The sequence below is a fragment of the Amblyomma americanum genome, chromosome 1 (assembly GCF_052857255.1).
Source record: "Amblyomma americanum isolate KBUSLIRL-KWMA chromosome 1, ASM5285725v1, whole genome shotgun sequence".
Classification (NCBI taxonomy): Eukaryota; Metazoa; Arthropoda; class Arachnida; order Ixodida; family Ixodidae; genus Amblyomma; species Amblyomma americanum.
The window spans coordinates 297129359-297201447 of record NC_135497.1 but is presented as its reverse complement, the minus strand read 5'-3'; positions in this window follow the sequence as shown (position 1 = coordinate 297201447).

The window sequence follows — 72089 nt, the reverse complement described above, 5'->3', positions numbered from 1 at the left end:
GGCTATGAGGAATGCCGTGGTGGAGGGCTCCGGAAAATGTTGACCACCTGCGGTTCCTTAACGTGCTCTGACAACGCACAGTGCGTGGGCCTCAAGCATTTCGAAAACCTCTATCGAAGTGGGACCACCATGGCCAGGGTCGAATCCGCATCTGTCAGACCAGCAGCCGAGCACCGTAACCAATGAGCCAAGGTTCAAATTGGGTTTTGAAATTGGTTCCAGTCTTTTGATGCCTTTAATCATCTTACATATTATTAAGCTTCAAAGGGAAAACTTATTTGTGAGGACTGCAGGGCAACGCCCAGCTTGGTACCAACATTTTCACAGGAGAATGGAAACAGAATTGTATATGCTCTCATGGAAACGAGGACAGGCTCACAAGAAACATACTATAGTCGGGCTCTAATAACATACTAGCTGCATGTATGCATCCACAAAGCACACTTCTGTCCCATATACAGGGCGTTTCACCTAGGATTTTACACAATTAAAAAAGAAAGGCCTTTTGAGTTAGACGAGCACCTTTCTCTTGATGGCATTGTCAGCTGTGTAGCACATCAGAAAACAGCTCAGATGTGCTAACTAGCAGGTTGGTTAACTATCATAGTTAGGCTCCGTAATTATTGAGAAGCATGTGGCCCACCGTAAGCAATATTCATATTTGTTTTTAGAATTTCGAAGATGCGGTTGCCCTCGGCACTGTGGCCCGACAAAGTTTGGCTACATCGCGCCAAAATGCATGCGCTTTTGAGAAGTTTGCGGACAAAACGATCTCTTCTCTGATCGTAATTCGTCGAAACAGCTGAAATTTGTTTGGCCACAGCGCTGAGGGTAACTGTATTTTCGAAATTGTACAAACTGACATGGATATTGCTTACAGTGGGCTACACGCCTCTCAGAGGAGCCTAACAATTGCAGTTACAAAGTTAACTGTTCAATATTAGTTAACCAGCCTTCTAGACAGCATGTCTTAACTGTATTCTAATGATGCCAAAAGCAGCGCTCTTCTAACCCAAACAACCTATTTTAAAAATCGTGTAAAGTCTTGGGTGAAACACCCTATGTATACCCCAGTTGTGAGACTCCTGTACAGAGGTCAGTGGCCAGAGGTCAGAATTTTGATGCCTTTGACCTGTATAATGGAACGGATGATTTCGTTCACTGCTGTGTGAAGCACCTTGTGGGCCATAGACCATTGTTGCACATTGCTGTTTAAGTAGTAATAGTAGTGCCCTTAGCTATTGTACATCATAAGGAGGAGAGTTATTGCCACCTGCCAGGGATTTGGGGTGCTGGGAGTGATGCAAGTTGCAATATGTGGCCCAGAAGCAAACCCAATGGCATGGAAGCTTTTGAAAAGGACAGCACACCATGGTGTAGATTTCAGAACTCACTATAATTCTCAATAGATGCAATTGGTTTTAACAAACTCTCTGGGTGTCTTTAAAAGTTCCTCATGGGACATTCCTTCCTGTAGTTGCACAATGTGCTGCACAGTACTCTCAAACACTGTGGCGGCGTCCGAGCTGCGATCCAAACTCGGCACCAGAGTTCTGAGGGTGTCGCAAGCGTACTTAATCCGGGCTCGACGCTTTCGTTCCACATCGTTATGGCGCGCTCGTCTGTCTTCTGGTACTTCTGAGCTAGACGCGCTGCTTGCTTTCGGTGATGTGCCTTCCTGATCACTTGTGGTCGTCGTAGTATCGCCAGCATCGAAGCCGTCCAGGTTAAGGTAGACCGCATCCGCTTCGTAAACGACTTCAAATGTCGGGTCCGTCGTCGCAGTACCAAGACCTTCGGCACCAGTCTCGCCCAGGGGCTGTATTACGTACGCTGCACCAACTTCACCAACATACTGCAATTGCTGATTACTGTCCATCGTAAAATTTCCTCGCGCACAGAATGAAGCCTCACTTTTGCTGCTGCCGTTGGGGTGTGCTGCTGCTGCTACAGCTTCCGGTTCTCACCAAAGTGGTGTGGGTGAAATGTGATTAGTTCCGGTCGGCATCCTGGCGGTCCCTGATCGCAGCTGCTAGGTGAAATCCCCTTTGCAGATCTTGTCATCGTCATGGCACAAATGACTTGTCTGGTACCGACGTGAAACTGCTCAAGCAAAAAAAAAAACCATAGGGAATTTTATTAGTCTTATAAAAATTAGTATTGGTGCTATAGTTTCTCCTCTGGTTGTATCTGCTTTTGTACTGGGCCAAATCAGAAACCGATACTATACCGATATGTCTTATAGGCTATGCATGGTACTGGCTGCACTTGTCAATGGGCCCTGCAAAAGCGGTCGGTTGGTGGTTCTAGGCGAAATTCTAGAGGCCTGTGTGCTGTGCGATGTTAGTGCACGTTAAAGAACTCCAGGTGGTCGGAATTTCCGGAGCCCTTCATTACGGCGTTTCTCATAGCCTGAGTGGCTTTGGGGCGTTAAACCGCCATGAACCAAACCAAACCTAGTTGTTATTCATTGCTTCCATCCTCATTCAGCTCAGGCTCTGATCTCAAAATCAACACATGCCGATCCTATGGCGCTTATGAGGCATTGCAGTAACGTAAAATTATTTGCCACATTAAGAATAAAGTACGCTGAGGCATACAGAAAAACTGCCGCCTGAAGTTCCAGAGGATCCGGCGCGCAACTAAGTTTGAGTTTGACGCCACAAGCCGCGGACAACGCGGTGCCGGCCGCGGAGGGAGAGGGACAAGTTACACATTGGGGAAGGAACACTTTTTTTCTCTCTCCTCAAGCCAGAAAGAAAGCAAACAAGAAAGAAAATTGACCACATATTGTGGTTGCCCGCATGCCGCTTCTACAAGGTAGGACTGGGTAGGACCCTATAATTAATCCGAGGAAACATTTTTTTTCTTCTATTTTTCGGTCTAGTGGCCAAAAGCGCATATTGAGACCACAGTATGACTTTTAGTGTTACTAGCACACATTTTTTTCAGTTGTCGACTGAGTATTATGTTGATTTAGGAAAGTGTTAGCGAAAGCGTAGACGAAGGAGGGCAACGTTGGGTATTTGTTTTGATTTTTTCACATTGCTTCTGCGTGCGTCAGCTGTGAAGTTTGTCGCGGTGTGCGCTGCCCTGAATTCAAAGTTCTGCAAGACGCTTCTCGTGGATATCAACGTTCGAGTGCTAGTTCGGCTTTTAGTGAGGTCCGTGTGCATGAGTTACAACCGCCGGCAGCGGTTGTTATGCTCTTTGCGCTGCGGCGTTGCGTTGCTAATGGCCGTTGCCACGCGAACAAATGAATTTGAATCGCGCCGTATGATGAAATTGTTATGGGGGAGAGTTTTAGTATTTTAGGCACGATTTCTTGATAGGAGTATCTCAGGTTTTTAACCTTAATTTTGCTTTCTACTGTGCTGCTATGTTTCTTCCTCAAGTGGCGAGTCGTGCCCCGGCGGCTCAGCACTGCTGATTGTACTGGTGCAGTCGTTGCTGTTGTTGCCTTAAAGATGATGGCACATACTTACGGTGGGGGATTGGCCAGGATTTGTTGCAGATCCAGGGGTGCAGTCAAAAGCAAATGGAAGGCGCGAGAGAGTGGCAAACAGTGTTGTAGCGCTTTCTAACGCCGGCTCTGGTAACTGATTAAAACTCGGTCGCCAGCAAGCATCGCGCGCTATCAACCGACCCTTATCTGGAGCGTACGGACATCACTTTTGGAAGCTCGAACGCATGCTTGTTGCTTTTCAATTACGGCACCACGGATTTCTTTGGCGCTACTTGCGAAGTCTTTGAAGAGCGATTCGCGCCGTTTGATAGTACTCAGCAGCGAGCACTGCCACGACTGTTTAGTTATGCTTTTGCCGTGAACGGCGTGTCGAGGGGCGTTTTTTTTTGTTCTTAGGTTTACATGGTATATCGTGGCTTCCCCAGTGTCCGCTCAAGAAATGAGGACCAGCAATGATCAGCCCTCGCTTTTTTGCTCCCTTCATTTTGTTTATTGTAACTTGCGCACATACCCTCGTGTGTATAAGAACGAATACGCACAAAGTAATCAAAAGGGCACGATGCTGGTTTAGTCTGTGTGCTGTGTGTAACAGTTGATGAAGTAAAATACGCGAAATGCATGCATTTCGAACTGGTCAGGTAGTAACGCACGATCAGCACGTCGAACGCAACAACGGGAATCTTTATTTTTCTTAGTAGATAGAATTTCATCGAGTTAGTTCCACAAGAACAAAAAATACAAGGTGCAAAAATCAAACGTGGTTCAGAGGCGCGTGAGACTGCCCTTAACGCGAATGGTTGCTTCCATGCGCCGGTGCAGAGAATCGCACACAGATTGTACAAACTCGCGGTATCCCTTAATGCAGTCCCATTCCACTGCAACAGCGAACCACAATGCTTTTTTGCTTGTTGCACCCAAGCTCGTGTTTGCCAAGTTGGATTTGAGAAATCCCCACACATTTTCTATAACGTTGAAGTCCGCGCCCTTTGGCACCCATTTCAGCTGTCAAACTCCTCACTCTTCATGAAAGTCTTGGACGACTTTAGCTTTGTGGATGGGGCTGTGGTCCTGGTGAAGCCAGTAAAAGCCATCTTTAAAGGGCCCGTCCAGGGCGAACGGGACGAGGTAGCTGTCAAGGACATCGCAGTAGGACGCCGCGTTAATCATCGCTCGAAGCTGCACAAGTGGGGCCAGTCCATCTCTGCAGACGGCTCCCCATTCACAGCCGTGCCACCACTGCTAAGCACAGTGTGCATGTACCCGGGCTGATACCTACGTGCAAACAAAAACAAAATGTTATAGTTAGAAATGTGGGCAAGCGCCCTTCTAGAACTCGTTTTGCTGACGTGCGGACGTGATCTTTAGCTTCCAGACAAAGCTAAAGGCCTCTTGAACAAATTCCCAAATGCCCACTCGAGCATTGCACACAGAAAAACGGCATCCGGATTATCGCCCTTATCGCTCCGCCGTCGCATTGCCAGCCTGTCTTTATTTCACAAATTCTTCGACAGCCCTATCCACATCCCACCTTGTAATCTTCCCCCAGAATGCATATCTCATCGCACCAGCCATCACCTACAAGTTTTTGTCCACGGTCACACACCGTCACTTTTTCGAATTCCTTCTTTCTTCGTGCAGGCGCAGGCTGGAACGGCTTTCCAAACAACGTTGCCATCATCACTTGCCCAAGTCTTTTCACTCAAAATGTAAAAACTTTCTTGCTGTTGTGAATTTGTGCTTTTAATTCTTTCCACCCCTTATGTAAAACGCCCTTTTTAGGGCCTTTAATGTAATAAAATGAAATGGAATGAAAGTATTCACCCACGCTGAAAATATAGCGCTGGCAATTGCAAAGCATGATATCATTGAGAGAATGTAGTTACATCTTACCTGCAGTTGTACGGGCGCCATAGTCGGCGCTGTTGACCCATCTTGAGGTTACAGTAGACTCGTCAATAAATATGACCTCACCCCAATCGACAACCGACCATTCTTCATGGGCTCGCGCGAAGCCCGGTCGGGCGCGCTTCTGCTGATCTGTTAAGTAAAGTAGGGTCTCTGAGCGACCACGCTTCCGCCCAGTCCTGCTTCATGCAAGCGCCGGCAGATTGTAGCCACACTGATGTTCAGAGATAGGGTCTCTCGAATTTCTCGCGTACTCTCGAATGGATCAGCCACCACCGCTACCACGATGAGTTTGTCGACTTCTGTCGATGTGGATCGTGGTCTCCCTGAACTGGGGGCATCTTCAATGCAGGCATCCTCATCTCGATGTGCCTGCAAATCCTATTCACAGCGCCGATCGATCGGTCAACTCGGCGAATTATAGTGTGCTGAGGAACAGCTTCAATAGAGAGGCGAATTATGTTGCGCCATTTATCTTCAGGTATTCTGGTGCAATCAATCCCTCCCTCTGACCTGAGCACAAGAAATAAAATGAGTGCTCCACAGCACGCCGCTCACGGCAGGAACATAAATAAACAGTCGTGGCAGTGCTCGCTGCTGAGTATTATCAAACGGCGCGAATCTGTCATCAAACAAATCGCATGTAGCGCCAGAGAAATCCTTAGTGTCGCATTTGAAAAGCAACAAGCATCCGTCCGAGCTGTCAAAAGTGATGACCGGAAACGCTCTAGATAATGGTCCGCTCATAGCGCGCGCTGCTTGTTGGAAACCGAGCTAGTCAATTACCAGAGCCGGCGTTAGAAAGCGATGCCGCACGGTTTGCCACGCTCTCGCACCTTCTGTTTACTTTTGACTTCACGTGTACGTCTTGTCTGGCCCATTTTGTATTTCGCATAATCACTAGAGTCAAAGTAACGCCCGTTTTGCCGGCGTGCCAGATGCTAAGCGTTCGCCGAGTCTCGCTTCATTCTTGGGTCATTTTTGGGATGCGCGAGCTACAGCTCAGCAGTTACCTCGTTGGCGTTGCTCCGCCAGCCCTCCCTCCCTCCCTTCACCCGGTACGCATCCATATAACGTCTTGCTGTGGCTTTTTAAGATTTGGGCACAACTCTGCGAGACGATTACACCGACTGTCGAGGTTCGGGGGATGCTCTACTTTTGATTCCAAAGCGATTATCATCCCGCCGGCGGTCGCCGGTAGCGCACGCCGCCTCGGAGGTCGACAGCCGGTGTAATCAGCTGGCACAGGTGCGTTCCAAGCTTAAAAGTCGTATCAAGAGACTATATCGACGCATATTCGCGTATCAGATCGTGGTACGCGAAGCATGCCGAGCCACACGCGTTACCGACGACCGTAGCTTGCGCATAGTCTCATTGAAGCTGAAAGCAGAATGGACAGGGCTTTTTCCAGGCTCATTTGCCTGCCAGAGCTTTCGAACAGTTCTTCCAAACATACGTTGCCATCACCAGGAGAGACCAGTGGTGTGTTGACCTGGCATTGATTGGAGATGTTTCTTCTTTTTAATGCACCAAGGAATTTACATGCATGCATCAGTGGCATGTCACTGCTGTAAAGTTGGAAGTACCAATTGTTTGTACAAGTGGTGCAGTGTCCTGTCCTTGTGATCATTTTTTTTTGCAGACTGCAATGTGCCTTTTTTATTTCTGATGTGCCCTAGGTTTGGCGAGACTGCATCAATGGGCCGGAGCTCACAGTCCCAGCTCTACTTGCAGTCAAAGTTTTGGCGATGTTCCATTATGAGCTGCTGCTCTCATTGTGTACTAAACTGTGTATACGTGAAACTGTTGCCTAACTCTCCATTCCTGGAACTTCTGAACCCTGGCGGGACAAGGAAAATTGCTGTCCATACCCTCCAGAAATCTGAACCAGTAGACACAAAGAGACCCATACACCATTAAAACTACAAGACAGTTAGGAAACCAGTAGCCTATGAGATTACTGACAGCTATGGGCATGTCAGCGTACTGGCCTTATTGGCGTGTTGGTGTATACCAAACACTATTTCAAAGAGTGCACATTTTGCGACGGCCCGCCCTGTGCAGGCACGATGCTGCCGTGCGCGCATCACCTCGTGTGGACATGTCCTCTGCGCACACAGTTGAAATCGAGATGGTAGCTAGGTTTTTCATACTCAGTTCAACTCGTAACAGCTGGCTTGTGTCCACTGCAGGACAAAAACGTACCCCAGTTCTCTCCCTCCAAGAATCGCTATCCTCCGCGGCCACTGTATTCCAGGCAGCTTTTTGAACTCGTGCTCTTCCAAATCCATTTTCTTCTTAATTTCCAAATTTTTGCCCTAATTCACATTGCTCTCTGTCTCAAGGTTACCTCTCCTCTTTTCCTTTCTATAGCATGCTGCGTTATTCTATATCATGCAGTGCGTGTACCAGTTGCTCTGAACATTGGAATAATGTTAGGATTATGAATTTTAATGGCGCATGGGCAGCTTTGGCCTAAGAGCACCATAGCACAAGGCATTTTTCTTTCCACAAAACGGTCAGACACCCACTTTTTAAGCATTTCACCTCTGTGAACCAGAGCACCAGGCCAGGGTAAAGCTTTCAAAGTAGTGGAAATTTCATAAATGGGGACATTTGAAGTGAGTTATTGGACAGGGGCCTCTTGCAAGAGGTACGATCTGGCAGAGTGGGACCACTTGACAGAAGGGACCATTTGGAACGCACTGGTTTAAAAAATCATTGGAAATTTCGGTTGGAACCAACTGATTTTTCCAGTCAATTCCAATCGGTTCAGGTTTATGTTTATGGGTTTAGTGTTCCAAAGCGACTCGGGCTATGAGGAATGCCGTGGTGGAGGGCTCCGGAAAATGTTGACCACCTGCGGTTCCTTAACGTGCTCTGACAACGCACAGTGCGTGGGCCTCAAGCATTTCGAAAACCTCTATCGAAGTGGGACCACCATGGCCAGGGTCGAATCCGCATCTGTCAGACCAGCAGCCGAGCACCGTAACCAATGAGCCAAGGTTCAAATTGGGTTTTGAAATTGGTTCCAGTCTTTTGATGCCTTTAATCATCTTACATATTATTAAGCTTCAAAGGGAAAACTTATTTGTGAGGACTGCAGGGCAACGCCCAGCTTGGTACCAACATTTTCACAGGAGAATGGAAACAGAATTGTATATGCTCTCATGGAAACGAGGACAGGCTCACAAGAAACATACTATAGTCGGGCTCTAATAACATACTAGCTGCATGTATGCATCCACAAAGCACACTTCTGTCCCATATACAGGGCGTTTCACCTAGGATTTTACACAATTAAAAAAGAAAGGCCTTTTGAATTAGACGAGCACCTTTCTCTTGATGGCATTGTCAGCTGTGTAGCACATCAGAAAACAGCTCAGATGTGCTAACTAGCAGGTTGGTTAACTATCATAGTTAGGCTCCGTAATTATTGAGAAGCATGTGGCCCACCGTAAGCAATATTCATATTTGTTTTTAGAATTTCGAAGATGCGGTTGCCCTCGGCACTGTGGCCCGACAAAGTTTGGCTACATCGCGCCAAAATGCATGCGCTTTTGAGAAGTTTGCGGACAAAACGATCTCTTCTCTGATCGTAATTCGTCGAAACAGCTGAAATTTGTTTGGCCACAGCGCTGAGGGTAACTGTATTTTCGAAATTGTACAAACTGACATGGATATTGCTTACAGTGGGCTACACGCCTCTCAGAGGAGCCTAACAATTGCAGTTACAAAGTTAACTGTTCAATATTAGTTAACCAGCCTTCTAGACAGCATGTCTTAACTGTATTCTAATGATGCCAAAAGCAGCGCTCTTCTAACCCAAACAACCTATTTTAAAAATCGTGTAAAGTCTTGGGTGAAACACCCTATGTATACCCCAGTTGTGAGACTCCTGTACAGAGGTCAGTGGCCAGAGGTCAGAATTTTGATGCCTTTGACCTGTATAATGGAACGGATGATTTCGTTCACTGCTGTGTGAAGCACCTTGTGGGCCATAGACCATTGTTGCACATTGCTGTTTAAGTAGTAATAGTAGTGCCCTTAGCTATTGTACATCATAAGGAGGAGAGTTATTGCCACCTGCCAGGGATTTGGGGTGCTGGGAGTGATGCAAGTTGCAATATGTGGCCCAGAAGCAAACCCAATGGCATGGAAGCTTTTGAAAAGGACAGCACACCATGGTGTAGATTTCAGAACTCACTATAATTCTCAATAGATGCAATTGGTTTTAACAAACTCTCTGGATGTCTTTAAAAGTTCCTCATGGGACATTCCTTCCTGTAGTTGCACAATGTGCTGCACAGTACTCTCAAACACTGTGGCGGCGTCCGTGCTGCGATCCAAACTCGGCACCAGAGTTCTGAGGGTGTCGCAAGCGTACTTAATCCGGGCTCGACGCTTTCGTTCCACATCGTTATGGCGCGCTCGTCTGTCTTCTGGTACTTCTGAGCTAGACGCGCTGCTTGCTTTCGGTGATGTGCCTTCCTGATCACTTGTGGTCGTCGTAGTATCGCCAGCATCGAAGCCGTCCAGGTTAAGGTAGACCGCATCCGCTTCGTAAACGACTTCAAATGTCGGGTCCGTCGTCGCAGTACCAAGACCTTCGGCACCAGTCTCGCCCAGGGGCTGTATTACGTACGCTGCACCAACTTCACCAACATACTGCAATTGCTGATTACTGTCCATCGTGAAATTTCCTCGCGCACAGAATGAAGCCTCACTTTTGCTGCTGCCGTTGGGGTGTGCTGCTGCTGCTACAGCTTCCGGTTCTCACCAAAGTGGTGTGGGTGAAATGTGATTAGTTCCGGTCGGCATCCTGGCGGTCCCTGATCGCAGCTGCTAGGTGAAATCCCCTTTGCAGATCTTGTCATCGTCATGGCACAAATGACTTGTCTGGTACCGACGTGAAACTGCTCAAGCAAAAAAAAAAACCATAGGGAATTTTATTAGTCTTATAAAAATTAGTATTGGTGCTATAGTTTCTCCTCTGGTTGTATCTGCTTTTGTACTGGGCCAAATCAGAAACCGATACTATACCGATATGTCTTATAGGCTATGCATGGTACTGGCTGCACTTGTCAATGGGCCCTGCAAAAGCGGTCGGTTGGTGGTTCTAGGCGAAATTCTAGAGGCCTGTGTGCTGTGCGATGTCAGTGCACGTTAAAGAACTCCAGGTGGTCGGAATTTCCGGAGCCCTTCATTACGGCGTTTCTCATAGCCTGAGTGGCTTTGGGGCGTTAAACCGCCATGAACCAAACCAAACCTAGTTGTTATTCATTGCTTCCATCCTCATTCAGCTCAGGCTCTGATCTCAAAATCAACACATGCCGATCCTATGGCGCTTATGAGGCATTGCAGTAACGTAAAATTATTTGCCACATTAAGAATAAAGTACGCTGAGGCATACAGAAAAACTGCCGCCTGAAGTTCCAGAGGATCCGGCGCGCAACTAAGTTTGAGTTTGACGCCACAAGCCGCGGACAACGCGGTGCCGGCCGCGGAGGGAGAGGGACAAGTTACACATTGGGGAAGGAACACTTTTTTTCTCTCTCCTCAAGCCAGAAACAAAGCAAACAAGAAAGAAAATTGACCACATATTGTGGTTGCCCGCATGCCGCTTCTACAAGGTAGGACTGGGTAGGACCCTATAATTAATCCGAGGAAACATTTTTTTTCTTCTATTTTTCGGTCTAGTGGCCAAAAGCGCATATTGAGACCACAGTATCACTTTTAGTGTTACTAGCACACTTTTTTTTCAGTTGTCGACTGAGTATTATGTTGATTTAGGGAAGTGTTAGCGAAAGCGTAGACGAAGGAGGGCAACGTTGGGTATTTGTTTTGATTTTTTCACATTGCTTCTGCGTGCGTCAGCTGTGAAGTTTGTCGCGGTGTGCGCTGCCCTGAATTCAAAGTTCTGCAAGACGCTTCTCGTGGATATCAACGTTCGAGTGCTAGTTCGGCTTTTAGTGAGGTCCGTGTGCATGAGTTACAACCGCCGGCAGCGGTTGTTATGCTCTTTGCGCTGCGGCGTTGCGTTGCTAATGGCCGTTGCCACGCGAACAAATGAATTTGAATCGCGCCGTATGATGAAATTGTTATGGGGGAGAGTTTTAGTATTTTAGGCACGATTTCTTGATAGGAGTATCTCAGGTTTTTAACCTTAATTTTGCTTTCTACTGTGCTGCTATGTTTCTTCCTCAAGTGGCGAGTCGTGCCCCGGCGGCTCAGCACTGCTGATTGTACTGGTGCAGTCGTTGCTGTTGTTGCCTTAAAGATGATGGCACATACTTACGGTGGGGGATTGGCCAGGATTTGTTGCAGATCCAGGGGTGCAGTCAAAAGCAAATGGAAGGCGCGAGAGAGTGGCAAACAGTGTTGTAGCGCTTTCTAACGCCGGCTCTGGTAACTGATTAAAACTCGGTCGCCAGCAAGCATCGCGCGCTATCAACCGACCCTTATCTGGAGCGTACGGACATCACTTTTGGAAGCTCGAACGGATGCTTGTTGCTTTTCAATTACGGCACCACGGATTTCTTTGGCGCTACTTGCGAAGTCTTTGAAGAGCGATTCGCGCCGTTTGATAGTACTCAGCAGCGAGCACTGCCACGACTGTTTAGTTATGCTTTTGCCGTGAACGGCGTGTCGAGGGGCGTTTTTTTTTGTTCTTAGGTTTACATGGTATATCGTGGCTTCCCCAGTGTCCGCTCAAGAAATGAGGACCAGCAATGATCAGCCCTCGCTTTTTTGCTCCCTTCATTTTGTTTATTGTAACTTGCGCACATACCCTCGTGTGTATAAGAACGAATACGCACAAAGTAATCAAAAGGGCACGATGCTGGTTTAGTCTGTGTGCTGTGTGTAACAGTTGATGAAGTAAAATACGCGAAATGCATGCATTTCGAACTGGTCAGGTAGTAACGCACGATCAGCACGTCGAACGCAACAACGGGAATCTTTATTTTTCTTAGTAGATAGAATTTCATCGAGTTAGTTCCACAAGAACAAAAAATACAAGGTGCAAAAATCAAACGTGGTTCAGAGGCGCGTGAGACTGCCCTTAACGCGAATGGTTGCTTCCATGCGCCGGTGCAGAGAATCGCACACAGATTGTACAAACTCGCGGTATCCCTTAATGCAGTCCCATTCCACTGCAACAGCGAACCACAATGCTTTTTTGCTTGTTGCACCCAAGCTCGTGTTTGCCAAGTTGGATTTGAGAAATCCCCACACATTTTCTATAACGTTGAAGTCCGCGCCCTTTGGCACCCATTTCAGCTGTCAAACTCCTCACTCTTCATGAAAGTCTTGGACGACTTTAGCTTTGTGGATGGGGCTGTGGTCCTGGTGAAGCCAGTAAAAGCCATCTTTAAAGGGCCCGTCCAGGGCGAACGGGACGAGGTAGCTGTCAAGGACATCGCAGTAGGACGCCGCGTTAATCATCGCTCGAAGCTGCACAAGTGGGGCCAGTCCATCTCTGCAGACGGCTCCCCATTCACAGCCGTGCCACCACTGCTAATCACAGTGTGCATGTACCCGGACTGATACCTACGTGCAAACAAAAACAAAATGTTATAGTTAGAAATGTGGGCAAGCGCCCTTCTAGAACTCGTTTTGCTGACGTGCGGACGTGATCTTTAGCTTCCAGACAAAGCTAAAGGCCTCTTGAACAAATTCCCAAATGCCCACTCGAGCATTGCACACAGAAAAACGGCATCCGGATTATCGCCCTTATCGCTCCGCCGTCGCATTGCCAGCCTGTCTTTATTTCACAAATTCTTCGACAGCCCTATCCACATCCCACCTTGTAATCTTCCCCCAGAATGCATATCTCATCGCACCAGCCATCACCTACAAGTTTTTGTCCACGGTCACACACCGTCACTTTTTCGAATTCCTTCTTTCTTCGTGCAGGCGCAGGCTGGAACGGCTTTCCAAACAACGTTGCCATCATCACTTGCCCAAGTCTTTTCACTCAAAATGTAAAAACTTTCTTGCTGTTGTGAATTTGTGCTTTTAATTCTTTCCACCCCTTATGTAAAACGCCCTTTTTAGGGCCTTTAATGTAATAAAATGAAATGGAATGAAAGTATTCACCCACGCTGAAAATATAGCGCTGGCAATTGCAAAGCATGATATCATTGAGAGAATGTAGTTACATCTTACCTGCAGTTGTACGGGCGCCATAGTCGGCGCTGTTGACCCATCTTGAGGTTACAGTAGACTCGTCAATAAATATGACCTCACCCCAATCGACAACCGACCATTCTTCATGGGCTCGCGCGAAGCCCGGTCGGGCGCGCTTCTGCTGATCTGTTAAGTAAAGTAGGGTCTCTGAGCGACCACGCTTCCGCTCAGTCCTGCTTCATGCAAGCGCCGGCAGATTGTAGCCACACTGATGTTCAGAGATAGGGTCTCTCGAATTTCTCGCGTACTCTCGAATGGATCAGCCACCACCGCTACCACGATGAGTTTGTCGACTTCTGTCGATGTGGATCGTGGTCTCCCTGAACTGGGGGCATCTTCAATGCAGGCATCCTCATCTCGATGTGCCTGCAAATCCTATTCACAGCGCCGATCGATCGGTCAACTCGGCGAATTATAGTGTGCTGAGGAACAGCTTCAATAGAGAGGCGAATTATGTTGCGCCAGTTATCTTCAGGTATTCTGGTGCAATCAATCCCTCCCTCTGACCTGAGCACAAGAAATAAAATGAGTGCTCCACAGCACGCCGCTCACGGCAGGAACATAAATAAACAGTCGTGGCAGTGCTCGCTGCTGAGTATTATCAAACGGCGCGAATCTGTCATCAAACAAATCGCATGTAGCGCCAGAGAAATCCTTAGTGTCGCATTTGAAAAGCAACAAGCATCCGTCCGAGCTGTCAAAAGTGATGACCGGAAACGCTCTAGATAATGGTCCGCTCATAGCGCGCGCTGCTTGTTGGAAACCGAGCTAGTCAATTACCAGAGCCGGCGTTAGAAAGCGATGCCGCACGGTTTGCCACGCTCTCGCACCTTCTGTTTACTTTTGACTTCACGTGTACGTCTTGTCTGGCCCATTTTGTATTTCGCATAATCACTAGAGTCAAAGTAACGCCCGTTTTGCCGGCGTGCCAGATGCTAAGCGTTCGCCGAGTCTCGCTTCATTCTTGGGTCATTTTTGGGATGCGCGAGCTACAGCTCAGCAGTTACCTCGTTGGCGTTGCTCCGCCAGCCCTCCCTCCCTCCCTTCACCCGGTACGCATCCATATAACGTCTTGCTGTGGCTTTTTAAGATTTGGGCACACCTCTGCGAGACGATTACACCGACTGTCGAGGTTCGGGGGATGCTCTACTTTTGATTCCAAAGCGATTATCATCCCGCCGGCGGTCGCCGGTAGCGCACGCCGCCTCGGAGGTCGACAGCCGGTGTAATCAGCTGGCACAGGTGCGTTCCAAGCTTAAAAGTCGTATCAAGAGACTATATCGACGCATATTCGCGTATCAGATCGTGGTACGCGAAGCATGCCGACCCACACGCGTTACCGACGACCGTAGCTTGCGCATAGTCTCATTGAAGCTGAAAGCAGAATGGACAGGGCTTTTTCCAGGCTCATTTGCCTGCCAGAGCTTTCGAACAGTTCTTCCAAACATACGTTGCCATCACCAGGAGAGACCAGTGGTGTGTTGACCTGGCATTGATTGGAGATGTTTCTTCTTTTTAATGCACCAAGGAATTTACATGCATGCATCAGTGGCATGTCACTGCTGTAAAGTTGGAAGTACCAATTGTTTGTACAAGTGGTGCAGTGTCCTGTCCTTGTGATCATTTTTTTTTGCAGACTGCAATGTGCCTTTTTTATTTCTGATGTGTCCTAGGTTTGGCGAGACTGCATCAATGGGCCGGAGCTCACAGTCCCAGCTCTACTTGCAGTCAAAGTTTTGGCGGTGTTCCATTATGAGCTGCTGCTCTCATTGTGTACTAAACTGTGTATACGTGAAACTGTTGCCTAACTCTCCATTCCTGGAACTTCTGAACCCTGGCGGGACAAGGAAAATTGCTGTCCATACCCTCCAGAAATCTGAACCAGTAGACACAAAGAGACCCATACACCATTAAAACTACAAGACAGTTAGGAAACCAGTAGCCTATGAGATTACTGACAGCTATGGGCATGTCAGCGTACTGGCCTTATTGGCGTGTTGGTATATACCAAACACTATTTCAAAGAGTGCACATTTTGCGACGGCCCGCCCTGTGCAGGCACGGTGCTGCCGTGCGCGCATCACCTCGTGTGGACATGTCCTCTGCGCACACAGTTGAAATCGATATGGTAGCTAGGTTTTTCATACTCAGTTCAACTCGTTACAGCTGGCTTGTGTCCACTGCAGGACAAAAACGTACCCCAGTTCTCTCCCTCCAAGAATCGCTATCCTCCGCGGCCACTGTATTCCAGGCAGCTTTTTGAACTCGTGCTCTTCCAAGTCCGTTTTCTTCTTAATTTCCAAATTTTTGCCCTAATTCACATTGCTCTCTGTCTCAAGGTTACCTCTCCTATTTTCCTTTCTATAGCATGCTGCGTTATTCTATATCATGCAGTGCGTGTACCAGTTGCTCTGAACATTGGAATAATGTTAGGATGATGAATTTTAATGGCGCATGGGCAGCTTTGGCCTAAGAGCACCATAGCACAAGGCATTTTTCTTTCCACAAAACGGTCAGACACCCACTTTTTAAGCATTTCACCTCTGTGAACCAGAGCACCAGGCCAGGGTAAAGCTTTCAAAGTAGTGGAAATTTCATAAATGGGGACACTTGAAGTGAGTTATTGGACAGGGGCCTCTTGCAAGAGGTACGAGCTGGCAGAGTGGGACCACTTGACAGAAGGGAACATTTGGAACGCACTGGTTTAAAAAATCATTGGAAATTTCGGTTGGAACCAACTGATTTTTCCAGTCAATTCCAATCGGTTCAGGTTTATGTTTATGGGTTTAGTGTTCCAAAGCGACTCGGGCTATGAGGAATGCCGTGGTGGAGGGCTCCGGAAAATGTTGACCACCTGCGGTTCCTTAACGTGCTCTGACAACGCACAGTGCATGGGCCTCAAGCATTTCGAAAACCTCTATCGAAGTGGGACCACCATGGCCAGGGTCGAATCCGCATCTGTCAGACCAGCAGCCGAGCACCGTAACCAATGAGCCAAGGTTCAAATTGGGTTTTGAAATTGGTTCCAGTCTTTGGATGCCTTTAATCATCTTACATATTATTAAGCTTCAAAGGGAAAACTTATTTGTGAGGACTGCAGGGCAACGCCCAGCTTGGTACCAACATTTTCACAGGAGAATGGAAACAGAATTGTATATGCTCTCATGGAAACGAGGACAGGCTCACAAGAAACATACTGTAGTCGGGCTCTAATAACATACTAGCTGCATGTATGCATCCACAAAGCACACTTCTGTCCCATATACAGGGCGTTTCACCTAGGATTTTACACAATTAAAAAAGAAAGGCCTTTTGAGTTAGACGAGCACTTTTCTCTTGATGGCATTGTCAGCTGTGTAGCACATCAGAAAACAGCTCAGATGTGCTAACTAGCAGGTTGGTTAACTATCATAGTTAGGCTCCGTAATTATTGAGAAGGATGTGGCCCACTGTAAGGAATATTCATATCTGTTTTTAGAATTTCGAAGATGCGGTTGCCCTCGGCACTGTGGCCCGACAAAGTTTGGCTACATCGCGCCAAAATGCATGCGCTTTTGAGAAGTTTGCGGACAAAACGATCTCTTCTCTGATCGTAATTCGTCGAAACAGCTGAAATTTGTTGGGCCATAGCGCTGAGGGTAACTGTATTTTCGAAATTGTACAAACTGACATGGATATTGCTTACAGTGGGCTACACGCCTCTCAGAGGAGCCTAACAATTGCAGTTACAAAGTTAACTGTTCAATATTAGTTAACCAGCCTTCTAGACAGCATGTCTTAACTGTATTCTAATGATGCCAAAAGCAGCGCTCTTCTAACCCAAACAACCTATTTTAAAAATCGTGTAAAGTCTTGGGTGAAACACCCTATGTATACCCCAGTTGTGAGACTCCTGTACAGAGGTCAGTGGCCAGAGGTCAGAATTTTGATGCCTTTGACCTGTATAATGGAACGGAAGATTTCGTTCACTGCTGTGTGAAGCACCTTGTGGGCCATAGACCATTGTTGCACATTGCTGTTTAAGTAGTAATAGTAGTGCCCTTAGCTATTGTACATCATAAGGAGGAGAGTTATTGCCACCTGCCAGGGATTTGGGGTGATGGGAGTGATGCAAGTTGCAATATGTGGCCCAGAAGCAAACCCAATGGCATGGAAGCTTTTGAAAAGGACAGCACACCAAGGTGTAGATTTCAGAACTCACTATATTTCTCAATAGATGCAATTGGTTTCAACAAACTCTCCGGATGTCTTTAAAAGTTCCTCATGGGACATTCCTTCCTGTAGTTGCACAATGTGCTGCACAGTACTCTCAAACACTGTGGTGGCGTCCGTGCTGCGATCCAAACTCGGCACCAGAGTTCTGAGGGTGTCGCAAGCGTACTTAATCCGGACTCGACGCTTTCGTTCCACATCGTTATGGCGCGCTCGTCTGTCTTCTGGTACTTCTGAGCTAGACGCGCTGCTTGCTTCCGGTGATGTGCCTTCCTGATCACTTGTGGTCGTCGTAGTATCGCCAGCATCGAAGCCGTCCAGGTTAAGGTAGACCGCATCCGCTTCGTAAACGACTTCAAATGTCGGGTCCGTCGTCGCAGTACCAAGACCTTCGGCACCAGTCTCGCCCAGGGGCTGTATTACGTACGCTGCACCAACTTCACCAACATACTGCAATTGCTGATTACTGTCCATCGTGAAATTTCCTCGCGCACAGAATGAAGCCTCACTTTTGCTGCTGCCGTTGGGGTGTGCTGCTGCTGCTACAGCTTCCGGTTCTCACCAAAGTGGTGTGGGTGAAATGTGATTAGTTCCGGTCGGCATCCTGGCGGTCCCTGATCGCAGCTGCTAGGTGAAATCCCCTTTGCAGATCTTGTCATCGTCATGGCACAAATGACTTGTCTGGTACCGACGTGAAACTGCTCAAGCAAAAAAAAAACCATAGGGAATTTTATTAGTCTTATAAAAATTAGTATTGGTGCTATAGTTTCTCCTCTGGTTGTATCTGCTTTTGTACTGGGCCAAATCAGAAACCGATACTATACCGATATGTCTTATAGGCTATGCATGGTACTGGCTGCACTTGTCAATGGGCCCTGCAAAAGCGGTCGGTTGGTGGTTCTAGGCGAAATTCTAGAGGCCTGTGTGCTGTGCGATGTCAGTGCACGTTAAAGAACTCCAGGTGGTCGGAATTTCCGGAGCCCTTCATTACGGCGTTTCTCATAGCATGAGTGGCTTTGGGGCGTTAAACCCCCATGAACCAAACCAAACCTAGTTGTTATTCATTGCTTCCATCCTCATTCAGCTCAGGCTCTGATCTCAAAATCAACACATGCCGATCCTATGGCGCTTATGAGGCATTGCAGTAACGTAAAATTATTTGCCACATTAAGAATAAAGTACGCTGAGGCATACAGAAAAACTGCCGCCTGAAGTTCCAGAGGATCCGGCGCGCAACTAAGTTTGAGTTTGACGCCACAAGCCGCGGACAACGCGGTGCCGGCCGCGGAGGGAGAGGGACAAGTGACACATTGGGGAAGGAACACTTTTTTTCTCTCTCCTCAAGCCAGAAAGAAAGCAAACAAGAAAGAAAATTGACCACATATTGTGGTTGCCCGCATGCCGCTTCTACAAGGTAGGAATGGGTAGGACCCTATAATTAATCCCAGGAAACCTTTTTTTTCGTCTGTTTTTCGGTCTAGTGGCCACAAGCGCATATTGAGACCACAGTATCACTTTTAGTGTTACTAGCACACTTTTTTTTCAGTTGTCGACTGAGTATTATGTTGATTTAGGGAAGTGTTAGCGAAAGCGTAGACGAAGGAGGGCAACGTTGGGTATTTGTTTTGATTTTTTCACATTGCTTCTGCGTGCGTCAGCTGTGAAGTTTGTCGCGGTGTGCGCTGCCCTGAATTCAATGTTCTGCAAGACGCTTCTCGTGGATATCAACGTTCGAGTGCTAGTTCGGCTTTTAGTGAGGTCCGTGTGCATGAATTACAACCGCCGGCTGCGGTTGTTATGCTCTTTGCGCTGCGGCGTTGCGTTGCTAATGGCCGTTGCCACGCGAACAAATGAATTTGAATCGCGCCGTATGATGAAATTAATATGGGGGAGAGTTTTAGTATTTTAGGCACGATTTCTTGATAGGAGTATCTCAGGTTTTTAACCTAATTTTGCTTTCTACTGTGCTGCTATGTTTCTTCCTCAAGTGGCGAGTCGTGCCCCGGCGGCTCAGCACTGCTGATTGTACTGGTGCAGTCGTTGCTGTTGTTGCCTTAAAGATGATGGCACATACTTACGGTGGGGGATTGGCCAGGATTTGTTGCAGATCCAGGGGTGCAGTCAAAAGCAAATGGAAGGCGCGAGAGAGTGGCAAACAGTGTTGTAGCGCTTTCTAACGCCGGCTCTGGTAACTGATTAAAACTCGGTCGCCAGCAAGCATCGCGCGCTATCAACCGACCCTTATCTGGAGCGTACGGACATCACTTTTGGAAGCTCGAACGGATGCTTGTTGCTTTTCAATTACGGCACCACGGATTTCTTTGGCGCTACTTGCGAAGTCTTTGAAGAGCGATTCGCGCCGTTTGATAGTACTCAGCAGCGAGCACTGCCACGACTGTTTAGTTATGCTTTTGCCGTGAACGGCGTGTCGAGGGGCGTTTTTTTTTTGTTCTTAGGTTTACATGGTATATCGTGGCTTCCCCAGTGTCCGCTCAAGAAATGAGGACCAGCAATGATCAGCCCTCGCTTTTTTGCTCCCTTCATTTTGTTTATTGTAACTTGCGCACATACCCTCGTGTGTATAAGAACGAATACGCACAAAGTAATCAAAAGGGCACGATGCTGGTTTAGTCTGTGTGCTGTGTGTAACAGTTGATGAAGTAAAATACGCGAAATGCATGCATTTCGAACTGGTCAGGTAGTAACGCACGATCAGCACGTCGAACGCAACAACGGGAATCTTTATTTTTCTTAGTAGATAGAATTTCATCGAGTTAGTTCCACAAGAACAAAAAATACAAGGTGCAAAAATCAAACGTGGTTCAGAGGCGCGTGAGACTGCCCTTAACGCGAATGGTTGCTTCCATGCGCCGGTGCAGAGAATCGCACACAGATTGTACAAACTCGCGGTATCCCTTAATGCAGTCCCATTCCACTGCAACAGCGAACCACAATGCTTTTTTGCTTGTTGCACCCAAGCTCGTGTTTGCCAAGTTGGATTTGAGAAATCCCCACACATTTTCTATAACGTTGAAGTCCGCGCCCTTTGGCACCCATTTCAGCTGTCAAACTCCTCACTCTTCATGAAAGTCTTGGACGACTTTAGCTTTGTGGATGGGGCTGTGGTCCTGGTGAAGCCAGTAAAAGCCATCTTTAAAGGGCCCGTCCAGGGCGAACGGGACGAGGTAGCTGTCAAGGACATCGCAGTAGGACGCCGCGTTAATCATCGCTCGAAGCTGCACAAGTGGGGCCAGTCCATCTCTGCAGACGGCTCCCCATTCACAGCCGTGCCACCACTGCTAAGCACAGTGTGCATGTACCCGGGCTGATACCTACGTGCAAACAAAAACAAAATGTTATAGTTAGAAATGTGGGCAAGCGCCCTTCTAGAACTCGTTTTGCTGACGTGCGGACGTGATCTTTAGCTTCCAGACAAAGCTAAAGGCCTCTTGAACAAATTCCCAAATGCCCACTCGAGCATTGCACACAGAAAAACGGCATCCGGATTATCGCCCTTATCGCTCCGCCGTCGCATTGCCAGCCTGTCTTTATTTCACAAATTCTTCGACAGCCCTATCCACATCCCACCTTGTAATCTTCCCCCAGAATGCATATCTCATCGCACCAGCCATCACCTACAAGTTTTTGTCCACGGTCACACACCGTCACTTTTTCGAATTCCTTCTTTCTTCGTGCAGGCGCAGGCTGGAACGGCTTTCCAAACAACGTTGCCATCATCACTTGCCCAAGTCTTTTCACTCAAAATGTAAAAACTTTCTTGCTGTTGTGAATTTGTGCTTTTAATTCTTTCCACCCCTTATGTAAAACGCCCTTTTTAGGGCCTTTAATGTAATAAAATGAAATGGAATGAAAGTATTCACCCACGCTGAAAATATAGCGCTGGCAATTGCAAAGCATGATATCATTGAGAGAATGTAGTTACATCTTACCTGCAGTTGTACGGGCGCCATAGTCGGCGCTGTTGACCCATCTTGAGGTTACAGTAGACTCGTCAATAAATATGACCTCACCCCAATCGACTACCGACCATTCTTCATGGGCTCGCGCGAAGCCCGGTCGGGCGCACTTCTGCTGATCTGTTAAGTAAAGTAGGGTCTTGAGCGACCACGCTTCCGCTCAGTCCTGCTTCATGCAAGCGCCGGCAGATTGTAGCCACACTGATGTTCAGAGATAGGGTCTCTCGAATTTCTCGCGTACTCTCGAATGGATCAGCCACCACCGCTACCACGATGAGTTCGTCGACTTCTGTCGATGTGGATCGTGGTCTCCCTGAACTGGGGGCATCTTCAATGCAGGCATCCTCATCTCGATGTGCCTGCAAATCCTATTCACAGCGCCGATCGATCGGTCAACTCGGCGACTTATAGTGTGCTGAGGAACATCTTCAATAGAGAGGCGAATTATGTTGCGCCATTTATCTTCAGGTATTCTGTTGCAATCACTCCCTCACTCTGACCTGAGCACAAGAAATAAAATGAGTGCTCCACAGCACGCCGCTCACGGCAGGAACATAAATAAACAGTCGTGGCAGTGCTCGCTGCTGAGTATTATCAAACGGCGCGAATCTGTCATCAAACAAATCGCATGTAGCGCCAGAGAAATCCTTAGTGTCGCATTTGAAAAGCAACAAGCATCCGTCCGAGCTGTCAAAAGTGATGACCGGGAACGCTCTAGATAATGGTCCGCTCATAGCGCGCGCTGCTTGTTGGAAACCGAGCTAGTCAATTACCAGAGCCGGCGTTAGAAAGCGGTGCCGCACGGTTTGCCACGCTCTCGCACCTTCTGTTTACTTTTGACTTCACGTGTACGTCTTGTCTGGCCCATTTTGTATTTCGCATAATCACTAGAGTCAAAGTAACGCCCGTTTTGCCGGCGTGCCAGATGCTAAGCGTTCGCCGAGTCTCGCTTCATTCTTGGGTCATTTTTGGGATGCGCGAGCTACAGCTCAGCAGTTACCTCGTTGGCGTTGCTCCGGCAGCCCTCCCTCCCTCCCTTCACCCGGTACGCATCCATATAACGTCTTGCTGTGGCTTTTTAAGATTTGGGCACACCTCTGCGAGACGATTACACCGACTGTCGAGGTTCGGGGGATGCTCTACTTTTGATTCCAAAGCGATTATCATCCCGCCGGCGGTCGCCGGTAGCGCACGCCGCCTCGGAGGTCGACAGCCGGTGTAATCAGCTGGCACAGGTGCGTTCCAAGCTTAAAAGTCGTATCAAGAGACTATATCGACGCATATTCGCGTATCAGATCGTGGTACGCGAAGCATGCCGAGCCACGCGCGTTACCGACGACCGTAGCTTGCGCATAGTCTCATTGAAGCTGAAAGCAGAATGGACAGGGCTTTTTCCAGGCTCATTTGCCTGCCAGAGCTTTCGAACAGTTCTTCCAAACATACGTTGCCATCACCAGGAGAGACCAGTGGTGTGTTGACCTGGCATTGATTGGAGATGTTTCTTCTTTTTAATGCACCAAGGAATTTACATGCATGCATCAGTGGCATGTCACTGCTGTACAGTTGGAAGTACCAATTGTTTGTACAAGTGGTGCAGTGTCCTGTCCTTGTGATCATTTTTTTTTGCAGACTGCAATGTGCTTTTTTTATTTCTGATGTGCCCTAGGTTTGGCAAGACTGCATCAATGGGCCGGAGCTCACAGTCCCAGCTCTACTTGCAGTCAAAGTTTTGGCGATGTTCCATTATGAGCTGCTGCTCTCATTGTGTATTAAACTGTGTATACGTGAAACTGTTGCCTAACTCTCCATTCCTGGAACTTCTGAACCCTGGCGGGACAAGGAAAATTGCTGTCCATACCGTCCAGAAATCTGAACCAGTAGACACAAAGAGACCCATACACCATTAAAACTACAAGACAGTTAGGAAACCAGTAGCCTATGAGATTACTGACAGCTATGGGCATGTCAGCGTACTGGCCTTATTGGCGTGTTGGTATATACCAAACACTATTTCAAAGAGTGCACATTTTGCGACGGCCCGCCCTGTGCAGGCACGGTGCTGCCGTGCGCGCATCACCTCGTGTGGACATGTCCTCTGCGCACACAGTTGAAATCGAGATGGTAGCTAGGTTTTTCATACTCAGTTCAACTCGTTACAGCTGGCTTGTGTCCACTGCAGGACAAAAACGTACCCCAGTTCTCTCCCTCCAAGAATCGCTATCCTCCGCGGCCACTGTATTCCAGGCAGCTTTTTGAACTCGTGCTCTTCCAAGTCCGTTTTCTTCTTAATTTCCAAATTTTTGCCCTAATTCACATTGCTCTCTGTCTCAAGGTTACCTCTCCTATTTTCCTTTCTATAGCATGCTGCGTTATTCTATATCATGCAGTGCGTGTACCAGTTGCTCTGAACATTGGAATAATGTTAGGATGATGAATTTTAATGGCGCATGGGCAGCTTTGGCCTAAGAGCACCATAGCACAAGGCATTTTTCTTTCCACAAAACGGTCAGACACCCACTTTTTAAGCATTTCACCTCTGTGAACCAGAGCACCAGGCCAGGGTAAAGCTTTCAAAGTAGTGGAAATTTCATAAATGGGGACACTTGAAGTGAGTTATTGGACAGGTGCCTCTTGCAAGAGGTACGATCTGGCAGAGTGGGACCACTTGACAGAAGGGAACATTTGGAACGCACTGGTTTAAAAAATCATTGGAAATTTCGGTTGGAACCAACTGATTTTTCCAGTCAATTCCAATCGGTTCAGGTTTATGTTTATGGGTTTAGTGTTCCAAAGCGACTCGGGCTATGAGGAATGCCGTGGTGGAGGGCTCCGGAAAATGTTGACCACCTGCGGTTCCTTAACGTGCTCTGACAACGCACAGTGCATGGGCCTCAAGCATTTCGAAAACCTCTATCGAAGTGGGACCACCATGGCCAGGGTCGAATCCGCATCTGTCAGACCAGCAGCCGAGCACCGTAACCAATGAGCCAAGGTTCAAATTGGGTTTTGAAATTGGTTCCAGTCTTTTGATGCCTTTAATCATCTTACATATTATTAAGCTTCAAAGGGAAAACTTATTTGTGAGGACTGCAGGGCAACGCCCAGCTTGGTACCAACATTTTCACAGGAGAATGGAAACTGAGAATTGTATATGCTCTCATGGAAACGAGGACAGGCTCACAAGAAACATACTGTAGTCGGGCTCTAATAACATACTAGCTGCATGTATGCATCCACAATGCACACTTCTGTCCCATATACAGGGCGTTTCACCTAGGATTTTACACAATTAAAAAAGAAAGGCCTTTTGAGTTAGACGAGCACTTTTCTCTTGATGGCATTGTCAGCTGTGTAGCACATCAGAAAACAGCTCAGATGTGCTAACTAGCAGGTTGGTTAACTATCATAGTTAGGCTCCGTAATTATTGAGAAGCATGTGGCCCATCGTAAGGAATATTCATATCTGTTTTTAGAATTTCGAAGATGCGGTTGCCCTCGGCACTGTGGCCCGACAAAGTTTGGCTACATCGCGCCAAAATGCATGCGCTTTTGAGAAGTTTGCGGACAAAACGATCTCTTCTCTGATCGTAATTCGTCGAAACAGCTGAAATTTGTTGGGCCACAGCGCCGAGGGTAACTGTATTTTCGACATTGTACAAACTGACATGGATATTGCTTACAGTGGGCTACACGCCTCTCAGAGGAGCCTAACAATTGCAGTTACAAAGTTAACTGTTCAATATTAGTTAACCAGCCTTCTAGACAGCATGTCTTAACTGTATTATAATGATGCCAAAAGCAGCGCTCTTCTAACCCAAACAACCTATTTTAAAAATCGTGTAAAGTCTTGGGTGAAACACCCTATGTATACCCCAGTTGTGAGACTCCTGTACAGAGGTCAGTGGCCAGAGGTCAGAATTTTGATGCCTTTGACCTGTATAATGGAACGGAAGATTTCGTTCACTGCTGTGTGAAGCACCTTGTGGGCCATAGACCATTGTTGCACATTGCTGTTTAAGTAGTAATAGTAGTGCCCTTAGCTATTGTACATCATAAGGAGGAGAGTTATTGCCACCTGCCAGGGATTTGGGGTGCTGGGAGTGATGCAAGTTGCAATATGTGGCCCAGAAGCAAACCCAATGGCATGGAAGCTTTTGAAAAGGACAGCACACCATGGTGTAGATTTCAGAACTCACTATATTTCTCAATAGATGCAATTGGTTTCAACAAACTCTCTGGATGTCTTTAAAAGTTCCTCATGGGACATTCCTTCCTGTAGTTGCACAATGTGCTGCACAGTACTCTCAAACACTGTGGCGGCGTCCGTGCTGCGATCCAAACTCGGCACCAGAGTTCTGAGGGTGTCGCAAGCGTACTTAATCCGGACTCGACGCTTTCGTTCCACATCGTTATGGCGCGCTCGTCTGTCTTCTGGTACTTCTGAGCTAGACGCGCTGCTTGCTTCCGGTGATGTGCCTTCCTGATCACTTGTGGTCGTCGTAGTATCGCCAGCATCGAAGCCGTCCAGGTTAAGGTAGACCGCATCCGCTTCGTAAACGACTTCAAATGTCGGGTCCGCCGTCGCAGTACCAAGACCTTCGGCACCAGTCTCGCCCAGGGGCTGTATTACGTACGCTGCACCAACTTCACCAACATACTGCAATTGCTGATTACTGTCCATCGTGAAATTTCCTCGCGCACAGAATGAAGCCTCACTTTTGCTGCTGCCGTTGGGGTGTGCTGCTGCTGCTACTGCTTCCGGTTCTCACCAAAGTGGTGTGGGTGAAATGTGATTAGTTCCGGTCGGCATCCTGGCGGTCCCTGATCGCAGCTGCTAGGTGAAATCCCCTTTGCAGATCTTGTCATCGTCATGGCACAAATGACTTGTCTGGTACCGACGTGAAACTGCTCAAGAAAAAAAAAACCATAGGGAATTTTATTAGTCTTATAAAAATTAGTATTGGTGCTATAGTTTCTCCTCTGGTTGTATCTGCTTTTGTACTGGGCCAAATCAGAAACCGATACTATACCGATATGTCTTATAGGCTATGCATGGTACTGGCTGCACTTGTCAATGGGCCCTGCAAAAGCGGTCGGTTGGTGGTTCTAGGCGAAATTCTAGAGGCCTGTGTGCTGTGCGATGTCAGTGCACGTTAAAGAACTCCAGGTGGTCGGAATTTCCGGAGCCCTTCATTACGGCGTTTCTCATAGCCTGAGTGGCTTTGGGGCGTTAAACCCCCATGAACCAAACCAAACCTAGTTGTTATTCATTGCTTCCATCCTCATTCAGCTCAGGCTCTGATCTCAAAATCAACACATGCCGATCCTATGGCGCTTATGAGGCATTGCAGTAACGTAAAATTATTTGCCACATTAAGAATAAAGTACGCTGAGGCATACAGAAAAACTGCCGCCTGAAGTTCCAGAGGATCCGGCGCGCAACTAAGTTTGAGTTTGACGCCACAAGCCGCGGACAACGCGGTGCCGGCCGCGGAGGTAGAGGGACAAGTGACACATTGGGGAAGGAACACATTTTTTCTCTCTCCTCAAGCCAGAAAGAAAGCAAACAAGAAAGAAAATTGACCACATATTGTGGTTGCCCGCATGCCGCTTCTACAAGGTAGGACTGGGTAGGACCCTATAATTAATCCGAGGAAACATTTTTTTTCTTCTATTTTTCGGTCTAGTGGCCAAAAGCGCATATTGAGACCACAGTATGACTTTTAGTGTTACTAGCACACTTTTTTTTCAGTTGTCGACTGAGTATTATGTTGATTTAGGGAAGTGTTAGCGAAAGCGTAGACGAAGGAGGGCAACGTTGGGTATTTGTTTTGATTTTTTCACATTGCTTCTGCGTGCGTCAGCTGTGAAGTTTGTCGCGGTGTGCGCTGCCCTGAATTCAAAGTTCTGCAAGACGCTTCTCGTGGATATCAACGTTCGAGTGCTAGTTCGGCTTTTAGTGAGGTCCGTGTGCATGAGTTACAACCGCCGGCTGCGGTTGTTATGCTCTTTGCGCTGCGGCGTTGCGTTGCTAATGGCCGTTGCCACGCGAACAAATGAATTTGAATCGCGCCGTATGATGAATTTAATATGGGGGAGAGTTTTAGTATTTTAGGCACGATTTCTTGATAGGAGTATCTCAGGTTTTTAACCTTAATTTTGTTTTCTACTGTGCTGCTATGTTTCTTCATCAAGTGGCGAGTCGTGCCCCGGCGGCTCAGCACTGCTGATTGTACTGGTGCAGTCGTTGCTGTTGTTGCCTTAAAGATGATGGCACATACTTACGGTGAGGGATTGGCCAGGATTTGTTGCAGATCCAGGGGTGCAGTCAAAAGCAAATGGAAGGTGCGAGAGAGTGGCAAACAGTGTTGTAGCGCTTTCTAACGCCGGCTCTGGTAACTGATTAAAACTCGGTCGCCAGCAAGCGTCGCGCGCTATCAACCGACCCTTATCTGGAGCGTACGGACATCACTTTTGGAAGCTCGAACGGATGCTTGTTGCTTTTCAATTACGGCACCACGGATTTCTTTGGCGCTACTTGCGAAGTCTTTGAAGAGCGATTCGCGCCGTTTGATAGTACTCAGCAGCGAGCACTGCCACGACTGTTTAGTTATGCTTTTGCCGTGAACGGCGTGTCGAGGGGCGTTTTTTTTTGTTCTTAGGTTTACATGGTATATCGTGGCTTCCCCAGTGTCCGCTCAAGAAATGAGGACCAGCAATGATCAGCCCTCGCTTTTTTGCTCCCTTCATTTTGTTTATTGTAACTTGCGCACATACCCTCGTGTGTATAAGAACGAATACGCACAAAATAATCAAAAGGGCACGATGCTGGTTTAGTCGGTGTGCTGTGTGTAACAGTTGATGAAGTAAAATACGCGAAATGCATGCATTTCGAACTGGTCAGGTAGTAACGCACGATCAGCACGTCGAACGCAACAACGGGAATCTTTATTTTTCTTAGTAGATAGAATTTCATCGAGTTAGTTCCACAAGAACAAAAAATACAAGGTGCAAAAATCAAACGTGGTTCAGAGGCGCGTGAGACTGCCCTTAACGCGAATGGTTGCTTCCATGCGCCGGTGCAGAGAATCGCACACAGATTGTACAAACTCGCGGTATCCCTTAATGCAGTCCCATTCCACTGCAACAGCGAACCACAATGCTTTTTTGCTTGTTGCACCCAAGCTCGTGTTTGCCAAGTTGGATTTGAGAAATCCCCACACATTTTCTATAACGTTGAAGTCCGCGCCCTTTGGCACCCATTTCAGCTGTCAAACTCCTCACTCTTCATGAAAGTCTTGGACGACTTTAGCTTTGTGGATGGGGCTGTGGTCCTGGTGAAGCCAGTAAAAGCCATCTTTAAAGGGCCCGTCCAGGGCGAACGGGACGAGGTAGCTGTCAAGGACATCGCAGTAGGACGCCGCGTTAATCATCGCTCGAAGCTGCACAAGTGGGGCCAGTCCATCTCTGCAGACGGCTCCCCATTCACAGCCGTGCCACCACTGCTAAGCACAGTGTGCATGTACCCGGGCTGATACCTACGTGCAAACAAAAACAAAATGTTATAGTTAGAAATGTGGGCAAGCGCCCTTCTAGAACTCGTTTTGCTGACGTGCGGACGTGATCTTTAGCTTCCAGACAAAGCTAAAGGCCTCTGGAACAAATTCCCAAATGCCCACTCGAGCATTGCACACAGAAAAACGGCATCCGGATTATCGCCCTTATCGCTCCGCCGTCGTATTGCCAGCCTGTCTTTATTTCACAAATTCTTCGACAGCCCTATCCACATCCCACCTTGTAATCTTCCCCCAGAATGCATATCTCATCGCACCAGCCATCACCTACAAGTTTTTGTCCACGGTCACACACCGTCACTTTTTCGAATTCCTTCTTTCTTCGCCCCCGCAGGGGGGCGCCTGCAGTTTGCAGGCGTCGCGACGGTGAGTGGCGACACCGCGGGTTCCCGAGCATCCGCAGGGACATCTCCGCAAGGGGATGATGGTGAACTGTGCATCACCACGGACCCGAGCACCCGCGCCTCGCCGTGCGTGGCATCGCCGTGTCCGGGGAAAAGGGGATCCTGGTGGTTGAGCCGATGCCGAGCGTTTGGACCCTTAAGGCCCCTTGGCGGAAGCAACACACCACTTTGGCCCCAGCTTCCTGCAGACGGCACCTCCGGCCTGACCCGACCGGGGGGAATCGGCAGTCGCCTTTTCCTATCCTCCTCTTCATCTTTAACTTTCCTATCTCTGTCTCACAACTCTCCTGTATCCTACTCACTTCTTGGTTTTTCCTTTTTCCCTGGCGGCGAGGGTTAACCTTGTGTGACCAACTACCCTGAGTTGCGTCATATTTGGTTATAGTTGAGGTGTACAGCTGGCGTGGGCAGGACTTGCTATCAAGTTCCTGTCCCGTCCCCTTGTTGGACTCCGTGGTGGGTGGCTGGCACCATGACCGAAAAACAGTTTTTTTTATGGCTCCCCAACTTTCAAAACCCGATCGCTCTCTCAAAAGAGGGCGGAACGAGGCAGACAACTTCTTTCAAAAAAGAAAAGTAACTTTCCCCAAATATCATGTGATCCACAGTGAACAACAAGATAAACAGGCAAGAATAATATCCCCCTTCCTTGTGTCAAAGTGCTTGACTGAAACCCTAGGCATTGGTTATAAGCTGTCAAAAATGGCCAGCGGCGACTTACTGCTCGAACTGTGTGACAATGTCCAACATTCTAAGCTCTCCAACCTAACGTCCATAGGGGAAATCCCGGTCTCCGTGACTCCTCATCGCTCACTAAACACTGTCCGAGGCGTAATATCGGAAAATGATTTTCTTCACATAACTGAAAAAGAAATGCTCGAAGGGCTCATCGACCAAGACGTCATAGATGTCCACCGAATCAAAATCCTGAAGGACAACAAGGAAATAGACACAAAACACATGATCCTGACGTTCAACACCAGCACCCTGCCCGACACAATCGACGTGGGATATTTGAAAATCAATGTACGACCATACATACCAAACCCTCGCAGGTGTTTCAACTGCCAAAGGTTCGGCCACGGCTCACAGAGCTGCCGCGGTCGTAAAACTTGCGCAAAATGTGCCTCTAAGGATCACCAGTCTGATGTATGTGACGCAGCCCTGTGCTGTCCAAACTGTGAAGGAGAACATGCTGCATACTCCAGGGCGTGTCCGTCCTGGAAGAAAGAAAAAGAAAGTATCACCATAACGACCAAAGAAAACATTTCTTTTAAAGAAGCCAGAAGGCGTTTTGCGCTTACAAACACATTCTCCTTCACAGCAAAACAAAACTTCGCTGATGTGGTGCGCAGGGGCGTAGCACCGCACAGCACTCCGGCACCTGCCAAGGCCCATCCCACCGAGCCTATGGCAGGGCCATCCACGCCCCAGGCAGGGTCAGCGAAAGCTGCCCTGTCACTGCCAAAGCAGGGACCGCCGGTCCATGGGTCGGCATCCCGCAGGACCTCCCCCCGTCGGGAGAGGCCTGAAACTAACACAACCGCGGCTGCGCGGTCCTCCAGCACCTCTGTTGAGGTGATGGATACAACACCCACTCCGCCTCCATTACAGCGGCGGAACAGCTCTCTTGAGCGAAAAAAAGACAGGCCCCTCATAACGGGCCCACCTCATAAGTAAATCTCCTTTCATTTTCTTTTAAAAACATAAGCATGGCTTTTTTAATTCAATGGAATTGTAGAGGACTTATGCGGAATTATAGTGACATAACACATATTTTAGGGTCAATGTTACCCATAGTTTTATGTCTTCAGGAGACCAATCTTGGTCCACAACATGTACATATCCTGAAACATTATCAAACTTTTAGACGCGATCGCGAGCAGGCAAATCGACTCTCAGGAGGCGTCGCAATTGTCGTCCAAAGCGGCGTCCCTGCTCGAGAAATAAAGCTCAATACAAAACTAGAGGCGGTTGCAGTCAGCATCGTCAGCTATAAAACACTAACAATCTGTTCCGTATACATTCCTCCACATTTTACATTAACAGTCCATGATCTAGAAGAATTGATAGATGAACTTCCAGAGCCATATCTGGTAGTTGGGGATTTTAACGCTCACTCCCCTTTTTGGGGAAGCGAGCGCTGCGACTCTAGGGGGCAAACAATCGAAGATTTTATCCTCTCAAATAACATCTGTCTTTTAAATACAGGAAAAGCAACTTATTGTTGCCCAAGCTCGGCAAAAATGAGCTTTCTCGATTTAGCTTTCGCATCACCATCGCTTTTTACAGATTTTAAATGGGATGTTTTAAATGACCCTCTGGGAAGTGATCACCTACCTATTATCATCAGCCTCTCATCGTCTACTGCAGTCATCCCCACAAGACCACGGCGCTGGAAACTTCACCTCGCCGACTGGTCACTTTTTACAGCAAGTGCCACACTAGAAAAAGAATTTTGTGAAGATCTAAGCATAGACGAAATTAATGGAAAATTTACTACATGCATAATATCGACCGCTACACTAGCCATACCACAAACAACAGGACTCGTACACAAAAAACATAAAGTATGGTGGACACAAGAATGCACTTTGGCAAAAAAACAACAAAATAAAGCTTGGGGCTCTCTGCGTCGGTATCCCACAGCGGAGAACTTGATTGCCTTTAAGAGGGCCAAGGCCAGAGCGCGATTCGTTCGGAGAAATGCCGAGAAATCCTCGTGGCAGAAATATGTGTCCTCAATAAACAGCTCAATAACCTCAAAAAAAATGTGGGAAAAAGTTCGAAGATTCAGTAGTGACCATACCCCTTTCACACTTCCTCTGTTGACTACACCCGGGACACAAACATCATTAGAAGTACAGGCCAACATACTAGGTGAGCATTTTGCTGAAGTTTCCAGTTCGTCCAATTACACAAACACGTTCCAGAAGTACAAAGCAATAGCAGAAAAACAAAAACTTCCATTTGCAGCAGGTATGCACAAGGACTACAATCAACCCATCACACTCCAGGAATTGATCAGGGCATTATCTTGTGGTAAAAAGACAGCAACAGGCCCAGATAATATGCATTACGCTATGCTCGCCCATCTCTCTGAGGCTGCCGTGCAGGCATTGTTGAACTTCTTTAACAAAATATGGACAACTGGGAATATACCTGAGGAGTGGAAGAAAGCAATAATAGTACCTTTTCTGAAACCCGGAAAACAACCAACAAGTCCTAACAATTACAGACCGATAGCCCTCACCAGCTGCATCGCTAAATCTTTCGAAAGCATAGTAAACATTAGACTGACCTTCACACTTGAATCTCGTCGACTCTTAGATTTACATCAATGTGGATTTAAGAAAGCATGCTCGACCACTGATCACCTTGTCCGCCTAGAAAACACCATCCGAGAGGCGTTCATCCACAAACAGCACTGTATCGGTGTCTTCTTCGATTTGGAGAAGGCATATGATTCCGCGTGGAAGTTCGGCATCCTCCATGACCTAGCAGATCTAGGAATCCGGGGCAGGATGCTGAACTGCTTGAACGACTTCCTGACCAACCGCACATTCAGAGTCCGTCTGGGAGCAACTTTATCAACGACATTCGCCCAAGAGAATGGCGTACCCCAGGGATGCATTTTAAGTACGACACTCTTTATAGTAAAAATGAATTCCTTGGCCAAAGTAATACCTAAATCCGTAATGTATTCAGTTTATGTAGATGACATACAGATAGCATACACTTCTTCCAACATACTGTCCTGCGAGAGACAAATACAAATCACACTAAATAAACTGGCTGCTTGGGCAGAGAAAAATGGATTCAAGTTCTCCCCTCAAAAAACAGTAGCGGTTTTATTCTCATTACGACGAGGCCTACAGGTCGATCCCAATCTGTGCTTAAATCAAACCACACTGCCAGTCAAACAGGAACATAAATTTTTAGGCGTCACTTTTGACAAGAAACTTACATTTCTGTCACACATTAACAACCTGAAAAAGAAAGCATCCCAAGCCCTCAATGTATTAAAGGTACTCTCGCGAAAACGGTGGGGGTCCGATAGAGCATGCCTATTGCAAATATATCGCTCCTTGGTGCGCTCCAAGCTGGACTACGGGTGTGTGGTATATGGTTCGGCAAGAACATCCTACTTGAAACGAATGGACCCTGTTCATAATCTTGGTTTACGCCTATCAACTGGAGCTTATAGAACATCCCCGGTAAAGAGTCTTTACGTTGAAGCTAATGAGCCCACACTAGAGGATAGAAGAGTCACACTAACATGCACGTACATCCTAAAAACCCGTTCTCTCCCTAAACATCTCTGCTATCCCATTGTTACCAAGTGCCCATCTAGGAGATTATTCAATAATAAACCACATTTTATCAGGCCACTAATAATGCGCTTTGAAGATAAATGTGAAGACTTAGCAGTGCTGGACGCCCTACATAATATTGCACAAAGACATGAATATCTACCACCATGGTACAGCCTTCCTTCAGTGTGTGACTTCACATTGACACACTTAAACAAAGAGAAAATACCACACGAGCACATACTGCAAGAGTTCTTTGCACTACAAAAAAAATATGACACTTACACCGAATTTTACACTGATGGCTCAAAAACAGAAAGTCATGTCGGAAGTGCAGTAATTCAAGGAACAAATGAAAAAATGATACGATTGCCACAGTATGCATCGGTATTTACTGCGGAGTGTTATGCCATCTTTGTAGCTGTAGAACAAATAGTAAGACAAAACATAAAAAATAGCATCATTTACACCGATTCACTCAGTATGCTAAAAGCGCTGCATTCTACAAACGCTGCTGAACCCATAATAGGAAAAATCATACATAACATAGTTAAAATTACAAAGCAAAAACATAACATTATATTCTGCTGGGTCCCTAGCCATGTTGGAATTTTAGGTAATGAGAAAGCAGATGCTTGCGCAGCACAAGCTAGAATTGGCCATATAAAACAAGTTAACATACCACAGAGGGATTTTTCTAAATTACTGCACAGTAAACTCAGGAATAAGTGGCAGATTGCATGGGACGAGCAAACAAACAACAAACTACATACTATAAAACCCGTTTTAGGAGAATGGAAATCATGTAGACATCAACAACGTTTTACTGAAGTTATTTTATGTCGGCTACGCATTGGGCACACACACCTTACACACAACTTTTTACTGACAAAAAAAGGCAAACCACTCTGCGAAATGTGTGGCGATGAACTCACGGTAAACCACATTTTAATTGTATGCAAAAAACTGGAACAACTGAGGAAAAAATATTTTACAACATTGTACAATGAATACATCCCACTGCACCCCATGTTACTTTTAGGAGATCAAGCACTGGTTGATTTTTCTAGCATTTTTAAATTTCTCAGAGAAGCTAATGTTTTATACAAACTTTAGATATAAAAAGCGTAACCTTTAACAAAAGCTCTAACCGTGTGTTTGGCGCATCATAGCCTAAGTTGCTTTTGCGCCATTAAAATCAATATAACTAACTAACTAACCTTCTTTCTTCGTGCAGCCGCAGGCTGGAACGGCTTTCCAAACAACGTTGCCATCATCACTTGCCCAAGTCTTTTCGCTAAAAATGTAAAAACTTTCTTGCTGTTGTGAATTTGTGCTTTTAATTCTTTGCACCCCTTATGTAAAACGCCCTTTTTAGGGCCTTTAATGTAATAAAATGAAATGGAATGAAAGTATTCACCCACGCTGAAAATATAGCGCTGGCAATTGCAAAGCATGATATCATTGAGAGAATGTAGTTACATCTTACCTGCAGTTGTACGGGCGCCATAGTCGGCGCTGTTGACCCATCTTGAGGTTACAGTAGACTCGTCAATAAATATGACCTCACCCCAATCGACTACCGACCATTCTTCATGGGCTCGCGCGAAGCCCGGTCGGGCACGCTTCTGCTCATCTGTTAAGTAAAGTAGGGTCTCTGAGCGACCACGCTTCCGCTCAGTCCTGCTTCATGCAAGTGCCGGCAGATTGTAGCCACACTGATGTCCAGAGATAGGGTCTCTCGAATTTCTCGCGTACTCTCGAATGGATCAGCCACCACCGCTACCACGATGAGTTCGTCGACTTCTGTCGATGTGGATCGTGGTCTCCCTGAACTGGGGGCATCTTCAATGCAGGCATCCTCATCTCGATGTGCCTGCAAATCCTATTCACAGCGCCGATCGATCGGTCAACTCGGCGACTTATAGTGTGCTGAGGAACAGCTTCAATAGAGAGGAGAATTATGTTGCGCCATTTATCTTCAGGTATTCTGGTGCAATCAATCCCTCCCTCTGACCTGAGCACAAGAAATAAAATGAGTGCTCCACAGCACGCCGCTCACGGCAGGAACATAAATAAACAGTCGTGGCAGTGCTCGCTGCTGAGTATTATCAAACGGCGCGAATCTGTCATCAAACAAATCGCATGTAGCGCCAGAGAAATCCTTAGTGTCGCATTTGAAAAGCAACAAGCATCCGTCCGAGCTGTCAAAAGTGATGACCGGAAACGCTCTAGATAATGGTTCGCTCATAGCGCGCGCTGCTTGTTGGAAACCGAGCTAGACAATTACCAGAGCCGGCGTTAGAAAGTGGTGCCGCACGGTTTGCCACGCTCTCGCACCTTCTGTTTACTTTTGACTTCACGTGTACGTCTTGTCTGGCCCATTTTGTATTTCGCATAATCACTAGAGTCAAAGTAACGCCCGTTTTGTCGGCGTGCCAGATGCTAAGCGTTCGCCGAGTCTCGCTTCATTCTTGGGTCATTTTTGGGATGCGCGAGCTACAGCTCAGCAGTTACCTCGTTGGCGTTGCTCTGGCAGCCCTCCCTCCCTCCCTTCACCCGGTACGCATCCATATAACGTCTTGCTGTGGCTTTTTAAGATTTGGGCACACCTCTGCGAGACGATTACACCGACTGTCGAGGTTCGGGGGATGCTCTACTTTTGATTCCAAAGCGATTATCATCCCGCCGGCGGTCGCCGGTAGCGCACGCCGCCTCGGAGGTCGACAGCCGGTGTAATCAGCTGGCACAGGTGCGTCCCAAGCTTAAAAGTCGTATCAAGAGACTATATCGACGCATATTCGCGTATCAGATCGTGGTACGCGAAGCATGCCGAGCCACGCGCGTTACCGACGACCGTAGCTTGCGCATAGTCTCATTGAAGCTGAAAGCAGAATGGACAGGGCTTTTTCCAGGCTCATTTGCCTGCCAGAGCTTTCGAACAGTTCTTCCAAACATACGTTGCCATCACCAGGAGAGACCAGTGGTGTGTTGACCTGGCATTGATTGGAGATGTTTCTTCTTTTTAATGCACCAAGGAATTTACATGCATGCATCAGTGGCATGTCACTGCTGTACAGTTGGAAGTACCAATTGTTTGTACAAGTGGTGCAGTGTCCTGTCCTTGTGATCATTTTTTTTGCAGACTGCAATGTGCTTTTTTTATTTCTGATGTGCCCTAGGTTTGGCGAGACTGCATCAATGGGCCGGAGCTCACAGTCCCAGCTCTACTTGCAGTCAAAATTTTGGCGATGTTCCATTATGAGCTGCTGCTCTCATTGTGTATTAAACTGTGTATACGTGAAACTGTTGCCTAACTCTCCATTCCTGGAACTTCTGAACCCTGGCAGGACAAGGAAAATTGCTGTCCATACCGTCCAGAAATCTGAACCAGTAGACACAAAGAGACCCATACACCATTAAAACTACAAGACAGTTAGGAAACCAGTAGCCTATGAGATTACTGACAGCTATGGGCATGTCAGCGTACTGGCCTTATTGGCGTGTTGGTATATACCAAACACTATTTCAAAGAGTGCACATTTTGCGACGGCCCGCCCTGTGCAGGCACGGTGCTGCCGTGCGCGCATCACCTCGTGTGGACATGTCCTCTGCGCACACAGTTGAAATCGAGATGGTAGCTAGGTTTTTCATACTCAGTTCAACTCGTAACAGCTGGCTTGTGTCCACTGCAGGACAAAAACGTACCCCAGTTCTCTCCCTCCAAGAATCGCTATCCTCCGCGGCCACTGTATTCCAGGCAGCTTTTTGAACTCGTGCTCTTCCAAGTCCGTTTTCTTCTTAATTTCCAAATTTTTGCCCTAATTCACATTGCTCTCTGTCTCAAGGTTACCTCTCCTATTTTCCTTTCTATAGCATGCTGCGTTATTCTATATCATGCAGTGCGTGTACCAGTTGCTCTGAACATTGGAATAATGTTAGGATGATGAATTTTAATGGCGCATGGGCAGCTTTGGCCTAAGAGCACCATAGCACAAGGCATTTTTCTTTCCACAAAACGGTCAGACACCCACTTTTTAAGCATTTCACCTTTGTGAACCAGAGCACCAGGCCAGGGTAAAGCTTTCGAAGTAGTGGAAATTTCATAAATGGGGACATTTGAAGTGAGTTATTGGACAGGGGCCTCTTGCAAGAGGTACGATCTGGCAGAGTGGGACCACTTGACAGAAGGGACCATTTGGAACGCACTGGTTTAAAAAATCATTGGAAATTTCGGTTGGAACCAACTGATTTTTCCAGTCAATTCCAATCGGTTCAGGTTTATGTTTATGGGTTTAGTGTTCCAAAGCGACTCGGGCTATGAGGAATGCCGTGGTGGAGGGCTCCGGAAAATGTTGACCACCTGCGGTTCCTTAACGTGCTCTGACAACGCACAGTGCATGGGCCTCAAGCATTTCGAAAACCTCTATCGAAGTGGGACCACCATGGCCAGGGTCGAATCCGCATCTGTCAGACCAGCAGCCGAGCACCGTAACCAATGAGCCAAGGTTCAAATTGGGTTTTGAAATTGGTTCCAGTCTTTTGATGCCTTTAATCATCTTACATATTATTAAGCTTCAAAGGGAAAACTTATTTGTGAGGACTGCAGGGCAACGCCCAGCTTGGTACCAACATTTTCACAGGAGAATGGAAACAGAATTGTATATGCTCTCATGGAAACGAGGACAGGCTCACAAGAAACATACTGTAGTCGGGCTCTAATAACATACTAGCTGCATGTATGCATCCACAAAGCACACTTCTGTCCCATATACAGGGCGTTTCACCTAGGATTTTACACAATTAAAAAAGAAAGGCCTTTTGAGTTAGACGAGCACTTTTCTCTTGATGGCATTGTCAGCTGTGTAGCACATCAGAAAACAGCTCAGATGTGCTAACTAGCAGGTTGGTTAACTATCATAGTTAGGCTCCGTAATTATTGAGAAGCATGTGGCCCACCGTAAGGAATATTCATATCTGTTTTTAGAATTTCGAAGATGCGGTTGCCCTCGGCACTGTGGCCCGACAAAGTTTGGCTACATCGCGCCAAAATGCATGCGCTTTTGAGAAGTTTGCGGACAAAACGATCTCTTCTCTGATCGTAATTCGTCGAAACAGCTGAAATTTGTTGGGCCATAGCGCTGAGGGTAACTGTATTTTCGAAATTGTACAAACTGACATGGATATTGCTTACAGTGGGCTACACGCCTCTCAGAGGAGCCTAACAATTGCAGTTACAAAGTTAACTGTTCAATATTAGTTAACCAGCCTTCTAGACAGCATGTCTTAACTGTATTCTAATGATGCCAAAAGCAGCGCTCTTCTAACCCAAACAACCTATTTTAAAAATCGTGTAAAGTCTTGGGTGAAACACCCTATGTATACCCCAGTTGTGAGACTCCTGTACAGAGGTCAGTGGCCAGAGGTCAGAATTTGGATGCCTTTGACCTGTATAATGGAACGGAAGATTTCGTTCACTGCTGTGTGAAGCACCTTGTGGGCCATAGACCATTGTTGCACATTGCTGTTTAAGTAGTAATAGTAGTGCCCTTAGCTATTGTACATCATAAGGAGGAGAGTTATTGCCACCTGCCAGGGATTTGGGGTGCTGGGAGTGATGCAAGTTGCAATATGTGGCCCAGAAGCAAACCCAATGGCATGGAAGCTTTTGAAAAGGACAGCACACCATGGTGTAGATTTCAGAACTCACTATATTTCTCAATAGATGCAATTGGTTTTAACAAACTCTCTGGATGTCTTTAAAAGTTCCTCATGGTACATTCCTTCCTGTAGTTGCACAATGTGCTGCACAGTACTCTCAAACACTGTGGCGGCGTCTGTGCTGCGATCCAAACTCGGCACCAGAGTTCTGAGGGTGTCGCAAGCGTACTTAATCCGGGCTCGACGCTTTCGTTCCACATCGTTATGGCGCGCTCGTCTGTCTTCTGGTACTTCTGAGCTAGACGCGCTGCTTGCTTCCGGTGATGTGCCTTCCTGATCACTTGTGGTCGTCGTAGTATCGCCAGCATCGAAGCCGTCCAGGTTAAGGTAGACCGCATCCGCTTCGTAAACGACTTCAAATGTCGGGTCCGTCGTCGCAGTACCAAGACCTTCGGCACCAGTCTAGCCCAGGGGCTGTATTACGTACGCTGCACCAACTTCACCAACATACTGCAATTGCTGATTACTGTCCATCGTGAAATTTCCTCGCGCACAGAATGAAGCCTCACTTTTGCTGCTGCCGTTGGGGTGTGCTGCTGCTGCTACAGCTTCCGGTTCTCACCAAAGTGGTGTGGTTGAAATGTGATTAGTTCCGGTCGGCATCCTGGCGGTCCCTGATCACAGCTGCTAGGTGAAATCCCCTTTGCAGATCTTGTCATCGTCATGGCACAAATGACTTGTCTGGTACCGACGTGAAACTGCTCAAGCAAAAAAAAAACCATAGGGAATTTTATTAGTCTTATAAAAATTAGTATTGGTGCTATAGTTTCTCCTCTGGTTGTATCTGCTTTTGTACTGGGCCAAAACAGAAACCGATACTATACCGATATGTCTTATAGGCTATGCATGGTACTGGCTGCACTTGTCAATGGGCCCTGCAAAAGCGGTCGGTTGGTGGTTCTAGGCGAAATTCTAGAGGCCTGTGTGCTGTGCGATGTCAGTGCACGTTAAAGAACTCCAGGTGGTCGGAATTTCCGGAGCCCTTTATTACGGCGTTTCTCATAGCCTGAGTGGCTTTGGGGCGTTAAACCCCCATGAACCAAACCAAACCTAGTTGTTATTCATTGCTTCGATCCTCATTCAGCTCAGGCTCTGATCTCAAAATCAACACATGCCGATCCTATGGCGCTTATGAGGCATTGCAGTAACGTAAAATTATTTGCCACATTAAGAATAAAGTACGCTGATGCATACAGAAAATCTGCCGCCTGAAGTTCCAGAGGATCCGGCGCGCAACTAAGTTTGAGTTTGACGCCACAAGCCGCGGAAACTCGGTGCCGGCCGCGGAGGGAGAGGGACAAGTGACACATTGGGGAAGGAACACACTTTTTCTCTCTCCTCAAGCCAGAAAGAAAGCAAACAAGAAAGAAAATTGACCACATATTGTGGTTGCCCGCATGCCGCTTCTACAAAGTAGGACTGGGTAGGACCCTGTAATTAATCCGAGGAAACCTTTTTTTTTCTTCTATTTTTCGGTCTAGTGGCCAAAAGCTCATATTGAGACCACAGTATCACTTTTAGTGTTACTAGCACACTTTTTTTCAGTTGTCGACTGAGTATTATGTTGATTTAGGGAAGTGTTAGCGAAAGCGTAGACGAAGGAGGGCAACGTTGGGTATTTGTTTTGATTTTTTCACATTGCTTCTGCGTGCGTCAGCTGTGAAGTTTGTCGCGGTGTGCGCTGCCCTGAATTCAAAGTTCTGCAAGACGCTTCTCGTGGATATCAACGTTCGAGTGCAAGTTCGGCTTTTAGTGAGGTCCGTGTGCATGAGTTACAACCGCCGGCTGCGGTTGTTATGCTCTTTGCGCTGCGGCGTTGCGTTGCTAATGGCCGTTGCCACGCGAACAAATGAATTTGAATCGCGCCGTATGATGAAATTAATATGGGGGAGAGTTTTAGTATTTTAGGCACGATTTCTTGATAGGAGTATCTCAGGTTTTTAACCTTAATTTTGCTTTCTACTGTGCTGCTATGTTTCTTCCTCAAGTGGCGAGTCGTGCCCCGGCGGCTCAGCACTGCTGATTGTACTGGTGCAGTCGTTGCTGTTGTTGCCTTAAAGATGATGGCACATACTTACGGTGGGGGATTGGCCAGGATTTGTTGCAGATCCAGGGGTGCAGTCAAAAGCAAATGGAAGGCGCGAGAGAGTGGCAAACAGTGTTGTAGCGCTTTCTAACGCCGGCTCTGGTAACTGATTAAAACTCGGTCGCCAGCAAGCATCGCGCGCTATCAACCGACCCTTATCTGGAGCGTACGGACATCACTTTTGGAAGCTCGAACGGATGCTTGTTGCTTTTCAATTACGGCACCACGGATTTCTTTGGCGCTACTTGCGAAGTCTTTGAAGAGCGATTCGCGCCGTTTGATAGTACTCAGCAGCGAGCACTGCCACGACTGTTTAGTTATGCTTTTGCCGTGAACGGCGTGTCGAGGGGCGTTTTTTTTTGTTCTTAGGTTTACATGGTATATCGTGGCTTCCCCAGTGTCCGCTCAAGAAATGAGGACCAGCAATGATCAGCCCTCGCTTTTTTGCTCCCTTCATTTTGTTTATTGTAACTTGCGCACATACCCTCGTGTGTATAAGAACGAATACGCACAAAATAATCAAAAGGGCACGATGCTGGTTTAGTCTGTGTGCTGTGTGTAACAGTTGATGAAGTAAAATACGCGAAATGCATGCATTTCGAACTGGTCAGGTAGTAACGCACGATCAGCGCGTCGAACGCAACAACGGGAATCTTTATTTTTCTTAGTAGATAGAATTTCATCGAGTTAGTTCCACAAGAACAAAAAATACAAGGTGCAAAAATCAAACGTGGTTCAGAGGCGCGTGAGACTGCCCTTAACGCGAATGGTTGCTTCCATGCGCCGGTGCAGAGAATCGCACACAGATTGTACAAACTCGCGGTATCCCTTAATGCAGTCCCATTCCACTGCAACAGCGAACCACAATGCTTGTTGCACCCAAGCTCGTGTTTGCCAAGTTGGATTTGAGAAATCCCCACACATTTTCTATAACGTTGAAGTCCGCGCCCTTTGGCACCCATTTCAGCTGTCAAACTCCTCACTCTTCATGAAAGTCTTGGACGACTTTAGATTTGTGGATGGGGCTGTGGTCCTGGTGAAGCCAGTAAAAGCCATCTTTAAAGGGCCCGTCCAGGGCGAACGGGACGAGGTAGCTGTCAAGGACATCGCAGTAGGACGCCGCGTTAATCTTCGCTCGAAGCTGCACAAGTGGGGCCAGTCCATCTCTGCAGACGGCTCCCCATTCACAGCCGTGCCACCACTGCTAAGCACAGTGTGCATGTACCCGGGCTGATACCTACGTGCAAACAAAACCAAAATGTTATAGTTAGAAATGTGGGCAAGCGCCCTTCTAGAACTCGTTTTGCTGACGTGCGGACGTGATCTTTAGCTTCCAGACAAAGCTAAAGGCCTCTGGAACAAATTCCCAAATGCCCACTCGAGCATTGCACACAGAAAAACGGCATCCGGATTATCGCCCTTATCGCTCCGCCGTCGCATTGCCAGCCTGTCTTTATTTCACAAATTCTTCGACAGCCCTATCCACATCCCACCTTGTAATCTTCCCCCAGAATGCATATCTCATCGCACCAGCCATCACCTACAAGTTTTTGTCCACGGTCACACACCGTCACTTTTTCGAATTCCTTCTTTCTTCGTGCAGCCGCAGGCTGGAACGGCTTTCCAAACAACGTTGCCATCATCACTTGCCCAAGTCTTTTCGCTAAAAATTTAAAAACTTTCTTGCTGTTGTGAATTTGTGCTTTTAATTCTTTCCACCCCTTATGTAAAACGCCCTTTTTAGGGCCTTTAATGTAATAAAATGAAATGGAATGAAAGTATTCACCCACGCTGAAAATATAGCGCTGGCAATTGCAAAGCATGATATCATTGAGAGAATGTAGTTACATCTTACCTGCAGTTGTACGGGCGCCATAGTCGGCGCTGTTGACCCATCTTGAGGTTACAGTAGACTCGTCAATAAATATGACCTCACCCCAATCGACTACAGACCATTCTTCATGGGCTCGCGCGAAGCCTGGTCGGGCGCGCTTCTGCTGATCTGTTAAGTAAAGTAGGGTCTCTGAGCGACCACGCTTCCGCTCAGTCCTGCTTCATGCAAGCGCCGGCAGATTATAGCCACACTGATGTTCAGAGATAGGGTCTCTCGAATTTCTCGCGTACTCTCGAATGGATCAGCCACCACCGCTACCACGATGAGTTTGTCGACTTCTGTCGATGTGGATCGTGGTCTCCCTGAACTGGGGGCATCTTCAATGCAGGCATCCTCATCTCGATGTGCCTGCAAATCCTATTCACAGCGCCGATCGATCGGTCAACTCGGCGACTTATAGTGTGCTGAGGAACAGCTTCAATAGAGAGGCGAATTATGTTGCGCCATTTATCTTCAGGTATTCTGGTGCAATCAATCCCTCCCTCTGACCTGAGCACAAGAAATAAAATGAGTGCTCCACAGCACGCCGCTCACGGCAGGAACATAAATAAACAGTCGTGGCAGTGCTCGCTGCTGAGTATTATCAAACGGCGCGAATCTGTCATCAAACAAATCGCATGTAGCGCCAGAGAAATCCTTAGTGTCGCATTTGAAAAGCAACAAGCATCCGTCCGAGCTGTCAAAAGTGATGACCGGAAACGCTCTAGATAATGGTCCGCTCATAGCGCGCGCTGCTTGTTGGAAACCGACCTAGTCAATTACCAGAGCCGGCGTTAGAAAGCGGTGCCGCACGGTTTGCCACGCTCTCGCACCTTCTGTTTACTTTTGACTTCACGTGTACGTCTTGTCTGGCCCATTTTGTATTTCGCATAATCACTAGAGTCAAAGTAACGCCCGTTTTGCTGGCGTGCCAGATGCTAAGCGTTCGCCGAGTCTCGCTTCATTCTTGGGTCATTTTTGGGATGCGCGAGCTACAGCTCAGCAGTTACCTCGTTGGCGTTGCTCCGCCAGCCCTCCCTCCCTCCCTTCACCCTGTACGCATCCATATAACGTCTTGCTGTGGCTTTTTAGGATTTGGGCACACCTCTGCGAGACGATTACACCGACTGTCGAGGTTAGGGGGATGCTCTACTTTTGATTCCAAAGCGATTATCATCCCGCCGGCGGTCGCCGGTAGCGCACGCCGCCTCGGAGGTCGACAGCCGGTGTAATCAGCTGGCACAGGTGCGTTCCAAGCTTAAAAGTCGTATCAAGAGACTATATCGACGCATATTCGCGTATCAGATCGTGGTACGCGAAGCATGCCGAGCCACGCGCGTTACCGACGACCGTAGCTTGCGCATAGTCTCATTGAAACTGAAAGCAGAATGGACAGGGCTTTTTCCAGGCTCATTTGCCTGCCAGAGCTTTCGAACAGTTCTTCCAAACATACGTTGCCATCACCAGGAGAGACCAGTGGTGTGTTGACCTGGCATTGATTGGAGATGTTTCTTCTTTTTAATGCACCAAGGAATTTACATGCATGCATCAGTGGCATGTCACTGCTGTACAGTTGGAAGTACCAATTGTTTGTACAAGTGGTGCAGTGTCCTGTCCTTGTGATCATTTTTTTTTGCAGACTGCAATGTGCTTTTTTTATTTCTGATGTGCCCTAGGTTTGGCGAGACTGCATCAATGGGCCGGAGCTCACAGTCCCAGCTCTACTTGCAGTCAAAGTTTTGGCGATGTTCCATTATGAGCTGCTGCTCTCATTGTGTATTAAACTTTGTATACGTGAAACTGTTGCCTAACTCTCCATTCCTGGAACTGCTGAACCCTGGCGGGACAAGGAAAATTGCTGTCCATACCGTCCAGAAATCTGAACCAGTAGACACAAAGAGACCCATACACTATTAAAACTACAAGACAGTTAGGAAACCAGTAGCCTATGAGATTACTGACAGCTATGGGCATGTTAGCGTACTGGCCTTATTGGCGTGTTGGTATATACCAAACACTATTTCAAAGAGTGCACATTTTGCGACGGCCCGCCCTGTGCAGGCACGGTGCTGCCGTGCGCGCATCACCTCGTGTGGACATGTCCTCTGCGCACACAGTTGAAATCGAGATGGTAGCTAGGTTTTTCTTACTCAGTTCAACTCGTAACAGCTGGCTTGTGTCCACTGCAGGACAAAAACGTACCCCAGTTCTCTCCCTCCAAGAATCGCTATCCTCCGCGGCCACTGTATTCCAGGCAGCTTTTTGAACTCGTGCTCTTCCAAGTCCATTTTCTTCTTAATTTCCAAATTTTTGCCCTAATTCACATTGCTCTCTGTCTCAAGGTTACCTCTCCTATTTTCCTTTCTATAGCATGCTGCGTTATTCTATATAATGCAGTGCGTGTACCAGTTGCTCTGAACATTGGAATAATGTTAGGATGATGAATTTTAATGGCGCATGGGCAGCTTTGGCCTAAGAGCACCATAGCACAAGGCATTTTTCTTTCCACAAAACAGGGTCAGACACCCACTTTTTAAGCATTTCACCTCTGTGAACCAGAGCACCAGGCCAGGGTAAAGCTTTCAAAGTAGTGGAAATTTCATAAATGGGGACATTTGAAGTGAGTTATTGGACAGGGGCCTCTTGCAAGAGGTACGATCTGGCAGAGTGGGACCACTTGACAGAACGGACCATTTGGAACGCACTGGTTTAAAAATCATTGGAAATTTCGGTTGGAACCAACTGATTTTTTCAGTCAATTCCAATCGGTTCAGGTTTATGTTTATGGGTTTAGTGTTCCAAAGCGACTCGGGCTATGAGGAATGCCGTGGTGGAGGGCTCGGGAAAATGTTGACCACCTGCGGTTCCTTAAGGTGCTCTGACAACGCACAGTGCGTGGGCCTCAAGCATTTCGAAAACCTCTATCGAAGTGGGACCACCATGGCCAGGGTCGAATCCGCATCTGTCAGACCAGCAGCCGAGCACCGTAACCAATGAGCCAAGGTTCAAATTGGGTTTTGAAATTGGTTCCAGTCTTTTGATGCCTTTAATCATCTTACATATTATTAAGCTTCAAAGGGAAAACTTATTTGTGAGGACTGCAGGGCAACGCCCAGCTTGGTACCAACATTTTCACAGGAGAATGGAAACAGAATTGTATATGCTCTCATGGAAACGAGGACAGGCTCACAAGAAACATACTGTAGTCGGGCTCTAATAACATACTAGCTGCATGTTTGCATCCACAAAGCACACTTCTGTCCCATATACAGGGCGTTTCACCTAGGATTTTACACAATTAAAAAAGAAAGGCCTTTTGAGTTAGACGAGCACTTTTCTCTTGATGGCATTGTCAGCTGTGTAGCACATCAGAAAACAGCTCAGATGTGCTAACTAGCAGGTTGGTTAACTATCATAGTTAGGCTCCGTAATTATTGAGAAGCATGTGGCCCACCGTAAGCAATATTCATATCTGTTTTTAGAATTTCGAAGATGCGGTTGCCCTCGGCACTGTGGCCCGACAAAGTTTGGCTACATCGCGCCAAAATGCATGCGCTTTTGAGAAGTTTGCGGACAAAACGATCTCTTCTCTGATCGTAATTCGTCGAAACAGCTGAAATTTGTTGGGCCACGGCACTGAGGGTAACTGTATTTTCGAAATTGTACAAACTGACATGGATATTGCTTACAGTGGGCTACACGCCTCTCAGAGGAGCCTAACAATTGCAGTTACAAAGTTAACTGTTCAATATTAGTTAACCAGCCTTCTAGACAGCATGTCTTAACTGTATTCTAATGATGCCAAAAGCAGCGCTCTTCTAACCCAAACAACCTATTTTAAAAATCGTGTAAAGTCTTGGGTGAAACACCCTATGTATACCCCAGTTGTGAGACTCCTGTACAGAGGTCAGTGGCCAGAGGTCAGAATTTTGATGCCTTTGACCTGTATAATGGAACGGAAGATTTCGTTCACTGCTGTGTGAAGCACATTGTGGGCCATAGACCATTGTTGCACATTGCTGTTTAAGTAGTAATAGTAGTGCTCTTAGCTATTGTACATCATAAGGAGGAGAGTTATTGCCACCTGCCAGGGATTTGGGGTGCTGGGAGTGATGCAAGTTGCAATATGTGGCCCAGAAGCAAACCCAATGGCATGGAAGCTTTTGAAAAGGACAGCACACCATGGTGTAGATTTCAGAACTCACTATATTTCTCAATAGATGCAATTGGTTTTAACAAACTCTCTGGATGTCTTTAAAAGTTCCTCATGGTACATTCCTTCCTGTAGTTGCACAATGTGCTGCACAGTACTCTCAAACACTGTGGCGGCGTCTGTGCTGCGATCCAAACTCGGCACCAGAGTTCTGAGGGTGTCGCAAGCGTACTTAATCCGGGCTCGACGCTTTCGTTCCACATCGGTATGGCGCGCTCGTCTGTCTTCTGGTACTTCTGAGCTAGACGCGCTGCTTGCTTCCGGTGATGTGCCTTCCTGATCACTTGTGGTCGTCGTAGTATCGCCAGCATCGAAGCCGTCCAGGTTAAGGTAGACCGCATCCGCTTCGTAAACGACTTCAAATGTCGGGTCCGTCGTCGCAGTACCAAGACCTTCGGCACCAGTCTAGCCCAGGGGCTGTATTACGTACGCTGCACCAACTTCACCAACATACTGCAATTGCTGATTACTGTCCATCGTGAAATTTCCTCGCGCACAGAATGAAGCCTCACTTTTGCTGCTGCCGTTGGGGTGTGCTGCTGCTGCTACAGCTTCCGGTTCTCACCAAAGTGGTGTGGTTGAAATGTGATTAGTTCCGGTCGGCATCCTGGCGGTCCCTGATCACAGCTGCTAGGTGAAATCCCCTTTGCAGATCTTGTCATCGTCATGGCACAAATGACTTGTCTGGTACCGACGTGAAACTGCTCAAGCAAAAAAAAAAAACCATAGGGAATTTTATTAGTCTTATAAAAATTAGTATTGGTGCTATAGTTTCTCCTCTGGTTGTATCTGCTTTTGTACTGGGCCAAAACAGAAACCGATACTATACCGATATGTCTTATAGGCTATGCATGGTACTGGCTGCACTTGTCAATGGGCCCTGCAAAAGCGGTCGGTTGGTGGTTCTAGGCGAAATTCTAGAGGCCTGTGTGCTGTGCGATGTCAGTGCACGTTAAAGAACTCCAGGTGGTCGGAATTTCCGGAGCCCTTCATTACGGCGTTTCTCATAGCCTGAGTGGCTTTGGGGCGTTAAACCCCCATGAACCAAACCAAACCTAGTTGTTATTCATTGCTTCGATCCTCATTCAGCTCAGGCACTGATCTCAAAATCAACACATGCCGATCCTATGGCGCTTATGAGGCATTGCAGTAACGTAAAATTATTTGCCACATTAAGAATAAAGTACGCTGATGCATACAGAAAATCTGCCGCCTGAAGTTCCAGAGGATCCGGCGCGCAACTAAGTTTGAGTTTGACGCCACAAGCCGCGGAAACTCGGTGCCGGCCGCGGAGGGAGAGGGACAAGTGACACATTGGGGAAGGAACACACTTTTTCTCTCTCCTCAAGCCAGAAAGAAAGCAAACAAGAAAGAAAATTGACCACATATTGTGGTTGCCCGCATGCCGCTTCTACAAAGTAGGACTGGGTAGGACCCTGTAATTAATCCGAGGAAACCTTTTTTTTTCTTCTATTTTTCGGTCTAGTGGCCAAAAGCTCATATTGAGACCACAGTATCACTTTTAGTGTTACTAGCACACTTTTTTTCAGTTGTTGACTGAGTATTATGTTGATTTAGGGAAGTGTTAGCGAAAGCGTAGACGAAGGAGGGCAACGTTGGGTATTTGTTTTGATTTTTTCACATTGCTTCTGCGTGCGTCAGCTGTGAAGTTTGTCGCGGTGTGCGCTGCCCTGAATTCAAAGTTCTGCAAGACGCTTCTCGTGGATATCAACGTTCGAGTGCTAGTTCGGCTTTTAGTGAGGTCCGTGTGCATGAGTTACAACCGCCGGCAGCGGTTGTTATGCTCTTTGCGCTGCGGCGTTGCGTTGCTAATGGCCGTTGCCACGCGAACAAATGAATTTGAATCGCGCCGTATGATGAAATTAATATGGGGGAGAGTTTTAGTATTTTAGGCACGATTTCTTGATAGGAGTATCTCAGGTTTTTAACCTTAATTTTGCTTTCTACTGTGCTGCTATGTTTCTTCCTCAAGTGGCGAGTCGTGCCCCGGCGGCTCAGCACTGCTGATTGTACTGGTGCAGTCGTTGCTGTTGTTGCCTTAAAGATGATGGCACATACTTACGGTGGGGGATTGGCCAGGATTTGTTGCAGATCCAGGGGTGCAGTCAAAAGCAAATGGAAGGCGCGAGAGAGTGGCAAACAGTGTTGTAGCGCTTTCTAACGCCGGCTCTGGTAACTGATTAAAACTCGGTCGCCAGCAAGCATCGCGCGCTATCAACCGACCCTTATCTGGAGCGTACGGACATCACTTTTGGAAGCTCGAACGGATGCTTGTTGCTTTTCAATTACGGCACCACGGATTTCTTTGGCGCTACTTGCGAAGTCTTTGAAGAGCGATTCGCGCCGTTTGATAGTACTCAGCAGCGAGCACTGCCACGACTGTTTAGTTATGCTTTTGCCGTGAACGGCGTGTCGAGGGGCGTTTTTTTTTGTTCTTAGGTTTACATGGTATATCGTGGCTTCCCCAGTGTCCGCTCAAGAAATGAGGACCAGCAATGATCAGCCCTCGCTTTTTTGCTCCCTTCATTTTGTTTATTGTAACTTGCGCACATACCCTCGTGTGTATAAGAACGAATACGCACAAAATAATCAAAAGGGCACGATGCTGGTTTAGTCTGTGTGCTGTGTGTAACAGTTGATGAAGTAAAATACGCGAAATGCATGCATTTCGAACTGGTCAGGTAGTAACGCACGATCAGCGCGTCGAACGCAACAACGGGAATCTTTATTTTTCTTAGTAGATAGAATTTCATCGAGTTTGTTCCACAAGAACAAAAAATACAAGGTGCAAAAATCAAACGTGGTTCAGAGGCGCGTGAGACTGCCCTTAACGCGAATGGCTGCTTCCATGCGCCGGTGCAGAGAATCGCACACAGATTGTACAAACTCGCGGTATCCCTTAATGCAGTCCCATTCCACTGCAACAGCGAACCACAATGCTTGTTGCACCCAAGCTCGTGTTTGCCAAGTTGGATTTGAGAAATCCCCACACATTTTCTATAACGTTGAAGTCCGCGCCCTTTGGCACCCATTTCAGCTGTCAAACTCCTCACTCTTCATGAAAGTCTTGGACGACTTTAGATTTGTGGATGGGGCTGTGGTCCTGGTGAAGCCAGTAAAAGCCATCTTTAAAGGGCCCGTCCAGGGCGAACGGGACGAGGTAGCTGTCAAGGACATCGCAGTAGGACGCCGCGTTAATCTTCGCTCGAAGCTGCACAAGTGGGGCCAGTCCATCTCTGCAGACGGCTCCCCATTCACAGCCGTGCCACCACTGCTAAGCACAGTGTGCATGTACCCGGGCTGATACCTACGTGCAAACAAAAACAAAATGTTATAGTTAGAAATGTGGGCAAGCGCCCTTCTAGAACTCGTTTTGCTGACGTGCGGACGTGATCTTTAGCTTCCAGACAAAGCTAAAGGCCTCTGGAACAAATTCCCAAATGCCCACTCGAGCATTGCACACAGAAAAACGGCATCCGGATTATCGCCCTTATCGCTCCGCCGTCGCATTGCCAGCCTGTCTTTATTTCACAAATTCTTCGACAGCCCTATCCACATCCCACCTTGTAATCTTCCCCCAGAATGCATATCTCATCGCACCAGCCATCCCCTACAAGTTTTTGTCCACGGTCACACACCGTCACTTTTTCGAATTCCTTCTTTCTTCGTGCAGCCGCAGGCTGGAACGGCTTTCCAAACAACGTTGCCATCATCACTTGCCCAAGTCTTTTCGCTAAAAATTTAAAAACTTTCTTGCTGTTGTGAATTTGTGCTTTTAATTCTTTCCATCCCTTATGTAAAACGCCCTTTTTAGGGCCTTTAATGTAATAAAATGAAATGGAATGAAAGTATTCACCCACGCTGAAAATATAGCGCTGGCAATTGCAAAGCATGATATCATTGAGAGAATGTAGTTACATCTTACCTGCAGTTGTACGGGCGCCATAGTCGGCGCTGTTGACCCATCTTGAGGTTACAGTAGACTCGTCAATAAATATGACCTCACCCCAATCGACTACAGACCATTCTTCATGGGCTCGCGCGAAGCCTGGTCGGGCGCGCTTCTGCTGATCTGTTAAGTAAAGTAGGGTCTCTGAGCGACCACGCTTCCGCTCAGTCCTGCTTCATGCAAGCGCCGGCAGATTGTAGCCACACTGATGTTCAGAGATAGGGTCTCTCGAATTTCTCGCGTACTCTCGAATGGATCAGCCACCACCGCTACCACGATGAGTTTGTCGACTTCTGTCGATGTGGATCGTGGTCTCCCTGAACTGGGGGCATCTTCAATGCAGGCATCCTCATCTCGATGTGCCTGCAAATCCTATTCACAGCGCCGATCGATCGGTCAACTCGGCGACTTATAGTGTGCTGAGGAACAGCTTCAATAGAGAGGCGAATTATGTTGCGCTTTTATCTTCAGGTATTCTGGTGCAATCAATCCCTCCCTCTGACCTGAGCACAAGAAATAAAATGAGTGCTCCACAGCACGCCGCTCACGGCAGGAACATAAATAAACAGTCGTGGCAGTGCTCGCTGCTGAGTATTATCAAACGGCGCGAATCTGTCATCAAACAAATCGCATGTAGCGCCAGAGAAATCCTTAGTGTCGCATTTGAAAAGCAACAAGCATCCGTCCGAGCTGTCAAAAGTGATGACCGGAAACGCTCTAGATAATGGTCCGCTCATAGCACGCGCTGCTTGTTGGAAACCGAGCTAGTCAATTACCAGAGCCGGCGTTAGAAAGCGGTGCCGCACGGTTTGCCACGCTCTCGCACCTTCTGTTTACTTTTGACTTCACGTGTACGTCTTGTCTGGCCCATTTTGTATTTCGCATAATCACTAGAGTCAAAGTAACGCCCGTTTTGCTGGCGTGCCAGATGCTAAGCGTTCGCCGAGTCTCGCTTCATTCTTGGGTCATTTTTGGGATGCGCGAGCTACAGCTCAGCAGTTACCTCGTTGGCGTTGCTCCGCCAGCCCTCCCTCCCTCCCTTCACCCTGTACGCATCCATATAACGTCTTGCTGTGGCTTTTTAGGATTTGGGCACACCTCTGCGAGACGATTACACCGACTGTCGAGGTTAGGGGGATGCTCTACTTTTGATTCCAAAGCGATTATCATCCCGCCGGCGGTCGCCGGTAGCGCACACCGCCTCGGAGGTCGACAGCCGGTGTAATCAGCTGGCACAGGTGCGTTCCAAGCTTAAAAGTCGTATCAAGAGACTATATCGACGCATATTCGCGTATCAGATCGTGGTACGCGAAGCATGCCGAGCCACGCGCGTTACCGACTACCGTAGCTTGCGCATAGTCTCATTGAAACTGAAAGCAGAATGGACAGGGCTTTTTCCAGGCTCATTTGCCTGCCAGAGCTTTCGAACAGTTCTTCCAAACATACGTTGCCATCACCAGGAGAGACCAGTGGTGTGTTGACCTGGCATTGATTGGAGATGTTTCTTCTTTTTAATGCACCAAGGAATTTACATGCATGCATCAGTGGCATGTCACTGCTGTACAGTTGGAAGTACCAATTGTTTGTACAAGTGGTGCAGTGTCCTGTCCTTGTGATCATTTTTTTTTGCAGACTGCAATGTGCTTTTTTTATTTCTGATGTGCCCTAGGTTTGGCGAGACTGCATCAATGGGCCGGAGCTCACAGTCCCAGCTCTACTTGCAGTCAAAGTTTTGGCGATGTTCCATTATGAGCTGCTGCTCTCATTGTGTATTAAACTGTGTATACGTGAAACTGTTGCCTAACTCTCCATTCCTGGAACTTCTGAACCCTGGCGGGACAAGGAAAATTGCTGTCCATACCGTCCAGAAATCTGAACCAGTAGACACAAAGAGACCCATACACTATTAAAACTACAAGACAGTTAGGAAACCAGTAGCCTATGAGATTACTGACAGCTATGGGCATGTTAGCGTACTGGCCTTATTGGCGTGTTGGTATATACCAAACACTATTTCAAAGAGTGCACATTTTGCGACGGCCCGCCCTGTGCAGGCACGGTGCTGCCGTGCGCGCATCACCTCGTGTGGACATGTCCTCTGCGCACACAGTTGAAATCGAGATGGTAGCTAGGTTTTTCTTACTCAGTTCAACTCGTAACAGCTGGCTTGTGTCCACTGCAGGACAAAAACGTACCCCAGTTCTCTCCCTCCAAGAATCGCTATCCTCCTCGGCCACTGTATTCCAGGCAGCTTTTTGAACTCGTGCTCTTCCAAGTCCATTTTCTTCTTAATTTCCAAATTTTTGCCCTAATTCACATTGCTCTCTGTCTCAAGGTTACCTCTCCTATTTTCCTTTCTATAGCATGCTGCGTTATTCTATATAATGCAGTGCGTGTACCAGTTGCTCTGAACATTGGAATAATGTTAGGATGATGAATTTTAATGGCGCATGGGCAGCTTTGGCCTAAGAGCACCATAGCACAAGGCATTTTTCTTTCCACAAAACAGGGTCAGACACCCACTTTTTAAGCATTTCACCTCTGTGAACCAGAGCACCAGGCCAGGGTAAAGCTTTCAAAGTAGTGGAAATTTCATAAATGGGGACATTTGAAGTGAGTTATTGGACAGGGGCCTCTTGCAAGAGGTACGATCTGGCAGAGTGGGACCACTTGACAGAACGGACCATTTGGAACGCACTGGTTTAAAAATCATTGGAAATTTCGGTTGGAACCAACTGATTTTTTCAGTCAATTCCAATCGGTTCAGGTTTATGTTTATGGGTTTAGTGTTCCAAAGCGACTCGGGCTATGAGGAATGCCGTGGTGGAGGGCTCGGGAAAATGTTGACCACCTGCGGTTCTTTAACGTGCTCTGACAACGCACAGTGCGTGGGCCTCAAGCATTTCGAAAACCTCTATCGAAGTGGGACCACCATGGCCAGGGTCGAATCCGCATCTGTCAGACCAGCAGCCGAGCACCGTAACCAATGAGCCAACGTTCAAATTGGGTTTTGAAATTGGTTCCAGTCTTTTGATGCCTTTAATCATCTTACATATTATTAAGCTTCAAAGGGAAAACTTATTTGTGAGGACTGCAGGGCAACGCCCAGCTTGGTACCAACATTTTCACAGGAGAATGGAAACAGAATTGTATATGCTCTCATGGAAACGAGGACAGGCTCACAAGAAACATACTGTAGTCGGGCTCTAATAACATACTAGCTGCATGTATGCATCCACAAAGCACACTTCTGTCCCATATACAGGGCGTTTCACCTAGGATTTTACACAATTAAAAAAGAAAGGCCTTTTGAGTTAGACGAGCACTTTTCTCTTGATGGCATTGTCAGCTGTGTGGCACATCAGAAAACAGCTCAGATGTGCTAACTAGCAGGTTGGTTAACTATCATAGTTAGGCTCCGTAATTATTGAGAAGCATGTGGCCCACCGTAAGCAATATTCATATCTGTTTTTAGAATTTCGAAGATGCGGTTGCCCTCGGCACTGTGGCCCGACAAAGTTTGGCTACATCGCGCCAAAATGCATGCGCTTTTGAGAAGTTTGCGGACAAAACGATCTCCTCTCTGATCGTAATTCGTCGAAACAGCTGAAATTTGTTGGGCCACAGCGCTGAGGGTAACTGTATTTTCGAAATTGTACAAACTGAAATGGATATTGCTTACAGTGGGCTACACGCCTCTCAGAGGAGCCTAACAATTGCAGTTACAAAGTTAACTGTTCAATATTAGTTAACCAGCCTTCTAGACAGCATGTCTTAACTGTATTCTAATGATGCCAAAAACAGCGCTCTTCTAACCCAAACAACCTATTTTAAAAATCGTGTAAAGTCTTGGGTGAAACACCCTATGTATACCCCAGTTGTGAGACTCCTGTACAGAGGTCAGTGGCCAGAGGTCAGAATTTTGATGCCTTTGACCTGTATAATGGAACGGATGATTTCGTTCACTGCTGTGTGAAGCACCTTGTGGGCCATAGACCATTGTTGCACATTGCTGTTTAAGTAGTAATAGTAGTGCCCTTAGCTATTGTACATCATAAGGAGGAGAGTTATTGCCACCTGCCAGGGATTTGGGGTGCTGGGAGTGATGCAAGTTGCAATATGTGGCCCAGAAGCAAACCCAATGGCATGGAAGCTTTTGAAAAGGACAGCACACCATGGTGTAGATTTCAGAACTCACTATAATTCTCAATAGATGCAATTGGTTTTAACAAACTCTCTGGATGTCTTTAAAAGTTCCTCATGGGACATTCCTTCCTGTAGTTGCACAATGTGCTGCACAGTACTCTCAAACACTGTGGCGGCGTCCGTGCTGCGATCCAAACTCGGCACCAGAGTTCTGAGGGTGTCGCAAGCGTACTTAATCCGGGCTCGACGCTTTCGTTCCACATCGTTATGGCGCGCTCGTCTGTCTTCTGGTACTTCTGAGCTAGACGCGCTGCTTGCTTCCGGTGATGTGCCTTCCTGATCACTTGTGGTCGTCGTAGTATCGCCAGCATCGAAGCCGTCCAGGTTAAGGTAGACCGAATCCGCTTCGTAAACGACTTCAAATGTCGGGTCCGTCGTCGCAGTACCAAGACCTTCGGCACCAGTCTCGCCCAGGGGCTGTATTACGTACGGTGCACCAACTTCACCAACATACTGCAATTGCTGATTACTGTCCATCGTGAAATTTCCTCGCGCACAGAATGAAGCCTCACTTTTGCTGCTGCCGTTGGGGTGTGCTGCTGCTGCTACAGCTTCCGGTTCTCACCAAAGTGGTGTGGGTGAAATGTGATTAGTTCCGGTCGGCATCCTGGCGGTCCCTGATCGCAGCTGCTAGGTGAAATCCCCTTTGCAGATCTTGTCATCGTCATGGCACAAATGACTTGTCTGGTACCGACGTGAAACTGCTCAAGCAAAAAAAAAACCATAGGGAATTTTATTAGTCTTATAAAAATTAGTGTTGGTGCTATAGTTTCTCCTCTGGTTGTATCTGCTTTTGTACTGGGCCAAAACAGAAACCGATACTATACCGATATGTCTTATAGGCTATGCATGGTACTGGCTGCACTTATCAAAGGGCCCTGCAAAAGCGGTCGGTTGGTGGTTTTAGGCGAAATTCTAGAGGCCTGTGTGCTGTGCGATGTCAGTGCACGTTAAAGAACTCCAGGTGGTCGGAATTTCCGGAGCCCTTCATTACGGCGTTTCTCATAGCCTGAGTGGCTTTGGGGCGTTAAACCCCCATGAACCAAACCAAACCTAGTTGTTATTCATTGCTTCGATCCTCATTCAGCTCAGGCTCTGATCTCAAAATCAACACATGCCGCTCCTATGGCGCATATGAGGCATTGCAGTAACGTAAAATTATTTGCCACATTAAGAATAAAGTACGCTGAGGCATACAGAAAAACTGCCGCCTGAAGTTCCAGAGGATCCGGCGCGCAATTAAGTTTGAGTTTGACGCCACAAGCCGCGGACAACGCGGTGCCGGCCGCGGAGGGAGAGGGACAAGTTATACATTGGGGAAGGAACACTTTTTTTTCTCTCTCCTCAAGCCAGAAAGAAAGCAAACAAGAAAATTGACCACATATTGTGGTTGCCCGCATGCCGCTTCTACAAGGTAGGACTGGGTAGGACCCTATAATTAATCCCAGGAAACCTTTTTTTTCGTCTATTTTTCGGTCTAGTGGCCACAAGCGCATATTGAGACCACAGTATCACTTTTAGTGTTACTAGCACACTTTTTTTTCAGTTGTCGACTGAGTATTATGTTGATTTAGGGAAGTGTTAGCGAAAGCGTAGACGAAGGAGGGCAACGTTGGGTATTTGTTTTGATTTTTTCACATTCCTTCTGCGTGCGTCAGGAGTGAAGTTTGTCGCGGTGTGCGCTGCCCTGAATTCAAAGTTCTGCAAGACGCTTCTCGTGGATATCAACGTTCGAGTGCTAGTTCGGCTTTTAGTGAGGTCCGTGTGCATGAGTTACAACCGCCGGCTGCGGTTGTTATGCTCTTTGCGCTGCGGCGTTGCGTTGCTAATGGCCGTTGCCACGCGAACAAATGAATTTGAATCGCGCCGTATGATGAATTTAATATGGGGGAGAGTTTTAGTAATTTAGGCACGATTTCTTGATAGGAGTATCTCAGGTTTTTAACCTTAATTTTGCTTTCTACTGTGCTGCTATGTTTCTTCCTCAAGTGGCGAGTCGTGCCCCGGCGGCTCAGCACTGCTGATTGTACTGGTGCAGTCGTTGCTGTTGTTGCCTTAAAGATGATGGCACATACTTACGGTGGGGGATTGGCCAGGATTTGTTGCAGATCCAGGGGTGCAGTCAAAAGCAAATGGAAGGCGCGAGAGAGTGGCAAACAGTGTTGTAGCGCTTTCTAACGCCGGCTCTGGTAACTGATTAAAACTCGGTCGCCAGCAAGCATCGCGCGCTGTCAACCGACCCTTATCTGGAGCGTACGGACATCACTTTTGGAAGCTCGAACGGATGCTTGTTGCTTTTCAATTACGGCACCACGGATTTCTTTGGCGCTACTTGCGAAGTCTTTGAAGAGCGATTCGCGCCGTTTGATAGTACTCAGCAGCGAGCACTGCCACGACTGTTTAGTTATGCTTTTGCCGTGAACGGCGTGTCGAGGGGCGTTTTTTTTGTTCTTAGGTTTACATGGTATATCGTGGCTTCCCCAGTGTCCGCTCAAGAAATGAGGACCAGCAATGATCAGCCCTCGCTTTTTTGCTCCCTTCATTTTGTTTATTGTAACTTGCGCACATACCCTCGTGTGTATAAGAACGAATACGCACAAAATAATCAAAAGGGCACGATGCTGGTTTAGTCTGTGTGCTGTGTGTAACAGTTGATGAAGTAAAATACGCGAAATGCATGCATTTCGAACTGGTCAGGTAGTAACGCACGATCAGCGCGTCGAACGAAACAACGGGAATCTTTATTTTTCTTAGTAGATAGAATTTCATCGAGTTAGTTCCACAAGAACAAAAAATACAAGGTGCAAAAATCAAACGTGGTTCAGAGGCGCGTGAGACTGCCCTTAACGCGAATGGTTGCTTCCATGCGCCGGTGCAGAGAATCGCACACAGATTGTACAAACTCGCGGTATCCCTTAATGCAGTCCCATTCCACTGCAACAGCGAACCACAATGCTTTTTTGCTTGTTGCACCCAAGCTCGTGTTTGCCAAGTTGGATTTGAGAAATCCCCACACATTTTCTATAACGTTGAAGTCCGCGCCCTTTGGCACCCATTTCAGCTGTCAAACTCCTCACTCTTCATGAAAGTCTTGGACGACTTTAGCTTTGTGGATGGGGCTGTTGTCCTGGTGAAGCCAGTAAAAGCCATCTTTAAAGGGCCCGTCCAGGGCGAACGGGACGAGGTAGCTGTCAAGGACATCGCAGTAGGACGCCGTGTTAATCTTCGCTCGAAGCTGCACAAGTGGGGCCAGTCCATCTCTGCAGACGGCTCCCCATTCACAGCCGTGCCACCACTGCTAAGCACAGTGTGCATGTACCCGGGCTGATACCTACGTGCAAACAAAAACAAAATGTTATAGTTAGAAATGTGGGCAAGCGCCCTTCTAGAACTCGTTTTGCTGACGTGCGGACGTAATCTTTAGCTTCCAGACAAAGCTAAAGGCCTCTGGAACAAATTCCCAAATGCCCACTCGAGCATTGCACACAGAAAAACGGCATCCGGATTATCGCCCTTATCGCTCCGCCGTCGCATTGCCAGCCTGTCTTTATTTCACAAATTCTTCGACAGCCCTATCCACATCCCACCTTGTAATCTTCCCCCAGAATGCATATCTCATCGCACCAGCCATCACCTACAAGTTTTTGTCCACGGTCACACACCGTCACTTTTTCGAATTCCTTCTTTCTTCGTGCAGGCGCAGGCTGGAACGGCTTTCCAAACAACGTTGCCATCATCACTTGCCCAAGTCTTTTCACTCAAAATGTAAAAACTTTCTTGCTGTTGTGAATTTGTGCTTTTAATTCTTTCCACCCCTTATGTAAAACGCCCTTTTTAGGGCCTTTAATGTAATAAAATGAAATGGAATGAAAGTATTCACCCACGCTGAAAATATAGCGCTGGCAATTGCAAAGCATGATATCATTGAGAGAATGTAGTTACATCTTACCTGCAGTTGTACGGGCGCCATAGTCGGCGCTGTTGACCCATCTTGAGGTTACAGTAGACTCGTCAATAAATATCACCTCACCCCAATCGACTACCGACCATTCTTCATGGGCTCGCGCGAAGCCCGGTCGGGCACGCTTCTGCTGATCTGTTAAGTAAAGTAGGGTCTCTGAGCGACCACGCTTCCGCTCAGTCCTGCTTCATGCAAGTGCCGGCAGATTGTAGCCACACTGATGTTCAGAGATAGGGTCTCTCGAATTTCTCGCGTACTCTCGAATGGATCAGCCACCACCGCTACCACGATGAGTTCGTCGACTTCTGTCGATGTGGATCGTGGTCTCCCTGAACTGGGGGCATCTTCAATGCAGGCATCCTCATCTCGATGTGCCTGCAAATCCTATTCACAGCGCCGATCGATCGGTCAACTCGGCGACTTATAGTGTGCTGAGGAACAGCTTCAATAGAGAGGAGAATTATGTTGCGCCATTTATCTTCAAGTATTCTGGTGCAATCAATCCCTCCCTCTGACCTGAGCACAAGAAATAAAATGAGTGCTCCACAGCACGCCGCTCACGGCAGGAACATAAATAAACAGTCGTGGCAGTGCTCGCTGCTGAGTATTATCAAACGGCGCGAATCTGTCATCAAACAAATCGCATGTAGCGCCAGAGAAATCCTTAGTGTCGCATTTGAAAAGCAACAAGCATCCGTCCGAGCTGTCAAAAGTGATGACCGGAAACGCTCTAGATAATGGTTCGCTCATAGCGCGCGCTGCTTGTTGGAAACCGAGCTAGTCAATTACCAGAGCCGGCGTTAGAAAGCGGTGCCGCACGGTTTGCCACGCTCTCGCACCTTCTGTTTACTTTTGACTTCACGTGTACGTCTTGTCTGGCCCATTTTGTATTTCGCATAATCACTAGAGTCAAAGCAACGCCCGTTTTGTCGGCGTGCCAGATGCTAAGCGTTCGCCGAGTCTCGCTTCATTCTTGGGTCATTTTTGGGATGCGCGAGCTACAGCTCAGCAGTTACCTCGTTGGCGTTGCTCTGGCAGCCCTCCCTCCCTCCCTTCACCCGGTACGCATCCATATAACGTCTTGCTGTGGCTTTTTAAGATTTGGGCACACCTCTGCGAGACGATTACACCGACTGTCGAGGTTCGGGGGATGCTCTACTTTTGATTCCAAAGCGATTATCATCCCGCCGGCGGTCGCCGGTAGCGCACGCCGCCTCGGAGGTCGACAGCCGGTGTAATCAGCTGGCACAGGTGCGTCCCAAGCTTAAAAGTCGTATCAAGAGACTATATCGATGCATATTCGCGTATCAGATCGTGGTACGCGAAGCATGCCGAGCCACGCGCGTTACCGACGACCGTAGCTTGCGCATAGTCTCATTGAAGCTGAAAGCAGAATGGACAGGGCTTTTTCCAGGCTCATTTGCCTGCCAGAGCTTTCGAACAGTTCTTCCAAACATACGTTGCCATCACCAGGAGAGACCAGTGGTGTGTTGACCTGGCATTGATTGGAGATGTTTCTTCTTTTTATTGCACCAAGGAATTTACATGCATGCATCAGTGGCATGTCACTGCTGTACAGTTGGAAGTACCAATAGTTTGTACAAGTGGTGCAGTGTCCTGTCCTTGTGATCATTTTTTTTTTGCAGACTGCAATGTGCTTTTTTTATTTCTGATGTGCCCTAGGTTTGGCGAGACTGCATCAATGGGCCGGAGCTCACAGTCCCAGCTCTACTTGCAGTCAAAGTTTTGGCGATGTTCCATTATGAGCTGCTGCTCTCATTGTGTATTAAACTGTGTATACGTGAAACTGTTGCCTAACTCTCCATTCCTGGAACTTCTGAACCCTGGCAGGACAAGGAAAATTGCTGTCCATACCGTCCAGAAATCTGAACCAGTAGACACAAAGAGACCCATACACCATTAAAACTACAAGACAGTTAGGAAACCAGTAGCCTATGAGATTACTGACAGCTATGGGCATGTCAGCGTACTGGCCTTATTGGCGTGTTGGTATATACCAAACACTATTTCAAAGAGTGCACATTTTGCGACGGCCCGCCCTGTGCAGGCACGGTGCTGCCGTGCGCGCATCACCTCGTGTGGACATGTCCTCTGCGCACACAGTTGAAATCGAGATGGTAGCTAGGTTTTTCATACTCAGTTCAACTCGTAACAGCTGGCTTGTGTCCACTGCAGCACAAAAACGTACCCCAGTTCTCTCCCTCCAAGAATCGCTATCCTCCGCGGCCACTGTATTCCAGGCAGCTTTTTGAACTCGTGCTCTTCCAAGTCCGTTTTCTTCTTAATTTCCAAATTTTTGCCCTAATTCACATTGCTCTCTGTCTCAAGGTTACCTCTCCTATTTTCCTTTCTATAGCATGCTGCGTTATTCTATATCATGCAGTGCGTGTACCAGTTGCTCTGAACATTGGAATAATGTTAGGATGATGAATTTTAATGGCGCATGGGCAGCTTTGGCCTAAGAGCACCATAGCACAAGGCATTTTTCTTTCCACAAAACGGTCAGACACCCACTTTTTAAGCATTTCACCTCTGTGAACCAGAGCACCAGGCCAGGGTAAAGCTTTCAAAGTAGTGGAAATTTCATAAATGGGGACATTTGAAGTGAGTTATTGGACAGGGGCCTCTTGCAAGAGGTACGATCTGGCAGAGTGGGACCACTTGACAGAAGGGACCATTTGGAACGCACTGGTTTAAAAAATCATTGGAAATTTCGGTTGGAACCAACTGATTTTTCCAGTCAATTCCAATCGGTTCAGGTTTATGTTTATGGGTTTAGTGTTCCAAAGCGACTCGGGCTATGAGGAATGCCGTGGTGGAGGGCTCCGGAAAATGTTGACCACCTGCGGTTCCTTAACGTGCTCTGACAACGCACAGTGCATGGGCCTCAAGCATTTCGAAAACCTCTATCGAAGTGGGACCACCATGGCCAGGGTCGAATCCGCATCTGTCAGACCAGCAGCCGAGCACCGTAACCAATGAGCCAAGATTCAAATTGGGTTTTGAAATTGGTTCCAGTCTTTTGATGCCTTTAATCATCTTACATATTATTAAGCTTCAAAGGGAAAACTTATTTGTGAGGACTGCAGGGCAACGCCCAGCTTGGTACCAACATTTTCACAGGAGAATGGAAACAGAATTGTATATGCTCTCATGGAAACGAGGACAATCTCACAAGAAACATACTGTAGTCGGGCTCTAATAACATACTAGCTGCATGTATGCATCCACAAAGCACACTTCTGTCCCATATACAGGGCGTTTCACCTAGGATTTTACACAATTAAAAAAGAAAGGCCTTTTGAGTTAGACGAGCACTTTTCTCTTGATGGCATTGTCAGCTGTGTAGCACATCAGAAAACAGCTCAGATGTGCTAACTAGCAGGTTGGTTAACTATCATAGTTAGGCTCCGTAATTATTGAGAAGCATGTGGCCCACCGTAAGCAATATTCATATCTGTTTTTAGAATTTCGAAGATGCGGTTGCCCTCGGCACTGTGGCCCGACAAAGTTTGGCTACATCGCGCCAAAATGCATGCGCTTTTGAGAAGTTTGCGGACAAAACGATCTCTTCTCTGATCGTAATTCGTCGAAACAGCTGAAATTTGTTGGGCCACAGCACTGAGGGTAACTGTATTTTCGAAATTGTACAAACTGACATGGATATTGCTTACAGTGGGCTACACGCCTCTCAGAGGAGCCTAACAATTGCAGTTACAAAGTTAACTGTTCAATATTAGTTAACCAGCCTTCTAGACAGCATGTCTTAACTGTATTCTAATGATGCCAAAAGCAGCGCTCTTCTAACCCAAACAACCTATTTTAAAAATCGTGTAAAGTCTTGGGTGAAACACCCTATGTATACCCCAGTTGTGAGACTCCTGTACAGAGGTCAGTGGCCAGAGGTCAGAATTTTGATGCCTTTGACCTGTATAATGGAACGGAAGATTTCGTTCACTGCTGTGTGAAGCACATTGTGGGCCATAGACCATTGTTGCACATTGCTGTTTAAGTAGTAATAGTAGTGCTCTTAGCTATTGTACATCATAAGGAGGAGAGTTATTGCCACCTGCCAGGGATTTGGGGTGCTGGGAGTGATGCAAGTTGCAATATGTGGCCCAGAAGCAAACCCAATGGCATGGAAGCTTTTGAAAAGGACAGCACACCATGGTGTAGATTTCAGAACTCACTATATTTCTCAATAGATGCAATTGGTTTTAACAAACTCTCTGGATGTCTTTAAAAGTTCCTCATGGTACATTCCTTCCTGTAGTTGCACAATGTGCTGCACAGTACTCTCAAACACTGTGGCGGCGTCTGTGCTGCGATCCAAACTCGGCACCAGAGTTCTGAGGGTGTCGCAAGCGTACTTAATCCGGGCTCGACGCTTTCGTTCCACATCGTTATGGCGCGCTCGTCTGTCTTCTGGTATTTCTGAGCTAGACGCGCTGCTTGCTTCCGGTGATGTGCCTTCCTGATCACTTGTGGTCGTCGTAGTATCGCCAGCATCGAAGCCGTCCAGGTTAAGGTAGACCGCATCCGCTTCGTAAACGACTTCAAATGTCGGGTCCGTCGTCGCAGTACCAAGACCTTCGGCACCAGTCTAGCCCAGGGGCTGTATTACGTACGCTGCACCAACTTCACCAACATACTGCAATTGCTGATTACTGTCCATCGTGAAATTTCCTCGCGCACAGAATGAAGCCTCACTTTTGCTGCTGCCGTTGGGGTGTGCTGCTGCTGCTACAGCTTCCGGTTCTCACCAAAGTGGTGTGGTTGAAATGTGATTAGTTCCGGTCGGCATCCTGGCGGTCCCTGATCACAGCTGCTAGGTGAAATCCCCTTTGCAGATCTTGTCATCGTCATGGCACAAATGACTTGTCTGGTACCGACGTGAAACTGCTCAAGCAAAAAAAAAACCATAGGGAATTTTATTAGTCTTATAAAAATTAGTATTGGTGCTATAGTTTCTCCTCTGGTTGTATCTGCTTTTGTACTGGGCCAAAACAGAAACCGATACTATACCGATATGTCTTATAGGCTATGCATGGTACTGGCTGCACTTGTCAATGGGCCCTGCAAAAGCGGTCGGTTGGTGGTTCTAGGCGAAATTCTAGAGGCCTGTGTGCTGTGCGATGTCAGTGCACGTTAAAGAACTCCAGGTGGTCGGAATTTCCGGAGCCCTTCATTACGGCGTTTCTCATAGCCTGAGTGGCTTTGGGGCGTTAAACCCCCATGAACCAAACCAAACCTAGTTGTTATTCATTGCTTCGATCCTCATTCAGCTCAGGCTCTGATCTCAAAATCAACACATGCCGATCCTATGGCGCTTATGAGGCATTGCAGTAACGTAAAATTATTTGCCACATTAAGAATAAAGTACGCTGATGCATACAGAAAATCTGCCGCCTGAAGTTCCAGAGGATCCGGCGCGCAACTAAGTTTGAGTTTGACGCCACAAGCCGCGGAAACTCGGTGCCGGCCGCGGAGGGAGAGGGACAAGTGACACATTGGGGAAGGAACACACTTTTTCTCTCTCCTCAAGCCAGAAAGAAAGCAAACAAGAAAGAAAATTGACCACATATTGTGGTTGCCCGCATGCCGCTTCTACAAAGTAGGACTGGGTAGGACCCTGTAATTAATCCGAGGAAACCTTTTTTTTTCTTCTATTTTTCGGTCTAGTGGCCAAAAGCTCATATTGAGACCACAGTATCACTTTTAGTGTTACTAGCACACTTTTTTTCAGTTGTCGACTGAGTATTATGTTGATTTAGGGAAGTGTTAGCGAAAGCGTAGACGAAGGAGGGCAACGTTGGGTATTTGTTTTGATTTTTTCACATTGCTTCTGCGTGCGTCAGCTGTGAAGTTTGTCGCGGTGTGCGCTGCCCTGAATTCAAAGTTCTGCAAGACGCTTCTCGTGGATATCAACGTTCGAGTGCTAGTTCGGCTTTTAGTGAGGTCCGTGTGCATGAGTTACAACCGCCGGCTGCGGTTGTTATGCTCTTTGCGCTGCGGCGTTGCGTTGCTAATGGCCGTTGCCACGCGAACAAATGAATTTGAATCGCGCCGTATGATGAAATTAATATGGGGGAGAGTTTTAGTATTTTAGGCACGATTTCTTGATAGGAGTATCTCAGGTTTTTAACCTTAATTTTGCTTTCTACTGTGCTGCTATGTTTCTTCCTCAAGTGGCGAGTCGTGCCCCGGCGGCTCAGCACTGCTGATTGTACTGGTGCAGTCGTTGCTGTTGTTGCCTTAAAGATGATGGCACATACTTACGGTGGGGGATTGGCCAGGATTTGTTGCAGATCCAGGGGTGCAGTCAAAAGCAAATGGAAGGCGCGAGAGAGTGGCAAACAGTGTTGTAGCGCTTTCTAACGCCGGCTCTGGTAACTGATTAAAACTCGGTCGCCAGCAAGCATCGCGCGCTATCAACCGACCCTTATCTGGAGCGTACGGACATCACTTTTGGAAGCTCTAACGGATGCTTGTTGCTTTTCAATTACGGCACCACGGATTTCTTTGGCGCTACTTGCGAAGTCTTTGAAGAGCGATTCGCGCCGTTTGATAGTACTCAGCAGCGAGCACTGCCACGACTGTTTAGTTATGCTTTTGCCGTGAACGGCGTGTCGAGGGGCGTTTTTTTTGTTCTTAGGTTTACATGGTATATCGTGGCTTCCCCAGTGTCCGCTCAAGAAATGAGGACCAGCAATGATCAGCCCTCGCTTTTTTGCTCCCTTCATTTTGTTTATTGTAACTTGCGCACATACCCTCGTGTGTATAAGAACGAATACGCACAAAATAATCAAAAGGGCACGATGCTGGTTTAGTCTGTGTGCTGTGTGTAACAGTTGATGAAGTAAAATACGCGAAATGCATGCATTTCGAACTGGTCAGGTAGTAACGCACGATCAGCGCGTCGAACGAAACAACGGGAATCTTTATTTTTCTTAGTAGATAGAATTTCATCGAGTTAGTTCCACAAGAACAAAAAATACAAGGTGCAAAAATCAAACGTGGTTCAGAGGCGCGTGAGACTGCCCTTAACGCGAATGGTTGCTTCCATGCGCCGGTGCAGAGAATCGCACACAGATTGTACAAACTCGCGGTATCCCTTAATGCAGTCCCATTCCACTGCAACAGCGAACCACAATGCTTGTTGCACCCAAGCTCGTGTTTGCCAAGTTGGATTTGAGAAATCCCCACACATTTTCTATAACGTTGAAGTCCGCGCCCTTTGGCACCCATTTCAGCTGTCAAACTCCTCACTCTTCATGAAAGTCTTGGACGACTTTAGATTTGTGGATGGGGCTGTGGTCCTGGTGAAGCCAGTAAAAGCCATCTTTAAAGGGCCCGTCCAGGGCGAACGGGACGAGGTAGCTGTCAAGGACATCGCAGTAGGACGCCGCGTTAATCTTCGCTCGAAGCTGCACAAGTGGGGCCAGTCCATCTCTGCAGACGGCTCCCCATTCACAGCCGTGCCACCACTGCTAAGCACAGTGTGCATGTACCCGGGCTGATACCTACGTGCAAACAAAAACAAAATGTTATAGTTAGAAATGTGGGCAAGCGCCCTTCTAGAACTCGTTTTGCTGACGTGCGGACGTGATCTTTAGCTTCCAGACAAAGCTAAAGGCCTCTGGAACAAATTCCCAAATGCCCACTCGAGCATTGCACACAGAAAAACGGCATCCGGATTATCGCCCTTATCGCTCCGCCGTCGCATTGCCAGCCTGTCTTTATTTCACAAATTCTTCGACAGCCCTATCCACATCCCACCTTGTAATCTTCCCCCAGAATGCATATCTCACCGCACCAGCCATCACCTACAAGTTTTTGTCCACGGTCACACACCGTCACTTTTTCGAATTCCTTCTTTCTTCGTGCAGCCGCAGGCTGGAACGGCTTTCCAAACAACGTTGCCATCATCACTTGCCCAAGTCTTTTCGCTAAAAATTTAAAAACTTTCTTGCTGTTGTGAATTTGTGCTTTTAATTCTTTCCACCCCTTATGTAAAACGCCCTTTTTAGGGCCTTTAATGTAATAAAATGAAATGGAATGAAAGTATTCACCCACGCTGAAAATATAGCGCTGGCAATTGCAAAGCATGATATCATTGAGAGAATGTAGTTACATCTTACCTGCAGTTGTACGGGCGCCATAGTCGGCGCTGTTGACCCATCTTGAGGTTACAGTAGACTCGTCAATAAATATGACCTCACCCCAATCGACTACAGACCATTCTTCATGGGCTCGCGCGAAGCCCGGTCGGGCGCGCTTCTGCTGATCTGTTAAGTAAAGTAGGGTCTCTGAGCGACCACGCTTCCGCTCAGTCCTGCTTCATGCAAGCGCCGGCAGATTGTAGCCACACTGATGTTCAGAGATAGGGTCTCTCGAATTTCTCGCGTACTCTTGAATGGATCAGCCACCACCGCTACCACGATGAGTTCGTCGACTTCTGTCGATGTGGATCGTGGTCTCCCTGAACTGGGGGCATCTTCAATGCAGGCATCCTCATCTCGATGTGCCTGCAAATCCTATTCACAGCGCCGATCGATCGGTCAACTCGGCGACTTATAGTGTGCTGAGGAACAGCTTCAATAGAGAGGAGAATTATGTTGCGCCATTTATCTTCAGGTATTCTGGTGCAATCAATCCCTCCCTCTGACCTGAGCACAAGAAATAAAATGAGTTCTCCACAGCACGCCGCTCACGGCAGGAACATAAATAAACAGTCGTGGCAGTGCTCGCTGCTGAGTATTATCAAACGGCGCGAATCTGTCATCAAACAAATCGCATGTAGCGCCAGAGAAATCCTTAGTGTCGCATTTGAAAAGCAACAAGCATCCGTCCGAGCTGTCAAAAGTGATGACCGGAAACGCTCTAGATAATGGTCCGCTCATAGCGCGCGCTGCTTGTTGGAAACCGAGCTAGTCAATTACCAGAGCCGGCGTTAGAAAGCGGTGCCGCACGGTTTGCCACGCTCTCGCACCTTCTGTTTACTTTTGACTTCACGTGTACGTCTTGTCTGGCCCATTTTGTATTTCGCATAATCACTAGAGTCAAAGTAACGCCCGTTTTGCCGGCGTGCCAGATGCTAAGCGTTCGCCGAGTCTCGCTTCATTCTTGGGTCATTTTTGGGATGCGCGAGCTACAGCTCAGCAGTTACCTCGTTGGCGTTGCTCCGCCAGCCCTCCCTCCCTCCCTTCACCCGGTACGCATCCATATAACGTCTTGCTGTGGCTTTTTAAGATTTGGGCACACCTCTGCGAGACTATTACACCGACTGTCGAGGTTCGGGGGATGCTCTACTTTTGATTCCAAAGCGATTATCATCCCGCCGGCGGTCGCCGGTAGCGCACGCCGCCTCGGAGGTCGACAGCCGGTGTAATCAGCTGGCACAGGTGCGTTCCAAGCTTAAAAGTCGTATCAAGAGACTATATCGACGCATATTCGCGTATCAGATCGTGGTACGCGAAGCATGCCGAGCCACGCGCGTTACCGACGACCGTAGCTTGCGCATAGTCTCATTGAAGCTGAAAGCAGAATGGACAGGGCTTTTTCCAGGCTCATTTGCCTGCCAGAGCTTTCGAACAGTTCTTCCAAACATACGTTGCCATCACCAGGAGAGACCAGTGGTGTGTTGACCTGGCATTGATTGGAGATGTTTCTTCTTTTTAATGCACCAAGGAATTTACATGCATGCATCAGTGGCATGTCACTGCTGTACAGTTGGAAGTACCAATTGTTTGTACAAGTGGTGCAGTCTCCTGTCCTTGTGATCATTTTTTTTTGCAGACTGCAATGTGCTTTTTTTATTTCTGATGTGCCCTAGGTTTGGCAAGACTGCATCAATGGGCCGGAGCTCACAGTCCCAGCTCTACTTGCAGTCAAAGTTTTGGCGATGTTCCATTATGAGCTGCTGCTCTCATTGTGTATTAAACTGTGTATACGTGAAACTGTTGCCTAACTCTCCATTCATGGAACTTCTGAACCCTGGCGGGACAAGGAAAATTGCTGTCCATACCCTCCAGAAATCTGAACCAGTAGACACAAAGAGACCCATACACCATTAAAACTACAAGACAGTTAGGAAACCAGTAGCCTATGAGATTACTGACAGCTATGGGCATGTCAGCGTACTGGCCTTATTGGCGTGTTGGTATATACCAAACACTATTTCAAAGAGTGCACATTTTGCGACGGCCCGCCCTGTGCAGGCACGGTGCTGCCGTACGCGCATCACCTCGTGTGGACATGTCCTCTGCGCACACAGTTGAAATCGAGATGGTAGCTAGGTTTTTCATACTCAGTTCAACTCGTAACAGCTGGCTTGTGTCCACTGCAGGACAAAAACGTACCCCAGTTCTCTCCCTCCAAGAATCGCTATCCTCCGCGGCCACTGTATTCCAGGCAGCTTTTTGAACTCGTGCTCTTCCAAGTCCATTTTCTTCTTAATTTCCAAATTTTTGCCCTAATTCACATTGCTCTCTGTCTCAAGGTTACCTCTCCTATTTTCCTTTCTATAGCATGCTGCGTTATTCTATATCATGCAGTGCGTGTACCAGTTGCTCTGAACATTGGAATAATGTTAGGATGATGAATGTTAATGGCGCATGGGCAGCTTTGGCCTAAGAGCACCATAGCACAAGGCATTTTTCTTTCCACAAAACAGGGTCAGACACCCACTTTTTAAGCATTTCACCTCTGTGAACCAGAGCACCAGGCCAGGGTAAAGCTTTCAAAGTAGTGGAAATTTCATAAATGGGGACACTTGAAGTGAGTTATTGGACAGGGGCCTCTTGCAAGAGGTACGATCTGGCAGAGTGGGACCACTTGACAGAAGGGACCATTTGGAACGTACTGGTTTAAAAAATCATTGGAAATTTCGGTTGGAACCAACTGATTTTTTCAGTCAATTCCAATCGGTTCAGGTTTATGTTTATGGGTTTAGTGTTCCATAGCGACTCGGGCTATGAGGAATGCCGTGGTGGAGGGCTCCGGAAAATGTTGACCACCTGCGGTTCCTTAACGTGCTCTGACAACGCACAGTGCATGGGCCTCAAGCATTTCGAAAACCTCTATCGAAGTGGGACCACCATGGCCAGGGTCGAATCCGCATCTGTCAGACCAGCAGCCGAGCACCGTAACCAATGAGCCAAGGTTCAAATTGGGTTTTGAAATTGGTTCCTGTCTTTTGATGCCTTTAATCATCTTACATATTATTAAGCTTCAAAGGGAAAACTTATTTGTGAGGACTGCAGGGCAACGCCCAGCTTGGTACCAACATTTTCACAGGAGAATGGAAACAGAATTGTATATGCTCTCATGGAAACGAGGACAGGCTCACAAGAAACATACTGTAGTCGGGCTCTAATAACATACTAGCTGCATGTATGCATCCACAAAGCACACTTCTGTCCCATATACATGGTGTTTCACCTAGGATTTTACACAATTAAAAAAGAAAGGCCTTTTGAGTTAGACGAGCACTTTTCTCTTGATGGCATTGTCAGCTGTGTAGCACATCAGAAAACAGCTCAGATGTGCTAACTAGCAGGTTGGTTAACTATCATAGTTAGGCTCCGTAATTATTGAGAAGCATGTGGCCCACCGTAAGCAATATTCATATCTGTTTTTAGAATTTCGAAGATGCGGTTGCCCTCGGCACTGTGGCCCGACAAAGTTTGGCTACATCGCGCCAAAATGCATGCGCTTTTGAGAAGTTTGCGGACAAAACGATCTCTTCTCTGATCGTAATTCGTCGAAACAGCTGAAATTTGTTGGGCCACAGCGCTGAGGGTAACTGTATTTTCGAAATTGTACAAACTGACATGGATATTGCTTACAGTGGGCTACACGCCTCTCAGAGGAGCCTAACAATTGCAGTTACAAAGTTAACTGTTCAATATTAGTTAACCAGCCTTCTAGACAGCATGTCTTAACTGTATTCTAATGATGCCAAAAGCAGCGCTCTTCTAACCCAAACAACCTATT